Below are 72,089 nucleotides of genomic sequence, written 5' to 3' on the forward strand. Positions count from 1 at the left end.
CTACTCAGTCCTATAGGGTTGCTATGAGTTGGAATCAACTCGATGGCGGTGGGTTTTGGGTTTTATTCCAAGGACTGGGATTGCTGGATCTTATGGTAGTTCTATTTCTAGTTTTTTAAGGAAGCGCCAAATTGATTTCTAAAGTCGTTTTACCATTTTACATTCCTACCAGCAGAGTATAAGTGTTCCAGTCTCTCTACAACCTCTCCAACATTTATTATTTTGGATTAATGCCAGACTTTTTGGAGTGAGATTGAATCTCATTGTAGTTTTGATTTGCATTTCTCTAATAGCTAATGATCGTGAGCATTTCCTCATGTATCTTTTTTTTTTGAAAGCCTTCCCTTCTTTATTGACATAATTTTCTGTATTTGCATTTAAATAATAAAGTTATAGAAAACTCCAAAATGTGTGGAGACAGAAGTTCATATATAAGAGGGAAAGAAGGAGTGCTCTATTGCTTAGCAGCTTGTTGGCATTTCCTTCTCTTATCCTCAGTGTTAGGTATCTGTTGAACGGGGATAACTAAAACCAAACCAAACTCATTGCCTTTGAATTGATTTTGACTTATTGCAACTCTGTAGGCAGAACTGTAGAGTAGAACCTCCCCATAGGGTTCCCAAGGCTGTAATCTTTATGAAAGCAGACTGCCACATCTTTTTCCTTTGGAGCAGCTGGTGGGTTCAAACAGCTGAGCTTTCAGTTAGCAGCTGAGTGCTTTAACCACTGTGGCACCAGGGATCCTCTGAATGGGGTACCCAAAAACCAAACCCATTGCAGCTGAGTCAATTCTGACTCATAGTTACCCTGTAGGACAGAATACAACTTGCCCACAGGGTTTCCAAGAAGCAACTGGTGAATTCAAACGGCCAACCTTTTGGTTGGCAGCTCTTCTTTTTGTATGTGTGCATTTATCGATATAAATTGGCCTCTGAGCACTGCTTTTGCTGTGTCCCAGAGGTTTTGATAGGAAGTATTTTCATTCTCGTTGCTTTCTATGAATTTCTTTATTCCCTCCTTGATGTCTTCTATAACCCAGTCTTTTTTCAGGAGGGTATTGTTCATTTTCCAAGTATTTGATTTCTTTTCCCTAGTTTTTCTGTTATTGATCTCTAGTTTTATTGCCTTGTGGTCTGAGAAGATGCTTTGTAATATTTCCATGTTTTGGACTCTGCAAAGGTTTGTTTTATGACCTAATATGTGGTCTATTCTAGAGAATGTTCCATGTGCGCTAGAAAAAAAAGTATATTTTGCAGCAGTTGGGTGGAGAGTTGAGGTCAAGTTGGTTGATTGTTGTAATTAGGTCTTCTGTGTCTCTATTGAGCTTCTTACTGGATGTCCTGTCCTTCTCCGAAAGTGGTGTGTTGAAGTCTCCTACTATAATTGTGGAGGTATCTATCTCACTTTTCAATTCTGTTAAAATTTGATTTATGTATCTTGCAGCCCTGTCATTGGGTGCATAAATATTTAATATGGTTATGTCTTCCTGATCAATTGTCCCTTTTATCATTATATAGTGTCCTTCTTTATCCTTTGTGGTGGATTTAAGTCTAAAGTCTATTTTGTCAGAAATTAATATTGCTACTCCTCTTCTTTTTTGCTTATTGTTTGCTTGATATACTTTTTTCCATCCTTTGAGTTTGTTTGTGTCTCTAAGTCTAAGGTGTGTCTCTTGTAGGCAGCATATAGATGGATCGTGTTTCTTTATCCAGTCTGTGACTCTCCGTCTCTTTATTGGTGCATTTAGTCCATTTACATTCAGGGTAATTATAGATAAATAAGTTTTTAGTGCTGTCATTTTGATGCCTTTTTATGTGTGTTGTTGACAATTTCATTTTTCCGCAAACTTTTTTGTGCTGAGACGTTTTTCTTAGTAAATTGTGAGATCCTCATTTTCATAGTGTTTGACTTTATGTTAGTTGAGTCGTTACGTTTTTCTTGGCTTTTATCTTGAGTTATAGAGTTTTTATACCTTTTTGTGGTTACCTTATTATTTACCCCTATTTTTCTAAGTAAAAACCTAACTTGTATTGTTCTATATCGCCTTGTATCTCTCTCCATATGGCAGTTCTATGCCTCCTGTATTTAGTCCCTCTTTTTGATTATTATGATCTTCCCTGTTATGTGTATTTTTTTTTTTATTGATCTTAATTTGTTTTTGTGATTTCCCTATTTGAGATGATATCAGGACGTTCTGTTTTGTGATCTTGTGTTGTGCTGATATGTGATATTATTGGTTCTCTGACCAGACAATATCCTTTAGTATTTCTTGTAGCTTTGGTTTGGTTTTTGTAAATTCTCTAAACTTGTGTTTATCTGTAAATACCTTAATTTCTCCTTCATATTTCAGAGAGAGTTTTGCTGGATATATGATCCTTGGCTGGCAGTTTTTCTCCTTCAGTGTTCTGTATATGTGGTCCCATTCCCTTCTTGCCTGCATGGTTTCTGCTGAGTAGTCTGAACTTATTCTTATTGATCCTCCCTTGAAGGAAACCTTTCTTTTCTCCCTGGCTGCTTTTAAAATTTTCTGTTTATCTTTGGTTTTGGTGAGTTTGATGATAATATGTCTTGGTGTTTTTCCCTCATGTATCTTTTAGCTACCTGAATGCCTTCTTTAGTGAAATGCCTGTTCACATCTTTTGCCCATTTTTTAATGGGGTTATTTCCTTTTTTGTAGTTGAGTTTTTGCAGTATCACGTAGATTTTAGAGATCAGATGCTGATCGGAAATGTCCTAAGTAAAAACTTTTTCCCAGCCTGTATGTAATCTTTTTACTTTTTTGGTGAAGTCTTTGGATGAGCATAGGTGTTTGAATTTTAGGAGCTCCCAGTTATCTAGTTCCTCTTCTGCATTGTTAGTAATGTTTTGTATACTGTTTATGCCATGTATTAGTGGTCCTAGCATTGTCCCTATTTTTTCCTCCATGATCTTTATCATTTTAGATTTTATATTTAGATCTTTGATCCATTTTGAGTTCATTTTTGTGCGTGGTGTGAGGTATGGGTGTTGTTTCAATTTTTTGTAGATGGATATCCAGTTTTGCCAGCGCCATTTGTTAAAGAGACTGTCTTTTCCCCATTTAACTGACTTTCGGCCTTTGTGAAATATCAGCTGCTCATATGTGGATGAATTTGTGTCTGGATTCTCAGTTCTGTTCCATTGGGCTATGTATCTGTTGTACCAATACCAGGCTGTTTTGACTACTGTGGCAGTATAATAGGTTCTAAAACCAGGTAGAATGAGGTCTCCCACTTTGTTCTTCTTTTTTTTTAGTAATGCTTTACTTATTCAGGGCCTCTTTCCCTTCCACATGAAGTTGGTGATTTGTTTCTGCATCTCATTAAAAAGTGTCATTGGAATTTGGATCGGAATTGCATTGTATCTATAGATCGCTTTTGGTAGAATAGACACTTTTACAATGTTAAGTCTTCCTATCCATGAGCAAGGTATTTTTTTCCATTTATGTAGGTCTCTTTTGGTTTCTTGCAGTAGTGTCTTGTAGTTTTCTTTGTATGTGTCTTTTGTGTCTCTGGTAAGATTTATTCCTAAGTATTTGATCTTCTTGGGGGCTTCTGTGAATGGCATTGATTTGGTGATTTCCTCTTCGATGTTGTTTTTGTTGGTGTAGAGGAATCCAACTGATTTTTATAAATGTATCTTATATCCTGACACTCTGCTGAGCCCTTCTATTAGTTTCTGTAGTTTTCTTGAGGATTCTTTAGGGTTTTCTGTATATAAGATCATGTCATCTGCAAATAGAGGTACTTTTACTTCTTCCTTACCTGTCTGGATGCCCTTTATTTTTTTTATCTAGCCAAACTGCTCTGGCTAGGACCTACAGCACAAAGTTAAATAAGAGTGGTGATAAAGGGCATCCTTGTCTGCTTTCTGATCTCAGGGGAAATGCTTTCAGACTCTCCATTTAGGATGATGTTGGCTGTTGGCTTTGTATAAATGCCCTTTATTATGTTGAGGAATTTTCCTTCTATTCCTATTTTGCTGAGAGTTTTTATCATGAATGGGTGTTGAACTTTGTCAAATGCCTTTTCTGAATCATTTGATAAGATTGTGTGGTTCTTGTCTTTTGTGTTATTTATATGATGGATTACAATAATTGTTTTCCAATGTTGAACCATCCCTGCATACCTAGTATGAATCCCACTTGGTCATTGTGAATTATTTTTTTGATATGTTGTTGAATTCTATTGGATAGAATTTTGTTGAGGTGTTTTGTATCTAAGTTCATGAGGGATATAGGTCTGTAATTTTCTTTTTTTGTGGTGTCTTTACCTCTTTTTGGTATCAGAGATATCCTGGCTACATAGAATGAGCTTGGAAGCATTCCATCCTTTTCTGTGCTCTAAAATACCTTTAGTAGTAGTGGTGTTAACTCTTCTCTGAAAGTTTGGTAGAACTCTGCAGTGAAGCCATCCGGGCAGGGTTTTTTTTTCTTGGGAGTTTTTTGATTTCCTTTACAATCTCTTCCCTTGTTATGGGTTTGTTTGTTTTACCTCTGTTTGTGTTAGTTTAGGTAGGTAGTGTGTTTCTAGAAATTCATCCATTTCTTCTAGGTTTTCAAATTTGTTACAGTACAATTTTTCATAGTAATCTGATATGATTCTTTTAATTTCAGTTGAGTCTGTTGTGATATCGCCCATCACATTTCTTATTCGGGCTATTTGCTTCCTTTCCTGTTTTTCTTTTGTTAGTCTGGCCAATGGTTTATCAATTTTGTTAATTTTTTGGGAGAACCAGCTTTTGGTCTTGTTAATTCTTTTAATTGTTTTTCTGTTTTTTTTTTTTTTATTTCATTTAATTCTGCTCTAATTTTTATTATTTGGTTTCTTCTGGTGCCTGAGGGCTTCTTTTGTTGCTCCCTTTCTATTTGTTCAAGTTGTAGGGATAATTTTTTTATTTTGGCCCTTTCTTCTCTTTGTATGTGTGCATTTATCGATATAAATTGACCTCTGAGCGCTGCTTTCACTGTGTCCCAAAGGTTCTGATAGGAACTGTTTTCATTCTCATTGGATTCTATGAATTTGTTTATTCTCTTCTTTAGGTCTTCTGTAACCCAGTTGTTTTTGAGCAGGGTATTGTTCAGTTTCCAAGTGTTTGATTTCTTTTCCCTGCTCTTTTTGTTATTGATTTCTACTTTTATGGCCTTCTGGTCAGAGAAGATGCTTTGTAATATTTCAATGTTTTGGACTCTGTTAAGGCTTGGTTTATGACCTAATATGTGGTCTATTCTGGAGAATGTTCCATGTGCACTAGAAAAGAAAGTATACTTGACTGCTGTTGGGTGGAGTGTTCTGCATATGTCTCTGAGGTCAAGTTGGTTGATTGTGACATTTAGCTCCTCCATGTCTTTACTGAGCTTCTCTCTGGATGTTCTGTCCCACACTGAAAGTGGTGTGTTGAAGTCTCCTACTATAATTGTGTAGCTGTCTATCTCACTTTTCAGTGCTGTTAGAGTTTGTTTTATGTATTTCAAAGTCCTGTTATTGGGTGCATAAATATGTAACATGGTTATATCCTCCTGGTATATTGTCCCTTTAATCATTATATAGCGTCCTTCCGTATCCATTATGGTGGATTTAACTTTAAAGTATATTTTCTCAGAAATTAATATTGCCACTCTTGCTCCTTTTTGATTGTTGTTTCCTTGATATATATTTTCCATCCTTTGAGTTTTAATTTGTTTGTGTCTTTAAGTCTACGGTGTGTCTCTTATAGGCAGCATATAGACGGATCATGTTTTTAAATCCATTCTGCCACTCACTGCCTCTTTATTGGTGCATTTAGTGCTTTTATATTCAGCGTAATTATGAATAGGTATGAGTTTAATGTTGTCATTTTGATGTCTTTTTTTGTGAGTTGTTGGCAGTTTCTTTTTCCCACTTAATTTTTTGTGCTGAGTAGTTTATCTTTATATATTGTCTTTTCCTCTTATTCGTTGTTGTTGATTTTGTTTCTGCTGAGGCTCTATTTTTTTCTTGTATTTTATTTTGATGAGTAGGATTGTTCTTCTCTTTCATGGTTCACTCAATATTTACCTCTAGTTTTCTAAGTTTAAATCTAACTTTTAATACTTTATATCACCTTGTCTTCCTCTCCATATGAAAGATCTATGACTACATTTCTTAGTTCCTCTTTATTGTTTTAATGTTGTCTTCTTTTATATAATGACATCCCTGTTTTGAGGGTTTTTTTTTTTTTAATCTTTATTCATTTTTGAGATTTCCCTATCTGAGTTGATATTTGGTTGCCCTGTCCTGTGTTCTAGTCTTGGACTGATACCTGATATTAATTTTCTAACTAGAGAACTCCCTTTAGTATTTCTTGTAGTTTTAGTTTTCTTTTTACAAATTCCCTAAACTTCTATTTATCTGGAAATGTCCGATTTTTGCCTTCTTATTTGAGAGACAGTTTTGCTGGATATATGATTCTTGGCTGGCAATTTTTTTCCTTCAGTGCTTTATGTAAGTCATCCCATTGCCTTCTTCCCTGCAGGGCTTCTGCTGAGTACCCAGTACCGTCGTAGTCCAAGCTTATTCTTATTGACCCTCCCTTTTATAGGTGACTTTTTGTTTCTCCCTGGCTGCTCTTAAAATTCTCTCTTTATCTTTGGTTTTGGCAAGTTTGATTATAATATGTGTTGGTGACTTTTTTTTAAGATCTACCTTATGTGGAGTTCCATGAGCATCTTGGATAGATATCTTCTCATCTTTCACGATATCAGGAAGTTTTCTGCCAACAAATCTTCATCAATTCTTTCTGTATTTTCTGTTATCTCTCCCTCTTCTGGTACTCCATTCACTCGTCAGTTATTTTTCTTGATAGAGTCCCATATGATTCTTAGGGTTTCTTCATTTTTTAAAATTCTTTTATCTGATTTTTTTTCTAATATATTGGTGCCAAGTACTTTATCTTCAGTCTCACCAATTCTGCCTTCCACTTGCTCAATTCTGCACCTCTGACTTTCTATCGAGTTTTCCAATTCTGTAATTCTATTGTTAATCTTCTGAATTTCTGATTGCTGTCTCTCTATTGATTCTTGCAGCTTATTAAATTTTTCATTATATCCTTGCTTTATCTGTGTGTTCCTTGGCTTGTTCTGTGTATTGCCTGATCTCCTTCCTGATTTCGTTCCTTATGTCTTGAAGGATTCTGTATGTTAATCATTTGTATTCTGCATCCAGTAATTCCTGGAAGGCACCTTTATCCAGAAGATCTCTTGATTCTTTGTTTTGAGAGCTTGTTGAAGCAATCATGGTCTGCTTCTTTATGTGATTTGATATTAACTGTTGTCTCCGAGCCATGTATAAGCTATTAGTTTATTTTATGTTTGCTTACTGGGTCCTAGCTTCTGGCTTAGTTTTGTTTTGATATGCCCAAATGGGTTGCTTGAGTGAGCTACACTGATTATTTTCACCTTTGAAGTGCTAACGTCCTGTCACCAGATGGGTAGAGCTGTTATCAGGTATATCAGCCTAGGAGTCTATTCACTTTTCTTGTATGGATTCAGCTCAGGTGTCCAAGTAGTTAGTCATCAAGTATGTAGTACAGGCTCTGTCCTACAGTCTTAGAGGGGCAGGGGTGATTGGTGTAGGTACCAGTATCTGGTTGCAGCAGGGGATCACACTCTGAACAAGGCAGGGGGCTGACAACTGTCCCCGAGTGTCTGTGAGGAAAGCCCATCCTGGTTCCCTAGAGCATACAGGTGGGTGGGTTCTGCAGCAGACCATGGGCACCCAATGCTTTTGGTTGTAAGGACTGGGATGTGCCAGTTATCCCTGTTGTGGGTGCTTGGGTGACCTGAGTGGAGCCACTAGTCCTTAGGTCCCTGATGTGGGTAGGTGAGAACCCTGTTTAATAGGCAAAGCTGTGTGAAACATCAAACACCCACCTCTCCACTGCACAGCTGAAACAGTTGCAATCTGCCAACAAGGGTCTATCCTTCTGAAATAGGCCCACACAGGTCAGTGCAGGGGGGAAAGGTATTCAATGTCCACAGATCATTTATGCATGGACGGGAACTGCTTCTGTCCTAAGCTCCCCAGGTTAGTGGAGTTGGCAGATTATCTTTTCCCCCAATTATAAATTTATTCCTTCTCTGTGGCTGGGACAATGGCTCTAAGCTTTCTGCAGGGCCTATCTCAGGCCCAGGGGCTGGGGGCAAGGTAAAATATATGCCAGTGCTTAGCTTTTGTCTAGAGTGCCGCTCTTCTCTGGTTGCAGAGGTGTGAGTAGGCTGTGCAGCTGGCTGTTTTCTCCTTGAGGAAACTGCGACCGAACGCTACACCAGCCAGCCACTCTCCCGAGAATGGTGCCTGAGGGTTCCTGGGTGATTCAGGTCTGGCAACTCCTCTCTGCTTCTGAACCATGTCTCCCTACCTCTGCCACTCAGTCCATTTTCTAAGTTTGCCTTTGATATTCAGGGCTCCCAGCTTGTCGTAAATATAATTGTTTCAATTGTTTTTTGGGTCTTTGTTGAAGAGGGATCACCTGAAGCATCTGACTACTCTGCCATCTTTTCCTCACCTCTCCATATGAATTTGAGACTCAGCTTTTCTGTTTGTGCAAAATAAGGTTGTTGGAATTTGTGGCAGATTGAATTGTTTCTCCCCAAAATATGTGTTTTAAATCACAACTGCTATTCCTGTGTTTATAATCCCATTTGGGAAGGAGTTGTCTTTGTTATGTTAGTGAGAAAGGATTAATATAGGGTGTGTCTGAAGTCAGTCTCTTTTGAGATATAAAAGAGATTAAACAGGCAAGCTAAAGAAGCAGACATGGGGGGAATGAAATGCCATGCCACATGAAAATTGCCCAGGAGCAGAAGCTCAAAGAGAAATGACATTTCTATAGAGCCATGAGAGAGAAAACCTTCCCCTATAGCCAGCACTGTGAATTTGGAGCTCTAGCCTCCTAAACTGTGAAGAAATAAAACTCTTGTTTGTTAAAGCCATCTACTTGTAGTTTTTGTGTTATAGAAGCACTAGAAAAAACCAAAAAATCCAAACCCACTGCCGTCGAGTTGATTACAACTCACAGCGACCCCATAGGGCAGAGTAGAACTGCCCTACAGAGTTTCCAAGAAGCGCCTGGTGGATTCGAACTGCTGACCTTTTGGTTAGCAGCCATAGCATTTAACTACTACGCCACCAGCTTTTCCTGAAGCACTAGATAACTATAGAGTTTGCACAGAGATTACAATGAACCTGTAGATTACTTTGTGTAGTATTGACATCTTAATATTAAGTCTTCCGATCCATGAACATGGAATGTCCTTCCATTTATTCACCTCCTTTCATTTCTTTTAGAAAAGTTTTAGTTTTCAGTGTATAAGTGTTTCACTTCCCTGATTAACTTTACGCCGAGGTATTTTATTCTTTTTGATACTATTGTAAATGAAATGGTTTTCTTTATATCCTATTCAGATTGTTCATTGCTGGTGTAAAAAAACCCAATGTACCTTAATGTGTTGAACATGTACATTGCAACTTTACTAAATTTGTTTATTACCTCCACTAGTTTTTGTGTGTGTATGTCTGGGTGTGTGCGTGCGTGCACGTGCATGTGGATTCTTTGGGATTTTCTACATATAGGATCATGCCATCTGTGAATACAGATATTTTTATTTCCTCCTTTCCAATTTGGATACTTTGCTTTCCCTCTTTCTTTTTTTTCCCTTGCCTAATTTCTCTCTAAAACTTCCAGTACAATGCTGAAAAGCAGTGATGAGAGCAGGCATCCTTGTCTTTCTCCTGACCTTAGATGGAAATTTATCAGCCTTTCACCATTGAGTATGATGTTATGTGTGAGGTTTTCATAAATGCCCTTCATCATATTAAGTTCCTTCCTATTTCTAGTTATTTGATTAATTTCATCATGAAAGGGCATTGGGTTTTGTCAACCGTCTTCTCCACATCAACTGAGATGATCATTTGGTTTTTTTTTCTTCATTGTATTACATTGTTAGATTTCCTTATGTTGAACCACCCTTGCGTTCCTGGGATAAACCCCACTTGGTCATGGATACTGTTTGCTACTACTTTGTTAAGGATTTTTATCTGTATGTTCGTTAGGGATTATTTGGTTGTAGTTTTCTTTTGGTATCCTTGTCTGGCTTTGGTGTCAGGGTAATGGTGGTCTCATAAAGTGATTTAGGAAGTGATCCATCCTCTTATTTTTTGGGAGAGCTTGAGAGGCATTGGTGTCAATGTTTCTTTAAACGTTTGGTGGAATTCCTCACTGAAGCCATCTGGTTCTGGGCTTTTCTTTGCTGGGAGGATACTGATTACTGATTCAGTCTCTTCACTTGTTATGGATCTGGTGAGATTTTCTGTTTCTTCTTGAATCAATATAGGTAGTTTGTGGGTTTCTAGGACTGTGTCTATTTCATCTAGGTTATCTAATTTGTTGGTATAAAAAATTTCCTAGTATTCTCTTATAATAATTTGCATTTCTGAAAATGCACATGCATTCTGTTGTAATGTTTCTACTTTCATTTCTGGAAAAAAAAATTGCATCTTCTCTTTTCTTTGTCTAGCTACTGATATGTCAGTTTTACTGATCGTTTCAGACAACCAACTTCTAGTTTTGTTGATTTTGTTCTATTGTTTTGCTATTCTCTCTATTTTATCTCTGCTTTGATCTTTGTTATTTCCTTTCTTGTGGTAGCTTTGGAATTAGTTTGCTGTTCTTTTTCTAGTTTCTCAAATTGTAAAGTTGCCTTCTCGATTTGATTTTTTTCCCCCATGTCAGTGTTTACAAGCCTTGCCCTTGCTGCATCTCTTAAGTTTTGAGGTGGTGTTTTCATTTTTCTCATCTCTCAGTATTTCTGATTTTCCTTTAGTATCTTCTTTGACCACTGGTTCATAGTGTGTTGTTTAATTTCCATATGTTTGTAATTTCCACTTTTCCTTCTGTTACTTGATTTCTAGTTTCATTCCATGTGGTTGGAGAAGAGACTTTGTATGATTTTAACCTTTTTAAATTTATTTAGATTTGTATTGACTGTTATAGATTGAATTGCATCCCCACAAAATATGGATTGTAAACATTAACCCCTATTCCTGTTCTTATACTCCCATTTGGGAATGGGTTTTATTATATTAATATATATTATTATATAATATATATTAATATATAATGTTTAATATATTAATGAGGCGGCAGTAGTAAGGATGTGTCTTAAATCAATCTCTTTTGAGATATAAAAGAGCAGATTGAGCAAGTAAGCAGGCAAGCAGGCAGAGATGGGGGAAGATAGATGCCACAACACAGGAGCTCTCCACAGAATCAAGAAACAGAAGCTTAAAAGAGATAAGGACCATCCCCCAGAAACAACCGAGAGTCTTCCCCTATAGCTGGCACCCTGACTTCAGACTTCTAGCCTTTTAAACTTTGAGAAAATGAATTTATTAAAGCCACTCACATGTGGTATTCTGTTATAGCAACACTTGATAGCTAAGACAGTGACCTAGTGTATGCTCTATCCTGGAGAATAATCTATGTGTATTGAAGAAGAATGCATGTTCTACTGATGTTGAGTGAAGTGTTGTATATATGTCTATTAGGTCTAGTTGGTTTATAGCGTTGTTCAAACCCTCTGTTTCTCTATTGATCTGTCTAGATATTCTCTGCATTATGGAAGTAACTATGACTGTAGAACTACTTCTGATATTAATATAGCCATCCAAGTTTTTTGGTTATTTTGACCCAATTATGATCTGTATCCTGGAGCAGTTGAGCCAATGAAAGGTACCCCAAGTCAGAAAGAGAGAGGAAGTTTATTAGGAGGAGGTGGCACCAACGGAAGTTCTGACAGTAATGCAGGCTGTCTTTATGGAGTCCCGAAAAGCAGTTTTTACATCAGAGCTTATATATCATTTCGGCAAGGATTACCTAATATTTTTAAGCACATAGCCCATGAATGGTCGTATACATTACAAAACAACTACAAGAAACTCTTTATTAAAAGATGTGCATGCTGGACATCTGGACCCTTTGTAACAGGCAAAAAAAAAAAAAAAAAACTTACATAAAATATCTTGGCTAGTGGATCTGGCCTGCCAAGTTGACTCTGACAAAGATAAGGAGCAAGAAAGAAAGCTGCAGACCAAAAGCACCAGGCAGCCTTCCTAGCTACTGTCTTGCAGGCTGAAGGACATCCCCCAAGAGAACAAAGAAGAGAAGGGAAACTAAGGGTGCAAGAGCCAAGAGGGCCCTGCACCACTTTGGAAAGAGACCAGTGCAGCTGGTGCAATAAAAAAAATAAATAAAAAGCTTGTAGGTTACTTAGAGTATCATTATGGTGTTATGTCAAGCTCTCAATTGTCCATTTTGAAAAGGGAGAAAACATATTGCAAGGTATTAGGGTCACAGTTACTATTTACATGGAATGTTTTTTTCCATCCTTCTAGTTTCAACCTGTTTGTGTTTTGGATCTGAAGTGTGGCTCTGGTAGACAGCATACTGACACATGAAGACTTGGGGAAAGATGTCCTGACCTAATATACAAACGTGAATCACTGGTATATACAGGGCAATCAGGTTGTGAAAGTGATTGTGACCTAGTGGAATGAGATGAGAATATGGTCAAGAGCACAACCTTGGGGATCCTTTCTGGGAGTTTAGAGGCAAGTCACTCAACCTTAGTTTCTTCATCTGTAAAAGGTGACTTTGTTGGGCCGTAATGTCCTCTCTGGATCCCTGGTGGCACAGTGGTTAAGAGATGGGCTGCTAACCAAAAGGTTGGCAGTTCAAATCCACATTCCTTGGAAATTCCCCGTGGTAGTTCTACTCTATCCTGTGAGCTCGTTTTAAGTGAGTATGGACTCGATGGCCATGGGCGCTAGACAATTTTTGCACACACTAATTTCAGATTGTTGCATCTGAAGGCCATGAGGCCAAGCATCAAGTCTATTGTTTGTCATAGCAGAAAGCAGGTACTCAATAAAGGTTTGTTGAGGAAACAAATGTGTTGAGTGGTTGTGCGCTTACTTACATTAAATCTAATCAACTTATGAGAGACACCAGTTGTGAGATTCTTTTTCAAATGGTACCAATTTTAGTTGATAAGTTTTCTGCAGTGAGCTTAATGCCACAGTTAAGATTTCTTAAATAAAGAATTGTCTTTCCACAGACATGGGTTTTCACCCATGGAAGCTGGAAGGAAGTAGAATGAGACCATTTAACAATAGGGACAACAATAATGGTGGCCAGGCCGCCGCAGGAGGAGACTCTGGCAACTATGTAAAGGTCTCCAGAGGCTGAAAGTGTGGAGGTGATAGAGGTTTTGGACACTGAGGCCTACAAGTATGTGGCTGAGATGAAATCCTAGCTTAAGGCTCCTGAGAGGCATCCCAAGGTAAGATTGAGTTACTGTGCAAGGTCTGTTAACCCCCTTTTCTTCGTGACTAACCGCTGATATGCTCTAGGCAACATTTTCTTAGTAACACTATTCAGTCCAGAAAGCTGCATCTTGAGAACTGGCTCCAAGCAGCCACCCAGGCTCATGCAGAATCTGGCCTCAGAACTTCTCTCTCTGGAGAGGCGCAGAATTATCAGCCCACCATTGTACCTGGAGCCCATTCTGGAGTGAGAGATCCATCCACCAGTACATGCAACCCAAGATGTCTCGAAAATGGGACTCCCAAACTTGGACAAAACCAAAAACTTGGACAGGGGAGGGGAATTCCAAGAATGGGCGGGCTAAAGGGACTGAGGTGTTAAGACCTGGAACCAGTCTCCCCCTTAAAGATTCCCAAGTTCCCAGCTCGGGAAGCTCATGGTCTTCTGGTCACTAGACCCCATGTTGCTCCTTATCTGTGCTGATAATAAACTTGCCACTTTCCGTTTCCCTTAAAACCGCTGTCCCTCTTATTTCAATCGGTTAGTAGGACTGGGATCCCTGGTGGCATATGGGTAAGAGCTAGGGCTGCTAACCAAAAGTCAGCAGCTTGAATTCGCCAGGCCCTCCTTGGAAACTCTATAGGGCAGTTCTACTCTGTCCTATAGGGTTGCTATTAGTAGGAATTGACTTGATCACAACCAGTTTGGCTTTTTTTGTTTGTTTGTTTTGCTTTAATGTGAGAGGCAAAGAACCAGAGAGGCCTTGGGTTACAGAGGCAGCTGCTGAGGCCCATCTGGCAGGTTGGGTGGGGAAGGTGGAGGACAGCCAAATGATGGAGAGGGACACCAGCTGGGTGGGTTACCGGGAACCTAGGCTGGTGGGGGAGGGGGATGCCAGAGGGGTGGAGGAGGGGCACCCCCCCCTTGAGGGGGAAGGGGATCCCAACCGTGCAGGGGAAGGGGTCCCCAGCCATGCGGGGGAGAAGGACCCGCGACATGAAGGGGAGGTGGACAGTAGTCAGGTTGAGGAGGGGAGCGGCATTTGGGGGCGTTGGGTGGACGGTATCTGGGTGGGGTGGGTGGACGGCTGCTGGGTGGGATGAGTGGATGGCATTTGGGTGGGGTGAGTGGACGGCTGCTGGATGGTGTGGGTGGACGGCATCTGGGTGGGATGCGTGGACGGCATCCGGGTGGGGTGGGTGGACAGCTGCCAGATTGGGTGGATAGAGGGCATCCTGGCAGGGTGGGTGGAGGGCAGCCTCGGGTGGTAGGGAGAAGCCAGCCACGTGGAGGCAGGGGAAGTGAGCTTGGTGGGGAGGGGGATACCATAAGGGTGAGGGAGGGGGACGCCAGCCAGGTGGGGGAGGGGCTCGCCAGAACAGTGGGGGAGGAGGGTGCCAGCCTGGTGGAGGAGGTGGAGGCCAGAAGAGGGGGGGAGTGGTGGAGGTTTGGGAGGATAGCAGGGTGTACAAGGAGGTGGAGACTCTGGCCAAGCCTTGTGAGGCCAGCTGGGAGGAGGAGGGGAAGGGTCTAGGGGAGGTCCAGGGACAGGGCTGGGAGGAAGAGAAGGGGGAGGGTGTAGTGGAAGACCCAGAATAGTGCTGGGAGGAGGAGGGGGAGGGTCTGGCCCAGGTTTGAGAACAGGAGTAGGAGGAGGAGGAGGAGGGGGAGAGTCTGGCCCAGGTTTGGGAATATGGGTGGGAGGAAAAGGGGGTGGGTCTGGCCCAGGTCTGGGAACATGGGTAAGAGGAAGAGGGGGTGGGTCTGGCCCAGGTCTGGGAACATGGGTAAGAGGAAGAGGGGGTGGGTCTGGCCCAGGCTTGGGAACACTGGTGGGAGGAGTGGGAGGGTCTGGCCTGGGTTTGGGAACACGGGTGGGAGGGGGTGGAGGAGGGTCTGGCCCAGGTTTGGGAACATGGGTGGGAGGAAGAGGGGGTGGGTCTGGCCCAGTTCTGGGAACACTGGTGGGAGGAGGAGGGGGAGGGTCTGGCCCAGGTTTGGGAACACTGGTGGGAGGGAGAGGGGGAGGATCTGGCCCAGTTCTGGGAACAATGGTGGGAGGAGGAGGGGGAGGGTCTGGCCCAGGTTTGGGAACACAGGTGGTAGGAGGAGGGGGAGGGTCTGGCCCAGGTTTGGGAACAGATCTGGGAGGAGTTGGTGGAGGGTGTGTTGAAGGGTCAGTCCAAGGCTGGGGAAGACATCTGGGTGGATCTGGTGGCCCACTGCCCATGGGTACTGATGGAGGGCATCTGATGGGGCAGCGCGTGGCTGATCCTCCTGGGCAAGGAAGGGTCCCTGCTGAAGCCCGCTGACCCTGCAGAAGAGGAGCAGTTGCATTTTTAAAATACTTTAATAGGACAGACCAAAACACTACAAATTATAAAAGTTGAAACATAATGATGCAAGCAGGTGTCAGCACCTGGCACCTTCCCCTCCAAGAAGCATCAGTGCCAGAAAAGTCTATCCCGCTGATCCCACTACAGTTCAGGGGGTGGTAAAGGATGATGCAACCAAAAAGCGAAAAACAAAAACTGGATTGAGTAAGTCAAAATGCACAGGAAACTTTGAGATCATACGTAGGAGTAAGGAAGGAAAAGAGGAAGCCAGGCCCCTCCTGGGCCTGTCACTTAGAGTCCAAACAAGGCTTTGCTAAAAAGGAGGAAAGCGCCCCCACCCTCAATGGTGGAGTGAGGACAGGATTGACTGTTCAGAGCCCCAGAAATAACTGTCAAGAAGTGGATACAGTGGTGGTTACAGCACCCTTTAGAAAGCCCTGTTCTTCCATTCTGTGGTGTTTTCATGAAGCGTTTGTTCACTCTGTCTGTGCAGAAACACGTACACTCTTCTCTACACAACACAGAAAGCCTGGTTTCTGCGTCTTTCCACTTGACATTACATTAGCACCATTTTCTGTGTTCTGAAATGTCTTTGAAACATATGACTTTTAGGAGCTGCCTCCACTGTAAGGATTTACACTAGTTCCACCATCCCTCTACCATGAGTGATTTAGTTTGTTGCCACATTTGCCCTGTAATCCATCCTGTTCCGCTGAATGTGGTCTCACCAGGTCTTTGGATATGTGGTGGTTCTTTGATTAGGGGAGATGACTAGACGTGGGATTGTGCTGAATAAAAGGGTGTGAGTGTTTTGAAGGCTTTGGGTAGAAAGTGTTCCACTGCATTTCAGGATGGTTGTGAGAATTCGCAGTTCCACTACCAGTGTGTGAAAGGGGGCCCAGAAGAGTTAATATTTAATTCCTTTGATAGAAGGAATTTATCAATTAAAAGTTTTTTTACTGAAGTTGTGTAGTTGTCTTTTTCAGTGATTCTTCACTAAAAAAGATGAGACTGTTTTCAAAAGTTAGCTTTGGTTTCACTCAACAATTTGTGTTCTCATTAGTAGTTTAAAGGGAAATCCAATAACAGGCTAGTGAGCATAAAAATTCCTGATTATTCATGATTCAAAGCATATGTATAAACCAAAAAAAACCCCAGCCCTGGTGGTGTAGTGGTTAAGAGCTAAGGCTGCTAATCCAAAGGTTGGCATTCCCATCTACTAGCTGCTCCTTGGAAACTCTATGGGGCTGTTCTACTCTGTCCTGATTATTTATGATTCAAAATCCACTGTCTTGGAGTTGATTCCGACTCATAGCAACCCTATAGGACAGAGTAGAACTGCTCTGTAGAGTTTACAAGGAACGCCTGGCAGATCTGAACTGCTGACCCCTTGGTTAGCAGCTGTAGCACTTAACCACCACACCACTAGAGTTTCTGTTTATGATTCAAAGCATGTCTATAAAGTGTGTTAAAATACTCACCGAATGGACAGTGCGGAGAAAAAGTATTGCTAAAATAGCAATCCCCAGAAAGAGGAACGTCTTTATAAGTTTTTGGACCGGCCCAGGAAAACAATTGTCAATGAGCTGAAAGAGCAATATTGAAAGTCACAAGAAGCTTCAAAGAAATGGACAGTATAGCAGTCACAGGGAATCATGGGCAGAAACCCCAAATCAGCCTCCAGGAACGAGCCCCACCCATCAGATATCTCCAGTGGATTTCTCTGCTTCCAGGAAGGTTGGAAGCTGGCCACCTGGTGTTTCTTCTGAGTCTGGCAGTGTTTGTTAGAGGTTGTGAGTGTGCTTTCTCTAAATAGGGCTCAATCTCTGGTTCCCCAGAGGCTCTACCTGCCCTTGTGTCTAATGCTGAATCACACTTTTCTCATGGATACATTGAGTTTTTAGCATCTTAAAGACAAGCACAGGACAAAGAAAAAAAAGGAAAAGCACTACAGAGATGTCTTTATTCAGAATTAATGAACTTTTAGGGCTTGAATAAAAGCGAAGTGGTGACCATGAAGATGACACTAACAATGTGAGGTTTCTTTGAGATCCTTGATTTTAATTCTGTTCCAGTCCTCTGTGAATGGAGACAGACTTCTGAGTATGCTCTGACTGTCTGGCTAACTGGTCTGGAGAGATTGCTTTGGATGTAACTGTTTGTTCTAGAAAACTGATTATTTTCATTCTAAACGTGTCCTTCAAGACAGTGTGTTCAACATTGATATGGATTCAACAGAATATGATTCAGCAACAGAAATGAATGAATTATGGAACCAGGCAAGAATGATCCATCGTGAACTTGCAAAATGGAAGTAGAAGCTGGTACAACCCTGTGAAGGTGCTGCTTTCTGCGTTTTTGTTTAAAGGGCCATGTTGTAACAGGAAAAACCAGCCCCCTATGTCTCTTTCCAAGGTAAAGGATAACCACACTGTGGCATATTCATATATAGAACTTCTACTCAGTAATGAAAACGAAGCAACTATTAGTATACCAAACATCCTGGATAAACCCAGAAATGATTATGCTGACTTAAAGAATCCTGAATGAAAACAAAAAGTAAATCTTGTATGCTTCAATTACGTAAACGTTCTATAAAAATGCAGATCACTGGTTGGAAGAAGGGTGCCAGAAATGGAGGGAGAGGACAGAATGAATTAAAAGAATGAGCAGGAATGTTTTAGGGGTGAGGGGTAGGTTAATTATCTTGATTATGGTAACAGTTTCATGGCTGTATACACAAGTCAAAATTCAACAAACTGCATACTTTAATTAGGTGCTGATTATTATACACCACTTATACATGAGCTGTAGGAAAAAAGATTAGATATACACACTGTTATAATTTATTTCCTTGACCAAAAGAATATTGCACGCATTTTTAAAAAGTCAACAGGATATGATTTATGAATTTATAGGCCAATTCGGAATTGAGGAAAAAATACTTACATTATGTGGGAATTCTGGCACGTTATAATGGTTGAAAATATACTCAACCTGTATGAAAGCATGAGAAATAACAGGAATCAAAATTCTGTATTAAAGAGTATAAAAAAAAAAACTAAAGAGTATATATGAGATAAATACAGATGTATGTAGTTATGACCACAACTAGGAGAGATAGGCAGTTGACATCATAAATTCATATTCCAACAAAAAGTACAGGATAACATTAACATTAAGTTTCCAAAACCATCGAAGTTTTCTTTCAACATTCGTTTTCATTCTGAACCAAGCCATGTAATGCCAGATTTCTGAAGTCCATAAAAGATTTGCATAAAAGAGTAATCTTGTGTATTCTACGATTAAAACTATGAAATTAGCAGCTAGTTAGGAACAGAATTCCAGATAGCTGCTAACAAGAATTTAGTTTTGTATTTCATAGTACTTCACCTGAACCAATGAATAGGAACATGGAAACTAATATGTAAAAGAATACAAAAATTTCTGGAATGTGTGGTCACCAAAACAGAAGGCAAATCTTGTTTCTTTAAAAGCAAGATTGTACAAGTATTTTAGGAGAAAATAACTTTGCAATGGAATTCATACTAATCCACATGGAGGTTCAGTTTCATGCAGATTGAAATCTCTCTGGAAAGTAAACTCTGAGCTCTCTAACACTGTCATCTCAGCCCTCACAGTTGAGGTGACTATCATGTGTGCTTTCAGGAAACACACTGTCTTTGAGTAGCCACTGTCTAAAAGGGAGCAGTCACTCTCAGCAAATTCATTAAAGAAGTAGATCAGATGCATGAAAAGACCAAGGCCATCCTTTCCTCACTGGTCAAACACCCTGGTTCTGGACACTCTTGTTCCATCTAGCTATTGTCAAGACGCCAGCGTCAGGAGTGCACTACTCCTGAAGTCAGCTCAGACAGGGGCCACTAAATACTGCAGCTCTGCTGGCCACCCTTCGTGCTGGACTAAGTCCCCCTCAATCACCCCAGGAAAAGCTGTTGTTTAAACTAGTGTGAAAAAGCCCAATAACAGGTGAGAAAGCACTGCATGTTCAAGGATTACTCACATTTTCCAATGGAGTAGTTGGTGGCCAGAGCACCAGGAACGAGAAAAATACCCTTTGTGCCTTCATGTCCTGTCCCCTTGAGGAAGCTCAAGTGGCACAAAGGAGGAGTCGGTTAAGTGTGGGATGGGGACAGGGCCAATTGTGTATGAGAGTGGAACAAGGGGTATGGCCTGGAGGGACGGGGGTGCTTGCACTCCTGGGAGGGGGAAGGGAGGGAAAGGGATGGGAAAACGGTAGAGATGGCAGGAGTGGGATGGATGAGCGAGGAGACCACTCAGGAGAGAAGTTGGAGGAGGGTTCAAAGTCGGTCAGTTGATGAGTAGGTCAGCAGATCAGTAGGATGCAAGGAGCAGAAGAGTTGGACTCGCAGGATCAGTAGCCTTCTCCCGTCTGGTCCATGCCTTAGTAACCTGCATGGTTTATAAATTCTCCCTCGTCCAATCCCTGCCTTCTTCCCTGACACATCACAATGGAACCCATACCTGAGACACCACAGGTAACCCACAGTGTACCACCCCCCCCACCAACTGCCATACCAACTACAGGTCCTCTCTGGAACCATCAAGAAACTTGTGATTTATGGTCATTCCCAACCCATATCCCCTGTCCCCCACATTCTGGGGTGTTCCCTCATTTCCTGAGCTCCCAGAATTTTCCATCCCATCCTTGGCTACAAAACTTACAGCGTGAATGATGACAGGGCTGCTAGAAGAAACAAACAGAAGCAGAGCAGGAGAGTTCACACCCCTGGCCTCTCTCTGCAACTGATATAATAAACAGACAAAAATCAGTGAGGATGTGGAACATTTGAATAGCAAACCGATATATACGTATGTATTTATCTAATTATTCCTAACAACTGTACAAGAAACGTTCTTTTCAAGCACACATGGTACATCCACAAAAATCACTCTATTCTGGACTTGAAGCTCGTCTCCATCAATGTCAGAAGAATGAAATCACAGAGAACATGTTCTATTGTTTTCTTGCATAACGTCACTATGCTAGGAATTGATAAAATGCTAAGTAGAAACTCCCCATGTTGGAAATGGTCACGTACCCTTTTAAATGAAACACGAATCAAGGCGAAATCTCAAGGGAAAAGGAATGTGACCTTAGTGATAAGGATAACCTAAAATGGCATTAAAATGCAACCCTTTTGACCTGGGAATTCTGATCTTTATTGGGAAGATTTCCAGGCCTCGGAATCATCCCTTATTAAATTAGAAAATATCACACATTAAACAGCTGTAGAAATGTCAGTTAACTATGTCACCCACTATTCATTAGTGTGGACTTTAAATGATGCACATAATTGGGGAATGTATCAATCTAACTCTCACACTTGATCTTCCTGGGATCTCCAAAGAATTCGTGCATTTTAAGAGAGAAGTTTCTCAGCTTCTCTCCTAGGGGACCACTGAACAATACCCAGAGAGCATGGCAACCCCAGGAATAATGGGTGGTGAATGTCAAGAAGGTAGGCAGGGCCTAGAGGCACCCGTGACTAGGACAAACCCACACAGGTGATCATCTTTCCCAGGCCCTGTCCTGAGTTGAACTCTTATGTAGGTGTTTATCTGCATGATTGAACACAGTGATTCTAAAACTTATTCACGCCCATGGCAGCTTCAAGATTGTTACTTTAACTCAAATTACAAGAATCAAAAATGAAAGTGATGATATTACTATCAGCCTTACAGAAATAAAAATGGATTATAAGTGAACACTTTGAACAACTGAGAGCTGAACAAATAAATAGGGTAAATCAAATGAGCAAATTCTGAGAAACACTCATGCTACAAAACAGCTCAAAATGTGTATAGACTTATAACAAGTAAAGAGATTGAATCAGTAATGAAAAATCTCCCAACAATAAAGCTCGGGAACAAAAGGTTTCGTGGCTAAACTCCACCAAACACTTAAAGAAGAATTATCACCAATTCTTCTCAAAATCTTCAAAAACAAAAGAAGACGAGGGAATACTTCCTCACTCATTCTATGAGGTCAGCATTACTCTGATACCAAAGGCAGAAATAGACTTCACAAGAAAAGAAAAATGTGGCACACTATTCCTTAAGAATATAGACATAAAAATCCTCAACCAAACAAGGGCAACGCAAATCCAGCAGCACAGCAAAAGGATTATACACTGTGAGCAAGAGGGGTTTACCCCAGAAATCCATGGGTGGTTTAACATAATCAACCAATGTAATATGCTTCATTAATACAAGGAAGCACACAAGCCCACACATGATCATGTTAATTGATGGAGATAAAGCATTTGAGAACATCCAACAGTCTGTCATGAAACAAATGTTCAGAAAATTTGAACTAAGGGAATTTCCTCAACATGATAAAGGCCATATACGAAAAACCCACAGCTAACGTTATACTCAATGGTGGAAGACTGAAAGCTTTTCCCCCTAACATCAGGAACAGGACAAGGATTCTTGCTGTCAATACTACTATTCAACTTGTATTGAAAGTTCTAGCCAGATTAGTCAGGTAAGAAAAAGAAATAGTGTATCCAGGTTGAACTGGAAGAAATCAAACTATCTGTACTCACAGTTGATACGATAGTATAAAGATTAAATCCTAAAGAATTAACAACAAACACTGTTAGAGCTAATCAACGAATTCAGCAAGGTTGCAGGATACAAGACCAACACAAAAAATCAGTTGACTATCTATACGCTAGCGTTGAAAACTCCAGGAAGGAATCTGAGAGAACAATTCCATTTACAATACCATCCAAATGAATACAATACCTAGGAATAAAATTAACCAATGAGGTGAAAGATTTGTACCCTGAAAACTGCAGGATATTTCTGCAGGAATTTAAAAAAGACCTAAACAAATGCAAAGATCCTGTGTTTGCGAATGGAAAGATTTAACATTGTTAAAATGGCAGTATTTCCTAAGGAAATCCACATATGCAATGCCTTGCCTTCCAAAATCCCAACCTTTTTTTACAGAAATGATAAAGCCAGTCCTAAAATTGGTATAGAATTTCTGGGAATCCTATGTAGCCAAAATAATTTTGAAAAAGAAGAACCAAGTGGCAGAATTCATACTTTTCAATTTCAAAACTTACTACAAACCCTCAGTCATTAAAACAGCGTCATACAGGCATAGAAATACACATATAGATCAACAGAGCATCCAGAATTGAACCCTCACGTATGAGGCCAATTGCTTTTCCACAAGGCTGCCAAGTCCATTGGATGGAGAAAGAAGAATCTTTTCAACAAATGCTATTAGGGGAACTGGATATCACACACAAAAACTGATGCTGAACTTTTACCTCACCTCATATACAGATATTCAAAATAATCAAAGATCTAAATATAGGTACCAAAACTATAAAAGTCTTAGAAGAAAACATAGGTGCAATTTTCACGACCTTGCATTTGGCAATGGTTTCTTAGAAATGGCACCTAAAGCACAAGCAACTATAGAAGAAATAGAGAAACTGATTTTCATCCAATTAAAACAAATTTTTGCATCAAAGGATGCTAACCAGAGAGTGGAAAACAAACCACAGAATGGGAGAAAATGTTTGCAAATCATACGTTTGATAAAGGCCTAGTATCCAGAAGATACAAAGAACACTAAGAATGAAATCATAAACCAGCCAAAGAAAAACTGACGAAAGGACTTGAATAGACATTTCTCCAAAGAAGATCACAAATGGCCAAAAGGCACATGAAAAGTAGTTCAGCATTCTTAGTCCCAAATCCCTATCTTGCGCAAAGCCCTTAATCCGGCTCCCATAAAGTTCTACAGTTACTGATGCCTGCAGGTTCCCCAACCCCTTGAACCTACAGAACCCAAATCTCTGTCTCTAGCTGGTCAAGAACTTGTCCTGAGCATTAGTAGCTCCCATTGTCCAGATCCCTCTGTTCTTTCCTCCTTTTTGCAGACTCTCGGGTAACCTTTGGGCAATTCCTGGATAAACTGGGGCTCCAGGGAAGGTGACTGCTGAATAGTTGGGCAAGTGTTCAATGCTGCTCCTCACTAACACTCTGTAACCACATCATAAACACACACAGACACGCACATTCACACTGACCACACAACTTCTGGCCACATGAAAATGAATGCAGCACACACAGAGATATTGCGAATGATTGTATTCTTCTGACAACACATCAACACTGAGAACTCAGACATATTCTGACCACACTCACATCCTGAAGTCACACACTGATCACACATTTTCACATGTCAGTCCACTTTAGAAACGCACAAAACACTGACAACAAACACACATTGCACATTCTCCAAGATTCCACATGTCCATACACCCACTCATCATAGCAAACATAATAAAATACACATACAAAGAGACCCTGAAATGACCACCTACCTTCTGATCGTACACAAATATGAAAATCATATGTACACACCCTAGCAACATACGGAACCCCACCACAATGACCATTCACTCTCTGAACACACACAAACACAGACCAGACACACACCCAAAGCCAACAAGGCACCTGGCTTTGCATTTGTGGGCTTTGATCATGGAGCATCTCCCACCTAAGCATCAACATAGAAACCCAGAGAGGGCTGGGGAGTCTTTGGACACAGGGACAAAGTGCAGGAGTTTGTGATGTTGGTCCCTCATGAAGTACATCTGAGTCTTCAGAGCTGGTTGTCACAGTAGCATGTGAAACAGAGATAAGAGAGCCAAGAGGGTCAGAAATGATGCACAAGAGGTCTCTGATAAAATACTCATTTGCAAATAAAGAACACAGATATTCCACTCAAGCTCTGAGGAGAATTCGTCAGTGAATTAACGTGTATTCATCTTAATGTGATGATGGAGAATTCTTTCTGGAGATCAGTCACTATTGCTGGTGAAATTCCCATTTAAATGCTTCTCTAGATAACACTGTAATTAATCTTTTTTTTTTTTTTGGTTTAAAACATCACTTAGAATTGAGAATGTCATTCCCAGGGGGCGGTGCGGCCACTGCTAACAGTCTGCACAAAGCGACCTTTCCTGGGCGGCAGCAGCCGGCAGAGGGCGCCCCGTCGCCATTTTGACGGGCGGCGCCTGGAAGAGCTGGTGGATCGAAGCTTTGGCCTGGAGGGTGACCGGGCTGTCGGGGAAGGAAAAAGAGCTTAGTTTCCAGGGGACCAGCGTCAGGGAGGCCCCGCGGCTATGGGACCCGAGAGTCAACAGTGAGTACAAAGCTTTCTTTTGGGGCCCTGAGTGCTGAGGAGAAGGGGCCTTGCTGTGGCTTCTCAGGCCAGCCACGGTGGAGCCCGAGGGGGAAGGGAAGACACTACCCCTGTGTACAGGCTGTTGTTACCTTTTTAACGGTTCTTTTTACCTAAAGAAGGAACCCAGGTGGAGGCGCAGTGGTGAAGCGCTCGGCTGCTAACCGAAATGTTGGTGTTTGGAACCCACCAGCCGCTCAGCTAGAGAAAGATGTGGCAGTCAGCTTCCTTGAAGATGGCATCCTAGGAACCCCTAGGGGCCAGTTCTCCTCTGTCCTGTAGGGCTGATATGAGTTGCAGTGGACTTGATGGCAGCGGGTTTTTGTTGTTATTTTTACATATAACTTTAAAGTAGCTGGGAAATAGTAAAAAATTGAAAAGTAGGTGTATGAAAACACTCAACATTACTTTAAGTTTATTTTTCTCTATTAAAATATTAGAAATTACTCTAATTTTATTGTCCTGGTTTTTGTGAAAGCGCTGATGTTTTTGTTGCGGTAGAGCGGGTTCGATTTTGGTTCAGGGCGACCCCATGTGTGCAGAGTAGAACTGCTCTATAGGGCTTTCAAGGCTGTGATGTTATTGGAAGCAGATTGCCAAGTTTGTATTACAAGGCGCGTCTGGGTGGGTTCCAACCGCCAACCGTTTGGCTTGTAGTCCAGCGCTTAATCATCTGCACAGCCCAGGGAGTCCTCATGGAACCATGAAAAAACAAAACACCAACAAAAAACACACGTTGCTGCGGCATCCACCCTGCAGAGACTCTATAGGACAGAGTAGAACTGCCCCGTAGGGTTTCTGAGGAGTGGCTGGTGGATTGGAACTGCCAACTATTTGGTTAGCAGCCTAGGTCTTAATCACTGTGCCACCAGGGTTCCCATGGAAGGATAGTCATCAATTACATCTTTGAAATATAATTATTAGTTTGTCTCATTTTCAATGGAAATAATTGCCATGTTTGTTGATTTTCATGACCTCAGAGAATTCTATATTTCAGCTTTCTGAACCATCTTTCATAGGATCCAGTGGAACCACTAATGTTTAAAAAAAAAATTTACCAAGGCTTGTTCTAATGAATGGATAAATAAATTATTTATCATGAATGGATAAATAAATTCTGGTATATTCACACAGTGGAATACTATGCATTGATAAAGAACAGTGATGAATCTGTGAAACATTTCATAACATGGAGGAATCTGGAAGGCATTATGCAGAGTGAAATTAGTCAGTTGCAAAAGGACAAATATTGTATAAGGCGACTATTATATTAAACGAACTCAAGAAATAGTTTAAACAGAGAAGAAAATATTCTTTGATGGTTACGAGGGGGAGGGAGGGAGGGTGGGAGAGGGGTACTCACTAATTAGATAGTAGATAAGAACTACTTTAGGTGATGAGAAAGACAACACAATATAGGCGAGGTCAACACAACTGGACTAAACGAAAAGCAAAGAAGTTTCCGGAATAAACTGAATCCTTCAAAGGCCAGCGTAGCAGGGGCAGGGGTTTGGGGACCATGGTTCCAGGGGACATCTAAGTCAATTGGCACAATAAAAATCTATTAAGAAAACATTCTGCTTCCCACCTTGGAGAGAGGTGTCTGGGGCCTTAAACGCTAGCAAGTGGCCATCTAAGGTGCATCAATTTGTCTCAACCCACCCGGATCAAAGGATAGTGAAGAACACCAAGGACACAAGGTAATTACGAGCCCAAGAGACAGAAAGGGCCACATAAACCAGAGACTACATCATCCTGAGACCAGAAGAACTAGATGGTACCCAGCTACAACTGATGACTGCCCTGCCATGGACCACAACAGAGAACCCCTGAGGGAGCAGGAGAACAGTGGGATGCAGACCCGAAATTCTCATAAAAAGACCAGACTTAATGGTCTGACTGAGACTAGACGGACCCCAGTGATCGTGGCCCCCAGACCTTCTGTTGGCCCAGGACAGGAACCATTCCCAAAGCCAAATCTTCATACAGTTATTGGATTGGACAATGGGTTGGAGAGGGATGCTAGTGAGGAGTGAGCTTCCTGGATCAGGTGGACACTTGAGACTATGTTGGCATCTCCTCCCTGGAGAGGGTTAGAAGCTGGCGAAATGGACAGGAAAAGAGAGGGTGGAGGGAGGGAGTGGGTTGTCTCATTAGGGGGAGAGCAGTTGGGAGTATGTAGCAAGGTGTATATAAGTTTTTGTGTGAGAGACTGACTTGATATGTAAACTTTCACTTAAAGCACAAAAAAAAAAAACAAAAAACTTTAAAGAGGTCTTTTGCAGATTTGCCCAATGCAATACATTCTCTGATTTCTTGACTGCTGCTTGCATGGATATTGATTGTTGATACAACTAGGAGGAAATTCTTGACAACTTCAGTTTCTCTGCCATTTATCATGACGTTGTTTATTGGTCCAGTTTGAGGATTTTTGTCTTCTTCACATTCAGGCATCATCTATACCAAAGGCTCTATGTAGTCTTTGACTTTGATCAGTAAGTCCTTCAAGTCTCTTCATTTTCGGCAAGCAAGGTTCTGTCAATTGATTATTGAGTTTGTTAATGAGTGTTCCTTCCATCCTGATGCTGTCTTCTTCATATGCCAGCTTCCGGGATTATTTGTTTAGCGTACAGACTGCATAAGTAAGGTAAAAGGATAGAACCCTGCCGCACCTTTTGCAATTTATTCTGTTTAGACAATTGCCTCTTGGTCCATGTGAAGGTTAGGCATGAGCACAATGAAGTGTTCTGGAGTTCCCATTATTTATAACGTTACTCCTATCTGGAATATGCTTTCTTTATTAACTGGGCATTTCCTTTGTTGATCCTCTAGGACAGGCCCCTTCCCTTTCCTTACATTTGCACACACAGGTAGAACTGACACCCAAAATTAATCATCACAACACCTATGAAAATTAACAACAGTTCCTGAAGCCTCCCTTGACCTCTGCATCCACCAGGCTCTACAGGACACCCCCACTTTAAGGGCCCCTGACAGGGTCCAAGTTCTAATCTCGGCCCCAGAGGCTCTTCCCAGAGCCACCCTGCCCTGGGCAGTCTCAGCGCCCTGGGCGCAGCCCTCTAGAGGGCTCCAGCATGAATTTGGAGCCAGGAAAGCACTCCCTGTAGAGATAGCTTCAGTGGAGCAGGGCATGCCTGGACTGTAGCCTCATTTGCCTGCAGTGGCCTCTGTTGGGAGTGCCGGGGCTATCTGTGCCTCCTGGGGGGCCAAGGGTCTGTGCATGTGTGTGATTGTGTGCGTGCAGGTGTGTAATCTGTGTGGCTGTCTCTGTCTGAGTTTCTGAGTCTGTGAGTGCATCGATTGTGTGCTGTGCTTTCCCCTGTGTGGCTGTTGTGCGTTTCTCTGTGCCCTTCTCTGTGTATGTGTGTGTCTTGGTCATCTAGTGCTGCCGTAACAGAAATACCACAAGTGGATGGCTTTAACAAAGAGAATTTTATTTTCTTATACTTTTTTTTAGTAGATTACAAGTCCAAATTGAGGGCGTCGGCTCCAGGGGAAGCTTTTCTTGCTTTGTTGGCTCTGGAGGAAGATCCTTGTCCTCAATCTTCCCCTGGTCGAGGAGCTTCACAGGCACAGGGACCCCGTGGCCAAAGGACACACTCTGCTCCTGGTGCTGCTTTCTTGGTGGTATGAGGTCCCCAACTCTCTGCTTGCTTCCCTTTCCTTTTATCTCTTGAGAGATAAAAGGTGGTCCAGGCCACGCCCCAGGGAAACTCCCTTTACCTTGCATTAAGGAGGTGACATGATTAAGGGTGGTGTTTCAATCCCACCCTAATCTTCTCAGCTTAAAATTACAATCACAAAATGGAGGACAGCCACACAATACCAGGAATCATGGCCTAACCAAGTTGACACATATTTTTGGGGGGAAACAATTCCATCCATTACAGGGTGTGTGTGTTTTCGTGCCTGTCAATGAAAGGGTGTGTGTCAGTTGTGGAAATGCATGTAATCCATGTGCCTCTGGGCCTGTGTGTGTGTGTGTGGGAATGTGTGTCCCTGTTGGAGTATCTGTGTTTTGGATCCGTGTGTGTGTAAATTGCTCTTTTGGATATTCCTGAGTGTGCATCTGTGTATGCGTGTGTCCATCATATGAAAGTTTGCCCCGGGGGGCCATCTAGGGTGACCCTGAGTGTGTGTCTGTGTGCTCCCCACGTTGTGTCTGCCTGGGTCTGCAGTGTGGGGCCATGTGAGCCTCTCCATGAGCCCACACGCTTTGCCAGGTGAGTCTAGGTGGTCCTTGTCTGTGCATCTCCATGCTCGTTGTGTGTGTACACTTCTCACTGAGTGTGTGTATGTGTGTGTATGCACCCCAGGAACATGCAGACACAGAGCAGACTTTTTGGAGAGCCATCCCAGGGGTGGGTGAGAGGAGACGGTATGTCCATCCTCTGTCAGGAGGGGCTGGACCTTTCTGCCCCTGCTCCTCTCAGCCTCTGCTGTCCTTCTGGTGGTCCCATCTCAGGCCCCAAGATGGAGGGAGTGAAGGGTCAGTACACAGGACCCCCAGTCAGGGGGCAACTGCAGAGGTTTGTAGTGAGTGGGAAGGGTGGAGGGGGTCCTATACCCCTGGGAAGGGTCTGGGGGAGTCCTTGGTCCCTGGGAGAGGTGATTGAGTGAGTGTCCCTACGGAGGGCTAGGGTCTCAGGGCTCTGTGGCCTGGGGGTGAGGTGAGTAGCTAGGCATTGGTTGGAGTTTTGGGGGAGTCCTGGATTCCTGGGGATGGGTTGAGTGAGGGAGATCTCTAGGGAAATTCGAGGGGGAAGGCTTCTGGGGCCCTGATTAATGGTGAGTATGCAGCACACCTAGGTAGACTTGGGGAGTCTTTGTGGCTCTTGGAATCCTAGAGAGCCCAGGTCCCTCCCTCACTGTGGTGGCCAGGAGCTGTGGTGGTAGCAGCAACAGCAGCGTTACTGTCAGGCCGAAAGGTGACAGACCCACTGGGTGGTGGCAGGTACTTGACTATCTAGCCAGCAAGTGAAGCCACCAAGCAAGGACCGAGGCCTCAGATGCCCTTCCAGGGCCATGCCAGGCTTACCTTCCTGTAGGGTCAGGAAGAGCCCAGCAGGTCTGGAGCCTAGGGCCACCTGGAGTTTCCCACCCAGCCTCAGTGTCTCTGGCCACGGGAATGCGCACACGGGGCCCCCAGATGGTGCTGGTTCCAGAAGGGAGAATCCATCTGGCCTGGGATCTCGAATTGAGGGTTGGGGAGAATCTCAGAGGAAGTTGTGAGAAGCACTTAACACAGGCCCAGGCATTTTTATCGCCCCTCAGTCCCAGTCCCAGCACTCACCTGGCCAACCCCAAAGGGACGGAGCAGTGGAAGGAGGTGTGGTGACTAAATTTAACTTCAAAGAGGAAAAATGTAGGAATCTAGGCTCTCCTGATCCCCTTTGAAATCCAGTCTCTAAACACACCTCCCCCCAACCATACTGGGGAAACTGAGAGGGACTGGGGTGTGCCCAGGTTCACTCCCTGGGCCTGAGTTGACTGTCGATTACATCAGCTGCAACTCTTTTTCCGAAGTTCAGTCTGGTCGATCTTGCTAGTGATGGTTTTGGGCAGTTATTTAACAAACTCCACCTGGACCAGGAGAAAGCAGATCCGGCCTGACTTGATCCTGCTATTATTTCCTTCCGTTTCCCACTCCCATCCTTGTCACCTGCAGAGACCCCAGACAGGCTGGCATCATGAGGGGGTCTCCATGTATCTCACCAGGTATCTCAGGTCCTCCTCCTGTCTCCCCGAGGGTGGACATAGCCACACGACTTCCTTTGGCCAATGAACTGTGAAGTGTGTCACCTCTAGGCAGAAGAGTTCAGAATCTTTTAGATGGAAGGCTGACCACCATTTCTTCCCATCAGCATAGCACCTGGCAGGTGTCTATATAGTGGCTGTGCTTTATCCAGGTCCCAGAGTGATAGGGTGTGGAGCAGAGTTCCCAGAATACCCGTGGTAATAAGCTTTCTTTGCTATCAGCCACTAAGATTTTAGGGCTGTTCGTTATTGTTTGAGGCTGGGTTCTCTAGAGAGGAAAAACCAGTAAAACTTATAAATATATATAAAGAGAGAAAGATTTTTATCAAGGAAATGGCTCATGCAGTTGTAGAGGCTGGAACATCCCATGTCTGTGGATCAGGATGGAGGGTTCTCCTGATTCACGTAGCTGCAGGGGCTGGTGAACCCAAGATCATCTGGTTGGAGAGCCGGGCTGTTTTTCACAGACTATGAGGATTGTTGAATCCCAAGATCGGCAGGCAAGACGGCAGGTAAGCTGCTAGCTCAAGTCCTGAGAATGGGAGTTCAGATGAACTGGAGCCAGCTGTAGGATCCAGAACTAGCAAAAGCCCCTGAGCCCTGCCAGAATGTCCCCCCACACTTGATGCATGCTACATGCCCAAGAAAACTCCTTCAACTGATTGGCCACTCACAGCAGATCCCATCATAGGGGTGATCACATATCAAATCTCAACAGGGACGTGATCACAACGTGAAATGACTGCCAAAACACTGAGAATCAGGCTCTAGCCAAGATGATGCACAATCTTAACCATCACAGTTCCCCACGGTACAACCTCATGCTATGCGTCATTTTTTCTGTTCTCTGTGCGGTAGCGTTGTTGTTGCTGTTCGTTGGCATTAAGTCGGCTCCAACTCATGACGACCCCAAGGACAACAGAATGAAATGTTGACTGGTCCTGTGCCATCTTCATGATCATTGTTATGCTCAAGCCCATTGTTTTGGCCACGACGTATTTTGAGTACCTCCCAACTTAGGGGGCTCATCTTCCAACTCTACATCAGAAAATATTCTGTTGTGATCCATAGGAGTTCCATTAGCTAACTTCTGGAAGTAGATATCCGGGCCTTTGTTCCTTTTCTGTCCTAGTCTGGAAACTCCACTGAAACCTGTCTGCCATGGGTGGTCCTGCTGATGTTTGCAATACTTGTCTGTCTGTTGGTGTTACTATGGTGGCCTGGGTGTTGCCATGATATGAAAGCTATGAGGCAACAGAGCCTAAAATGGAAAGCGCGAACCCTGTTGTCAGATACACCTGGGTTTGAGTTCCAGCTCTGCCTTTTATTAGCTGTAATTTCAGGCCATTTACTTTGTGTCTTAGTTTCCTCCACGTAGAACAGGAGAGTTATACCATAGCAGGTTGTGGCGAGGATTAAGTGAAATAATGCTACATGTAGAGCATTTATTACAGGGCCCAGGACACATGGTAGGTGATCGATAAATATTAGCCACAATATGCATTGATTGTAAAGATTTGAACAATGCCGCAAAGTATTACAAAAGAAGGAAATGTTAAATCTTTGGCATCTGTACCCTTTCAAACTCTGAGCACGTAAGATCATACATCATATACCATTCCCTATTCTGCCATGTGCTGTCGCGATCTGTTCATGTAAAAAAATTAAATATGTGCAATCATATCTAACTATAAAAAAAAATCCTGTTGCCATTAAGGTTGATTACGACTCATAGTGCTCCTACAGGACAGAGTGGAACTGCTCCATAGGGTTTCCAAGGCTATAATCTTTACAGAAGCAGACTGCCACATCTTTCTCTCAGAGAGCAGTTAGAGAGTTCCAACTGTCTACTTTTTTGTTGGCAGCCAAGCAGTTAACCACTGTGCCATCAGGAGGTGCCTGTATTAATTCTGGGAATAATTGAATCACTTCTCTATGTTGGACATTGAGATCAGTGATTTTCAAACCATATTGTGGCCCATTAGATAGTTGTAAAAGAAATTTTGTTGGTTGCAAGTAGCATTTAAAAACGGATGAAGAACAGAAAGTACTGAATGTATTGAGTTATGATGATATTTTATTAACTTTTATATGTCATATTTATGTATATATGTATTGGGCTGCAATACAAAATGTATTTCTTACGATGAATCATGTTAGAGATAGTTTTGAAGCTGCTGATTTGGACTTTTCTTTTTAAGATTCAGGAGGTTTATGAATAACCTTCTTGCACTTAGGTCTGTGGACACTTGTCTGATTTTTTTTCTTTAGGTTAACTTACCAGCAGTGAGTTCCTTTTTGGTTTCTGACACACGCTCGAGGATCCCAATCAATTAAGTCTGCTCCACCACATCCTTAAGTTGAATTGGGTCTTCTGCAGTAGAAAAAGGTAGTGTGGTTGTTTACCTAAGCTTACCCTAACACCTTGGAGGCCTTGGGAGAGCTGAGCACCAGAACCAGCCCAGAGGGCCAGACCCTATCCATCTCCCATGCTCACCTTCCTCAGGTGCTTGTGTGGGGCTGTCGCTCCCTTCACGTGCTGCCATAACTCCTTGGTGAGATGGTCATGGGACAGGAACAGTGGGACCAGGACAATGAACACTATCACCACCTGCAGCACAGGAGTGAAGTCATGGTGAGTGCCAAGAAATGATACCCCCACCCACTGGCTTCACATCAATTGCCACCCATAGCAACCCTGTAGGACAGAGGAGAACTACCCTATAGGGTTTACAAGGCTTTATGGAAGCAGACTACCACATCTTTCTCCTGCGGAGTGGCTGGTGGGTTTGAACTGCCAACCTCTCAGATAACAGCCAAGCACTTAACCACTGTGACGGCAAAAATGTAATGTTTATTGAATGAATGGAAAAGCAAGGTGATGCTTGTGCTGTGTTCTTGATAAGAGCATGGTGACTGTCTTAGTTATGTAGCGCTGCTATAACAGAAATACCACAAGTGGATGGCTTCAACAAAGAGAAATTTACTTCCTCACAGCCGACTAGCTAGAAGTTCAAATTCAGGGCATCAGCTTCACAGGAAGGCTCTGGGGGAAGATCCTTCTCATCAATCTTCCCTTGGTCTAGGAGCTTCTGTGCTCAGGAACCCCAGTCCAAAGGACACGTTCTGCTCTTGGCACTGCTTTCTTGGTGGTATGAGTTCCCCACTCTGGTCTTGCTTCTCTTTTCTATTATCTCTTGAAAGGTAAAAGATGGTGCAGGCCACCTTTTTTTTTATAGCTCTAGGGTATTGTTTTGTTTTTTTTTAGGGTATTGTCTCATTCTCTCTCTCCTTTTTTTTTTAGCGTAGGGGTTAGGAACATGGATTTAGAGCCAGACAAGCTCGGTTAAAATTTGAACTCCACCGTGTGATATCTTTGAGACTTAATGCAACATTCTTCACTGCTTTGTGACACAGTTTCCTTATCCTAAAATGGGATAAAAACAGCATCTGCCTCATAGTGTTGAAGGAGCCTGGGTGGTGCAAGAAGTTTGCCATCAGCTGCTAATGCAAAGGTTGGTGGGTCGAACCCACCCAGTGATACTGTGGAAGAAAGGCCTGGTAATCTGCCAAGAAGACCCTACGGAACAGTTCTACTCTGTAACACATGGGGTCTTCAGGAGCCTGGGGCTGACTCGACGGCAGCTAACAACAACAACAACAACAACAACAACAACAACAACAACAACACAGTATTGAGGGCTAGGGGAAATGAGTTAATAGGTATCAAGCTTCAGGAGAGTGCTTTCGCATCCTAAGTACTCTATGAAACCGAAAACACCAAACCTGTTGCCATTGAGCCGATTCTGACTCATAGCGACCCTCTAAGACACAGTAGAACTGTCCCATAAGGTTTCCAAGGAGTGGCTGGTAGATTGTTACTGCTGAACTGTTGGTTAGCAGCCTGAGCTCTTAACCACTTCACCGCTGGAACTCCATAAGCTGTAAAGTGCAATTTCTTAACCACATATGCATACACCTCTGTAACACCACCAAGATCATGACCCTGAGAATAGGGCCAGTTTCCAGTTAACTCCCTTACAGCCTTGTCCCACTCAGTATTACCTGAAAGTAACCACTAGCCATTTTAAAACCCTTTAGTAGTTCATAGGAGTACTTGGGTGGCACAAACCGTTAAGTGCTTCACTACTAACTGAAAGGTTGGCAGTTCAAACCCACCCAGCGGTGCCTTGAAAGACAGAGCTGGCAATCTGCTTCTGCAAGGTCACAGCATTGAAATCCCTATGGAGCCCATGTCTACTGTGAAATATATGAGGTCAGCATAAGTCGAAATTGACTCAACAACAACTACCAATAACAGTAGTTAACAGAAAGGCTATGACATAGAAGGACGTGTCTTGTCTCCTCCAGGGTTGAATCCAAGAGGGCTGATCAGATCCATGCTTGCTCTCTAGGGCATGCTTCCTCTTCAGGGGAGAGCAGAAAGATCAGGAGAGGGATAGGTGGGAGCAATGACAACAACACCTTTCATGGTCTGGTGAGGTGGGGTTGTTTGGGGAGCATAGGGCTTTATTCCTGTTCCAGCTCTAGAGGACTCAGTCAGTTCAGATTGAACCGTGAAGAAGGGACCACTGGCATGTTCATTACCTTGGGGCTCCATTGGCCCTAAACACAATGATATTTACTAATGAACTCCCTGCCTATGTCAGTGTTCCCTGGGTGATTTGTTCTGTGTCTGTGTGGCATCCATTCATGTCTCCTTAAACATAATTATTCTCCAAATAAAGCCACGCTTCCATCTAACATGGTGTAACTATGCTGCATACAACTGAGTACATAGTCTCTGTTTTGTCTTTGTGTCTTCTTCTTATGTATCCCTCCCTGTTTAAGTCAGGGTTGTATATTCCAGACTCTCCTCTCAACAGCTTTGTTACTTGGCCTTTCTTGCTGATTGTCCATGAGGTTTAAAATTCAAGATGGGAGGAGGGTGATGCTGAAGAAACTCTAACGTCGTTGACAAAACTATTGACAAGTAAGGACTTCAGAGAGTGAGGGCAGTTCCATTTGAAAGAGAGAAAATGAACAAGAGGGCTGATGGCATAGGCCCTTCAGAAGAGAATGAATTTCCTATCAGGTATTTAGAGTCTCTGGGGAAAATTGTCGAAGCCCTCAAAATTTGGGGTAAAAAATATTTATACCTAAACTCTCCATCGATGTTGATTCATTCTTTGTTTATTCCGAGAATTAGAGCATAGTTGGAATTCTAATCTAAATATGGTTAAATATGAAGTAAACTTATTTTCATACACTTCAGATTTTTCTTTTCTCAAGGCAAATTCTCACATTTCTTTTCCTTTTTTTTCTATGTAGTATGTATGTATTTTAAAAGTTTTAAAAAAAAAATTTAGTCTAATGTATCTACTTGAACTAAGAAGCACACTCTCCATGGGTAAAGTACTGTAAAGTTCAGCCTAATCTTTTTCGGAAGAGTTGGCTTCGGAAATGGTTTTAGTTCTGGTTGAACAGTAAGTCTGGGGGCCATGCCTTCTGGGGTTCCTCTAGGCTCAGTCAACCGTCAAGTCTGGTCTTTTTACGTGAATTTGTGTTCTGCACCACACTTTTCTCCTGCTCCATCAAGGACTCTGTTGTGTTCCTTCTAAGGGCAGTCATTGGTGGTAACAATTGGTGGTAGCTGGGCACTATCTAGTTCTTCTGTTGTAACACTGATGGAACTTCTGGTTTACGAGGCCCTTTTGTCTCTTGGGCTAATATTTTCCTTGTGTCTTTGGTGTCCTTCATTCTCCTTTGCTCCAGGTAGGTTGGAACTAATTGATGCATCTTAAATGGCTGCTTCCAAGCTCTTAAGACCCCAGATGCGACTCAGCAAAGTGGGACACAGAACATTTTCTTAATCAACTTTGTTATGCCAGTTGACCTAGATGTCCCCTGAAACCAAGGTCCCCCGACCCTCACCCCTGGTACTCTGTCCCTCAAAGTGTTTGGTAGTGTTCAGGAACCTTGTCAGCTTTTGGTTTAGTCCAGTTGTGCTGACTTACCCTGTATTGTGTGTTGTCCTTCCCTTCACCTAAGATAATTCTTGTCTACTATTTTTTTTTTTTTATCTAGTTAGTGAATACCCCTCTCCCTCCCTCCCCACCCTTGTAACCATGAAAGAACGTTTTCTTCTGTGTTTAAACTTTTCTTGAGTTCTTATAATAGTTGTCTCATACAATATTTGTCCTTTTGCGACTTACTAATTTCACTCAGCATAATGCCTTCCAGATTCATCATGTTGTAAGATGTTTTGCAGATTCATCGTTGTTCTTTATCATTGCATAGTATTCCAATTGTGTGAAATATACCATAATTTGTTTATCCATTCATCCGTTGATGGGATCCTAGGTTGTTTTCATCTTTTTGCTGTAGTTAACAGTGCTGCAATGAAGATGGGTGTGCATGTATCTGTGAGATGGCTCTTATTTCTCTAGGATATATTGCAGAGAATAGGATTGCTGGATTGTATGGTACTTCTATTCCTAGCTTTGTAAGGAAGCACCAAATTGATTTTCAAAGTGGTTGAACCATTTTACATACCCACCAGCATTATGTAAGTGTTCTAGGCTCTCCACAACCTCTCCAACGTTTATTATTTTGTATTTTTTGGATTAATTCTATCCTTGTTGTGGAGAGATGGTATCTCATTGTAGTTTTGATTTGCATTTCTCTAATGGCTAATGATCATGAGCATTTCCTCTTATGTCTGTTAGTTGCCTAAATGTCTCCTTGGTGAACTTCCTGTTCCTATCCTTTGCCCATTTTTTAATGGGTTATTTGTCTTTTTGCTGTTGAAGTTTTGCAGTATCTTGTAGATTTCAGAGATTAGACCCTGATCGGTTATGTTGTAACCAAAATTTTTTTCCTGGTCTTTAGGTTGTCTTTTTACTCTTTTGGTGAAGTCTTTTGATGAGCATAGGTGTTTGACTTTTAGGAGCTCCCAGTTATCTACCTTCTCTTCTGTTCTTTATGAATTGTGAGTTATGTTTTGTGTTTTGTTTCTGCCATGTATTAGGGCTCTTAGCATTGTCCCTATTTTTTCTTCCATGATCTTTATCATTTTAGACTTTATATTTAGGTCTTGGATCCACTTTGAGATAGTTTGTACATGGTGTGAGGTGTGAGTCTTGTTTCATTTTTTTCCAGATGGATATCCAGTTATGCCAGAACCACTTGTAAAAGAGATTGTCCTTTTCCTGTTTAATGGAGTTTGGGCCTTTGTCAAATATAGCTGCTCCTAGACGGATGAATTCACGTCTGGATTCTCAATGCTGTTGCATTGGTCTATGTATCTCTTGTACTAGTACCAAGCTGTTTTACTGTTGTTTGACTGCCATGGTATAATAGGTTCTAAAATCAGGTAGTGTGAGGCCTCCCACATTGTTCTTCTCCTTCAGTAATGCTTTATTTATCTGGGATCTTTTTCCTTTCCATAAGAAGTTGTCAGTTTGTTTCTCTGTCTCATTAAAAAATGTCATTGTAATTTGGATTGTATTGCCTTGTATCTGTAGATAGTTTGGGGTAAAATTCAGATTTTGACAATGTTGAGTCTTCCTATCCATGAGCAAGGTATATTTTTCCACTTACGTGGGTCTCTTTTGGTTTCTTTCAGTAGTGTCTTGTATTTTTCTTTGTATATGTCTTTTACATCTCTGGTTGTATTTATTCCTAAGTATTTTCTCTTCTTGGAGGCTATTGTAAATGGTATTGGTTTGGTGATTTCCTCTGAGATTCTGTTTGTTGTTGTAGAGGGATCCAACTGATTTTTGTATGTTTATCTGCTATCCTGATACTTTGCTGAAATCGTCTATTAGTTCCAGTAATTCTCTTATGGATTCCTTGGGGTTTTCTGCGTATAAGATCATATCATCTGCAAATAGGGATACTTTTATTTCTTCCTTACCAATTTGGATGCTCTTTTATTTCTTTCTCTTACCTTATAGCTCCGGCTAGGACCTCCAGCACAATATTGAATAAGAGTGGTGATAAAGGGCATCGTGTGGATCCCCTTCTCAAGGGAAACGCTTTCAGACCCTCTCCATTTAGGATGATGTTGGTTGTTGTCTTTGTATATATGCCCTTTATTATGTTAAGGAATTTTGCTTCTATTCTTATTTTGCTGAGAGTTTTTATCATGAATGGGCATTGGACTTTGTCAAATGCCATTTCTTTGTCAATTGATAAGATCGTATCATTCTTTTTTTTTTTATTTATATGAGGGATTACATTAATTGTTTTTCTAATGTTGAACCATCCCTGCATAACTGGCATGAATCGCACTTGGTCATAGTGAATTATTTTTTTGATATGTTTTTTAGTTCTATTGGCTAGAATTTTGCCGAGTGTTTTTGCGCCTGTTTTAGGGGGATGTTGGTGTGTAATTTTCTTTTTTTGTGGTGTCTTTACCTGGTTTTGATATCAGAGCTATGCTGGCTTCATAGAATGAGTTCAGAAGTATTCCATCCTTTTCTATGTACTGACATACCTTTAGTAGTAGTGGTATTTACTCTTTTCTGAAAGTTTGGTAGAATTCTCCAGTGCAGCCATCAGGGCTAGGGCTTTTGGGGGCGGGGGGGGGAGCTTTTTAATTACCTCTTCAATCGCTTCTTTTCTTATGAGTTTGTTTAGTTGTTCTACCTGTCTGTGTTAGTTTAGGTAGCTAGTATGTTTCTAGAAATTTGTCCATTTCCTTTAGGTTTTCAAATTTGTTGCAGTACAGTTTTTCATAAGTATTCTGTTATGATTCTTTTAATTTCATTTGAGTCTGTTTTGTTATTGCCCATCTCATTTCTTATTTGGGTTATTTGCTTCCTCTCCTGTTTTTCTTCATTCACTTTGGGAAATGGTTTATCAATTTTGTAGATCTTCTCAAAGTACCAGCTTTTGGTCTTGTTAACTCTTTCAGTTGTTTTTCTATTCTCCATAACATTCATTTCTTCTCTAATTTTTATTATTTCCGTCTTCTGGTGTCCATGAGCTTATTCTGCTGCTGTTTTTCTATTTGTTCAAGTTGTAGGGTTAGTGTTTTGATTTTGGCCATTTCTTCTTTTTGGATGTGTGTATTTATTGCTATAAGTTGACCTCTGAACAGTGCTTTTGCCCAGCCTCAGAGAGTTCTTGTTGGATGTGTTTTCATTCTTATTTAATTCTGTGAATTTGTTTTGCTGTGTCCTTAACTTCTTCTATAACCCAGTAGTTTTTGAGCAAGGTGTTCTTCAGTTTCCATGTATTTGATTTTTTTGTTTTTTTTCCTTTTTCTTTTATTGCTTTCTACTTTTATGGCTTTATGGTCAGAGAAGATGCTTTATAATATTTTGATGTTTTCGATTCTGTTAAGACTTGCTTTTTTGGCCTAATACATGCTCTATTCTGGAGAATGTTTCATGTGTGTTGGAAAAGAAAGTATACTGGGCTTCAGTTGAGTGGAGTGTTCTGTATATGTCTATGAGATGAAGTTGGGGTGATTGTGGCCTTTAGATTTGCCATGTCTTTATTGAGCCTCTTTTCGGATGTTCTGTCCTTCACCAAAAAGTGGTCTGTCAAAGTCTCCTACTATTGTTGTGGAGCTATGTCTCTTCTCAGTGCTGTTAGAGTTTGTTTTATGTATTTTGGAGCCCTGTTTTTGGGTGCATAAATATTTAGTATGGTTATGTCCTCCTGGTGTATTGACCCTTAAGCATTATATAGTGTCCTTCCTTAACCTTTGTGGTGGGTTTTGCTTTAAATCCTATTTTGTCAGAGATGAGTATTGCCACTCCTGCTCTTTTTTGATTGTTTTCTTAATGTATTTTTTTCCGTCCTTCAAGTTTTAGATTGTTTGTGCCTTTGAATCTAAGTGTGTCTCTCGTAGGCTGCCTATAGACAGATCATTTTTTAAAATCTATTCTGCCACTCTCTGTTTATTAGTGCATTTATTCCATTTACATGCAGTGTAATTATTGAAAGGTATGAGTTTAGCGCTGTCATTCTGATGTACCTGTGTGTGTGTGTAAGTGTGTTGTTTTTGACAGTTTCTTTGTTCCAGTTAATTTTCTGTGCTGAGTTATTTTTCTTTATGTATTTTCAACTTTTTTTCATTATTGTTGATTTTATATTTGCTAAGTCTTTATGTTTTTCTAATTTTTTATTTCGGTGTGTAGGATAGTTTCCTTTGTGGTTACCTTAATATTTACCTCTGTGTTTCTAAGTTTAAACCAATCTTTTATTTCTAGATACCACCTTGACTTCGTCACCATATGAAAGTTCTATGACTACATTACTTAGTCCCTCTTTTTTTGTTTTAATGTTGTCATCTTTTACATATTGATGTCTCTGTTGCCCTATTTTCAATGTTTTAGTTTTGATTTATTTTTTTGACTTCCCTATCTGGGTTGATATTTGGTTGTTCTGTCCTGTGTTCTAGTCTTGGGTTATTTTCTGATATTATTGATTTTGTAACTGGAGGACTCCCTTTAATATTTCTTGTAATTTCGGTTTGGTTTTTACAAATAACCTAAAGTTCTGTTTATCTGGAAATGCCCTAATTCCTCCATCATATTCGACAGAGAGTTTTGCCTAATACATAATTCTTGGCTGGCATTTTCTTTTTTGTTCAAGGTTTTGTATACGTCGTCCCATTTCCTTCCTGCCTGCGTGTTTTCTGCCAAGAAGTCAGAATATAGTCTTATTGACTCTCCTTTTTAGATGACTTTTCATTTATCCCCAACTGCTCTTAAAATTCTCTCTTTATCTTTGGTTTGATTATACCATGTCTTGGTGAGTTTCTTTTGGGATCTACCCTCTGTGGGGCTCGATGAGTTTCTTGAACAGGTATCTTCTCATCTTTTATGATATCAAGAGAGTTTTTTGCCAGCATATCTTCAACAATTCTGTTTGTATTATCCACTCCCCGCCCCGTTCTAGTACTCTAGTCACTCACAGATTATTCTTCTTGATAGAGTCCCACATAATTCTTAGGGTTTCTTCATTTTTTTACATTCTTGTAGCAGATTTTTCCTCAAAAAATTGCTGTCAAATGCTTTCTCTGCAGTCTCACTAATTCTGACGTCCATTGCTTCAATTCTGCGCCTATGCATTTCTATTGATTTGTATAATTCTGAAATTTTGTTGTTAATATATTGGGTTTCTGTTTGCTGTTTCTCTATGGATTATTGCAGCTTGTTAAATTTGTCATTCTGCTCTTGTATAGCAGACTTATGTTCCACTATTGCTTTGTCTGTGTGTTCCTTGACTTGGTCTACATTTTGCCTGATCTCCTTCCTGATCTCTTAAAGAGCTCTGTATGTTAATCTTTTTAATTTTACCTCCGATAACTCCAAGAGTTTTTCGTCCTCCAGGAGATTTCTTGGTTCTTTGTTTTGGTCACTTGCTGAAGCCATCATGGTCTGCCTCTTTCTGTGATTTGATATTGACTGTTGTCTCTAATCCATCAATAAGTTATATTTATTTCTTTTATGTTTCCTTACTGCATCCTAGCTTCTTGTTTTATTGCACTTTGATATGCCCAAGTAGGCTGGTCATTTGAGCTACTTTGATTATTGGCGTTTTTGAAGCTCTCACATCCTGATAGCAGGCAGTTAGAGCTGTTATTAGGTATGTGAACCCAGGAGTCCATTTATTTTTCTTGTGTGGATTTAGCTCAGGTGTCCATGTCTTCAGTCATCAGGTGTGTGGTGCAGGCTCTCACCTACAGTCCTAAATGGGCAGGACTGCATAGGGCTGATTGGATTAGGCATAGGTATCTGATCGACTCGACAGCACTGGGCTTGTGTTATCTGGCTATAGTCAGGGTTATGTGCTGAGCAAGGTAGGGGGCTGACAGCTGCCACTAAGTGGCTGGGTGGAAGGTATGTCTGTGTTTTCTAGAGCTCGTAAGTGGGTGGGTTTTACATCCGGACTTTGGGGACCCGATGCTTTCGGCTATAGAGACTGGGAGGCAACACTTATTCTTGGACCCCTGTTGTGGGTGGCTAGGTGGAGTGGGTGAAGCCACCAGTCCTCAGGCATCGGATATGGGTAGTCAAGGACCCTGCTTAATGGACAGGGTGGTGTCCAATGTCAAGAATATGCCACTCCTCCTTAGTGGTTGCAGTTGAAAATAGGCTCCAATTATATACCCTGTTATTCTGTGCTAATGAGGGGATACACTGTTGAAGTGGGCCAACATAGGTCTAGGCAGGGGTGAAAGGCATTCTAAGTCTGTGGACTCATGCCTGTGGCTAGGCAAAGGGTCTGTGCCTGCCCTGAGTTCCTGGCTTAGGGGAGCTGGCAGATTATTTTTTCCTGTTTCTTAATTTGTTCCCTCTTGAAAGCCAAGAGAATGGTTGAGGACATGCGATGGGTTCCACTTCAGGCCCAGGGGGTGAGGGTGTCCTTGAAGCAGAGTGAGAGGAGCTGGGTATATAGGAGAGAGGTATTTCCCAGAAGGGAAAAGGGTTTTTTGGATCCCTTGTGGTAGATTAGATGCTTGCACTTAACTTGCGCAGATTCAGTGCCACTTCTCCTTGGAACCAGAGGCTTGAGCAGACTCTCCGCCACTTGGTTTCTGCCGATATGGAAAAGGCATCCCGAGCGCTACTGCTTGCCTCAGCCAGCAAACGCAAGCTAATCTAGGCTGCAGGGTGCTGGCCAAGTCAGGTCTTGCAAATCCTTGCTGCTTCTGAATTGTCTCTCCATCCGCGACGCTCAGTTGGACTCTTCAACTTTGTCTTTAATGTTCAGGGCTCCTAGATTGTCATATACAATTGTATTACTTGTTTTTTCAGGTTTTTGGTGCAAGAGGGACCATAGGAAGCATCTGCCTGGTCCACCGTCTTGACCCCACCTCCCCTCAATCTCTTTTGAGATATAAAAGAGCAGACTGAGCAAGTTAACAGGCAAGCAAGCAGAGATGGGGGAAGGTAGATGCCACACCACATGAGATCTCCACAGAACCAAGAAACAGAAGCTGAAAAGAGTTAAGGACTGTCCCCCAGAGCCAATAGAGAGTCTTCCCCTATATCTGGCGCCCTGAACTCAGACTTCTAGCCTCTTAACCTGTAAGAAAATAAATTTGTTTGTTCAAGCCACCCACTTAATTTATTTCTGTTATAGCAGCACTCGATAACTAATACAATGACCTAGTATATGCCCTATCCTGGAGAATAATCTGTGTACACTGGAGAAGAATGTGTGTTCTACTGATGCTGGACGGGGTGTTCTATATATATCTACTACGTCTAGTTTATTTTTGGTGTTGTTCAAAACCTCTATTTTACTACTGATGTTCTGTCTAGACATTCTGTGCATTATTGAAATAACTATGGACTGTAGAAGTATCTCTCCTTTCAGTTCCGTAATGTTTATTTCATCTATTTTAGGACTGTGTTGTTTGGTACCTATGTAATAGGTAATATCTTCTTAATGAATCGACCCTTTTATCAGTATGTAATGTCCTTGTCAGTTGTAACAGATTCTGTCCTAAAGTCTATTTCATCTGATATTAATATAGCTATCCATTTCTTTTGGTTACAGTTTGCCTAGAATTTCTCCCCCACCCTTTCAGTTTCAACCTGTTTGTATTTTGGATCTAAAGTGTGTGTCTTATAGATAGCATATCGACGCGTGAAAACTTAGGGAAGAGGTCTTGACCTAATATAGAAATGGGAATGACTAGTATATACAGGGCAGTTGAAGTCATGAAAATGGTTGTGAATGAACAGAATGAGACGAGAATATGGGCAAGAATGCAGCTTTGGGGCACCCTTACTGGGAGATTAGGGGCAAGTCACTCAACCTTAGTTTTTTCATCTGTAAGGATGGGCCTTGATGTTCTCTCCAGAGCCCTGGTGGTGCAGTGGTAAAGAGATTGGCTGCTAACCAAAAGGTTGACAGTTCAAATCTATGCTCCTTGAAAACACCATGTGACGGCTCTTCTCTGTCCTTTGGGGTCGCTTTGAGTTGGAATGGACTCTACACCAATGGATAAATGTCTTCTCCAACCTGAAGAGCTATAGACAATTGGTGCACACACTTATTTCAGACTGTTGCATCTGAAGGCCATGAGGCCAAGGATCAAGTCTATTGTTTGTCATAGCAGACAGCAGGTGCTCACTAAGGGTTTGTTGAGTGAACAAATATCAGTGTTGACTGGTTGCGGGCTGTGTCTTACATCTAATCAAATTACAAGAAACACTAGTTGTGAGATTCTTTTTTAAATGTTACGAATTTTGGTTGATAAATAATTTTCTATAGTGAGTTTATTGCCACAGTTAAGATTTGTTAGGTAAAGAATTGTCTCTTTAGACAGGCAAGGATTTTCTTCCATGGAAGATGGAAGGATGTAGAACGAGACCACTTGACAACAGCAACAACAATACTGGTGATCAAAGTATTGGAGGTGAAGACTCTGGCAAGACTGTAATAGTCTTTAGAGGCCAGAAGCATGGAGGTGGTCTAGGCCGTAGACATTGAGGCCTGGGAGTATGTAGTGGAGGCAGCTGATGAGGCCTAAATGGCCAGTGAGGTGGGGAATGTGGACAAAAGCTGGGTAGTGGAGGGGGCTGCCAGTCATGTTGGGAGGTGCGAAGCCAGCCATGTGGGGGAGGGGAACCCAGGCATGTTGTGGAGTGGGACTCCAGTTGTGATTTGGAGGGAAATCAAGGTCCAGGAACACAGTCGGGGGAGAGCGGGTAAGGGGGAAGGGTTTTGCAGAGGTCCAGAAACACAGCTGGGGGAGGAGCAGAGAAAGGTCTAGCCTAAGTCCGGTAACAGAGCTAGGAGGAGAAGGTGGACTATCTGGCTAAGGTCCAGGAACAGAGCTGGCAGGAGGTGCGGCAGGTTTTGGTCAAGGTCCAGGAGCACAGCTGGAAAGAGGAAGTGGACTGTCTGGCTAAGGTCCAGGAATCCAGCTGAGAGGAAGTGCGGGAGGATCTGCTCAAGGCCTAGGAACACAGTTGGGAGAAGGAAAGGGAAGATCTGGCCTTGTTGAGAAAATTGTTGGGAGGAGGCGGTGGAGAGTCTGTCCAAAGTCCAGGAACACAGCTGGGAGGAGAAGGGGGAGAATCTGGCATTGTGGGAGGAACATAGTTGAGATGAGGTGGAGGAAGATCTGGCTGAGGTCCAGGAATATTTGGAAGGAGGATGGGGAGGGCTTGGCTAATATGCAGCAACATAGTTGGGGGAAGGTTGAGGGTCTGTCCAAGGTCCAGGAACACATTCCGGGGGAGGAGGTATACGGTATGTTTAATTTCCAGGAATACAGCTCGGAGGAGGGGGGTAGCTTCTGTCTAAGGTTCAGGAGCACAGCTGGAAAGAGTAAAGGGAAGGTCTGGCCAAGATCCAGGAACACAGCTGGGGGGAGGAGGGAGAGAATCTGGCCAAGGTGCAGGAGCACAGCTGGGAGGAGAAAGGGGAGGGTCTGGCCTAGGTCCAAGAACACACTTGGGAAGAGGATGGGGAGGTTTTGTCCACATTCCAGGAACACAGTTGGTTGGATAATGGGGAGGGTCTGACCAAGGTTCAGGAAGACAGTAGGGGAGAGAAGGTGGAGGGTCTGTCCAAGGTCCAGGAACATAGCTGGGAGGAGGAATGATAGGTTCTGGCCAAGGGTGAGGAACACAGCTGAGGAGTTGCAGGGTCTGACTGAAGTCCAGGAGCACAGCTGGGAAGAGTTGGAGGGTGTGTCCAAGGTCTAGGAACACATTTGGTGGGAGGAGGTGGAGGGTTCTTCCAAGTTCTAGGAACATAGTTGGGAGGAGGGGTAGAGTCTGACCAAGGTCCAGGAACACAACTAGTAGGAGGAACGGGGGGGGTCTGGCCGAGGTTCAGGCACATCTAAGATGAGGAGGTGGATGGCCTGGCCTAGGTCCAGGAATACAGCTGGGAGGAGGAGATGGAGGATCTGGCCAAGTTCCAGGAACATAGCTGAGAGGAGGAGGGGGAGGGCCTTCTGAAGTATAGGTATAGGCACTCAGCTTGGAGAAGAAGGAGGAGGGTCTGGCAGATGTCCAGAATACAGCTGGGAGGAGGAGGGGGAGGGTGTGGCCAAGGTTCAGGAACATAGCTAGAAGGAGATGGAGGGTTTCTCCAAGGTCTAGGTATACAGCTGGGAGGAGGGTGTGGAGGGTATGTCCAAGGTCTAGGAACAGAGCTGGGAGGAGTATGGGAAGGGTCTTGACAAGGTTCAGGAACACAGCTGGGTGGAGGAATGGGAAGGTCTGGCTGAAATCCAGGAAGACGGCTGGGAGGAGTAAGGGCAGGGTCTGGCCAAGGTCCAGGAACACAGCTGGAAGGAGGAGGCAGATCGTCTCTCCAAGGTCTAGGCATAGAGCTGAGAGAAGAGTGGAGAGTCTGTCCAAGGTCAGGAACACAGTTGGGGGGAGGAGGGGAATGATCTGTCCAAGTTCTAGGAACACAGCTGGGAGGATGAGGGGCAGGGTTTGGCTGAGGTCGAGGAACACAGCTAGTAGGTGGAGGTGAAGGGTCTGGCCGAGGTCCATGAACACAACTGGACGGAGCAGATGGTCTGTCCAAGGTCCAGGAACACAGCTGCACGGAGCCGAGTGTCTGGCCAAGGTCTAGGAACACAGCTGGGAGGACGAGGTGGAAGGTCTAGCCAATGTCTAGAAACAGCTGGGAGGAGGAGATAGAGGGTCTGTCCGAAGTCCAGGAACACAGCTGGGAGTAGTAGGGGTAGGGCCTGGCTGAAGTCCAGCAGCATAGCTGCAAGGAGGAGTTGGAGGGTCTGGCCAGGTTCCAGGAACACAGCTAAGAGGAGGAAGGGGAGGGTCTGGCAGAGGTGGAGGAATACAGCTGAGAGGAGGATGTAGAGGGTCTTTCGAAGGTCAGGAGCACAGCTGGGAGGAAGTGGTGAAGGGTCTGGCCCAGGTTCAGGATCACAGCTGGGAGGAGTGGTGAGAGGGTCTTGACAAGGTTCAGGAAGATACCTGGGTGGAGAAATGGAAAGGTGTGGCTGAAGTCCATGAACACAGCTGGGCAGAGGAAGCGGATGGTGTGTCCAAGGTCCAGGAACACACTTGAGAGGAGAAGGTGGAGGATCTGACCAAGGTCCAAGAATACAGATGGGGAGTGATGTGAAGGGTCTGTCCAAGTTCCAGTAACCCAGATGGCAGGAGGAGGGTTAGTATCTGGTCAAGGTCCAGGAACACAGCTGGGATGAGAAGGAGGATGGTCTGTCCAAGGCCCAGAAACACGGTTGGGAGTTGAAGGGGCAGCATCTAGCCAAGGTTCAGAAACACAGCTGGAAAGAGGAGTGGGAGGGTCTGGCCAAGGTTTAGGAACACATTTGGGAGGAGGAGGTAGAGGGTCTCTCCAAGGTCCAGTTATACAGCTGGGAGGAGGGGCCAGAGGTCCTGTCCAATTTGTAGGAACACAGTTGGGAGGGTGAGAGGCAGAGCCTGGCCCAGGTAGAACACACCTGGGAGGAGGAGGAGGAGTGTCTGTTCAAGGTCCAGGAACTCAGCTGGAAGGAATAGGTGAAGGATCTGGCCAAGATCCAGGAACGCAGCTGGGAAGCGGAGGGGGAAGGTCTGACCAAGGTCCAGCAACACATCTGGAAGGAAGAAGTCCAGAATCTGGCAGAGGCCTGGGAACACAGCTGGGAGGATTTGGTAGACGTCTGACTGAAGGCTGGGAACACAGCTGAGAGGATGTGGTGGAGTGTATGGTGAAGGGTCTGACCAAGGCCTGAGAAGACATCTGGGTAGAGCACATGGCCCACTCCCCACATGTACTGATGGAGGGCATCTATTGGGCAATGTGTGGACGATCGTCCCGGACAAAGAGGGTCCCTGCTGCAGCCCTCTGACTCTGCAGAATAGAAGCAGTAAATAGGACAGACCAAAGCACTAAAAAAACAACAACAACAAAAAAAAAACTGATAAAGATGCAGATGTCAGCACCTGGCACCTTCCCATCGACCAGGTCTCTGATGAGCAGCATTAGCGCCATGAAACTCAATGGCTCCTGCTGATCCCATTGCAGATTATGGGGTTTAAAGGATGCAACCGAAATGCCAAAAAACAAAACAAAAACTAGATTGAACAAGTCAAAGTGCACAAGAAACTTTGAGATCATATATAGTAGTTCAGCCAAGGCTTTGTTAAAAAGGAGGAAAACGCCCCTACCCTCAAGGCTGGAGTGAGGACAGAATTGGGTGTTTGGAGCCCAGAAACAGCTGCCAAAGAAGTTGATACAGTGATGGTTACAGCACCCTTTAGAAATTCTGGTTCTTCCATTCTATGGTATTTTCATGAAGCATTTGTTCACTCTATCTGTGCAGAAACACATACACTCTTCTCTACACAATGTAGAAAACCTGGTTTCTGCGTCCTTCCACTTAACATTACATTAAGAGCATTTTCTGTGTTCTGAAATGTCTTTGAAGCTTATGATTTTTAGGAGCTGCCTCCCCTGTAAGGATTTACACTAGTTACAGAATCCCTCTACCATGGGTCATTCAGCTTGTTGCCACATTTTCACTGTAATCCATCCGGTTCCATTGAATGTGCTCTCACCAGGTCTTTGGAATCATGGTGGTCGTTTCATTAGGGTAGATGACTAGATGTGGGATGGTGCTGAATAAAGAAAAGAGTGTGAGCATTTCGAAGGCTTTGGGTAGACAGCGTTACATTGTGTTTCGGGATGGTTGTGAGAAATCACATTTCCACTACCAGTGTGTGAAAGGGGCCCCAGAAGAGTTAATATTTATTACTTCGTTGGACAGAAAGAATTTGTCACTTAAAAGTTTTCTCATTGAGTTATACAGTTGTCTTGTTCACTGATTATTCACTAAAAAAGATGAGATTATAGTTAGCTTGATTTCACTCATCAATTTGTGTTCTCATTTATAATCTGAAAATCCAATAATAGGCCAGTGACTATAAAAATTCCTGATTAGTCATGATTCAAAGCATATCTAAAACCCATTTACGTCGAGTCAATTCTGACTCATAGCGACGGTATAGGACAGAGTAGAACTGCCCCACAGAGTTTCCAAGGAGCGCCTGGTGGATATGAACTGCCGACCTTTTGATTAGCAGCCTTAGCCCTTATCCACTACGCCACCAGGGTTTCCAAAGCATTTCTATAATCCAAAAAAAAAAACAAAAACCAGCCTGGTGGTGCAGTGGTGAAGAGCTATTGCCGCTAACCAAAAGGTCAGCAGTTTGAATCCACCAGCTCCTCCTTGGATAGCTATACTCTGCCCTGATTATTCATGATTCAAAGCAGGTTTACAAGGTATGTTAAAATACTCACTGAAACGACAGTGCACACAAAGACTATTGCTAAAATAACTGCCCAGGAATAGAAAAGCTTTTGTAAGTTTTTGATCTGGCCCAGAGAAACAATTGTCAAAGGGCTTAAACAGCTTCAAAGAAATGTACAATGTAGGAGTAAGATGTTATCATGGAGAGAAACCCTAATTCAACCTCCAAGAAGTAGCCCCACCCATCAAATATCTCCAGTGGATTCCACTGCTCCCAGGAAGACTGGAAGCTGGCCACCTGGTGTTTCCTAGGAGGCTGGCAGTGTTGCAGTGTGCTGTCTCTAATAGGGCTCTCACTAACCCTCTCTAACCTCATCGTAAACACACACAAAGACACATTCACACTGACCACAAAACTTCTGACCACATGAAAATCAATGCAAGACACACTTAGATATTGCAAATGATTGTGTATTCTGACAACACATCTACACTGAGAACTCACACATATTCTGACCACACTCACATCCTGAATTCACACACTGACCACACATTCTCACATTAGTCTACCTTTAAAACATACAAAACGCTGACAACAAGCATACACTCATTGCACATTGTCCAAGATCCCACATGTTGGTACACTCAACTGACCATAGCAAACATGCATGCAAAGAGACCCTGAAATGACCATCTACCTTCTGATTGTACCCAAATACGAAAATCATATGTACATACCCTAACAACATACTGACCCCCACCACTGTGACCATTCATTGAATACACAGACAGACCACACACACACCCAGAGTCAACAAGGCACCTGGCTGTGCATGTGTGGGCTCTGATCCTGGGGCATCTCCCACCTCAGCATCAACATAGAAACCCAGAGAAGGGTGGGGAGTCAGGTGACACAAGGACAAAGTGCAGGAGGTTGTGATGTTGGTCCCTCATGAGGTAAATCTGAGCCTTCAGAGCTGATTGTCACAGTAGCATGTGAAACAGAGATAGGAGAGCCAAGAGGATTAGAAATGGTGCCTAAGAGGTCTCTGATAAAATACCCATTTCCAAATAAAGAATTTAGATATTCCACTCAAGGTCTGAGGAGACTTCCTCAAGAAATTAACGTGTTTTCATTTTAACGTGATGATGGAGAATTCTTCCTGGAGGTCAGTGTTGCTGGTGAAATTCTTATTTAAATGATTCCCTACATAAAAGTGGAATTAACCTATTTTTTGGTGTAAATATCACTTAGAATTGAGAATGTCCGTCATTCCCATGGGGCACTGCTACCTTTAAACAGCTGACACAAAGTGACCATCCCTGCGCGCCAATAGCCAGCAGAGGGCGCACCTGGAAGGGTTGGTGGTTCTGGGCTTAGGTCTGGTGGGTGATGGTGCAGCTGGGGCGGGAAGGAGAGCTTCATTTCCACAGGATCCAGCATAAGGGAGGCGCCCCTTAGCTTCGGGACCCGAGAGTCAACAGTGAGTGCCAAGCTTCCTTTTGGGGCCCTGAGTGATGAGGAGAAGGGGCTTTGCTGTGGCTTCTCCAGGCCACCCATGGTGGAGCCCGAGGTGAAAGGGAAGGTGTGGGTTACCTATAGAAGGAGCCGTGGTAGCGCAGTGGTTAAGCGCTCAGCTGGTAACCAAAAGGTTTCCGGTTGGAACCCACGCTGCTTAGCTGGAGAAAAATGTGGCAGTAGGCTTCCTATAGTTTACAGCTTTGGAAACTGTATGGGACAAGTCTACTGTGTCCTACAGAGTTGCTGGGAGTGGGAATTCACTTGATGGTAGTGGATTTGTTTGTTTCTTTTGACCTGTAACTTTAAAGTAGGTGGGAAATAGTAAAAAATGGAAAAGTAGATGTATTAATATTCTCAACCTTATGTTAAGTTTAATTATTTTTCTTCATTAAAATATTAGAAATTATTCCAATTTTACTATCCTATTTTTCATGAAAGTGTTGTTGCTTTAGTTGTGATGGAGTGGATTCAATTTTGACTCAGAGCCAACCCATGTGTGCAGAGTAGAACTGCTCCTTAGGGTTTCCAGGGAGCTGCTGGTGGATTTGAACTTCCAAACTTCTGGTTAGCGGCCATAGCTCTTAACCACTGCAGCACCAGGGCTCCCATGGAAGCATAGTCATCAATAATATTTCTAAAATGTCATTCTTAGTTTGTCTCGTTTTCAGTTCAGATAATTGCCATGTTTAATGATTTTCATAATCCTATGATGACCTGAAATAATTTGAAATTTCAGCTTTCTGAGCTGTCTTTCATAGGACACATTGTGACCATGAATGTTATTTAAAAAAAAAAAATGACCAAGGCTTGTTCCAACTTGGAATAATACTGTACTAAGCAGAATTCCTGAATCAGATTTAGATGAACAAAGAACGGTGATATCTTTTTTTAGTACCAACTCTTGATATTTTACAGAGCTTAAAACTCTTTAAGGTGAAATTTCCACTAGATAGAAAGTTGCTAGAATATTTAAGAGCTAAGCCAGCGTTGTAAATAAGACGTATTTATTGAAAATAAATATTTTTCAACTAAAAATTCAAGATTTGAATACAGCGACTTTTTTTATGTCTTCACTTCAAAGGTGAAATCAGGATGTACATAATGTTCTGTTTAAAATATATCTTTTCCCATAATAATTGAAACTTGGATCCAGTGAATCATACATTTCCCATCCCTTTTCTTTATTTTCTAATTGAGAAATACACTCATGTGGCTTGTTGAAGTTTTACATTCCCCAAACAACTCTCAAAGCTACTTTTCCTCATTTGCTGTAAGCAAGGGGCTAGGCCTTCTAATAGGCATGGAGCTTTATATACACTCTGGATTACTCATTGGATGGCTTTATGGACCTTTTTTACTTCATTCAGAATATCTTTTCACATTGAGGAGTTGCATGAAATGTTAGAATCTATTTGCACAAGTATGCTGTTCATTTCAGTAGAGGAGATTTCTCCATTTGATATGTAAATTAGTATTGGGATAATATGTGAGTTTGTATGGTCATTGCCCTAATTACTGTACATCAGACCTTGACATCCACTGGGTATCCTTATGTGTTTATAATGTAGGTTTTAGAATACACATGAGAACATCCTATGTGCTCATTTAATTAAAAAAAAAGTTTTATATCCTTTGTTGTATATTTTAAAAGGTTATTGTCGTTATTTGCCGTGGAGTCCATTCCAAATCACAGCAGCCTTAGATAACGTAATGAGGCCCATTGTGGTGGCCATAGTGTCAATCCATCTCATTGAGGTTTTCCCGTGTTTTTGCTGACCCTCTGTTTTACCAAACACGATGTCCTTCTCTAGAGATTCTTCCTTCCTGATGACATGTTCACAAGAAGAGAGCCAAAGTTAAGTCTTGTCATCCTCACTTCTAAGGAGGCTTGTGGTTGCATTTCCTCTAAGACTGATTTGTTTGTTCTTCTGGCACTCCACAGGGTAGTCTATATTCTTTGCCAACACTGTGATTTAACTGCATCAATTCTTCTTCTGCCTTCCTTTTTCATTGTCCAAGTTTCACATGTGTATGAGGTGATTGAAAAGACCATGGCTTAGGTCAGGGGCATCAAAGTGACATTTTCAGTTTTTAAAACTTTAAAGAGGTCGTGTGCAGCCGATTCGCCCAATGTAATATGATTTTTGATTTCTTGACTGCTGCTTATATGGATATTGTTGATCCGAGTAGGATGAAATCCTTGACAACTTCAGTTTCTTTGCCATTCATCACGATGTTGTTTATTGGTCCAGTTTTGAAGATTTTTGTTTTCTTCACATTGAGGCGTAATCTCTACTGAAGGCCCTAGCCTTTGACTTTGGTCATAAGTGCTTCAAGTCATCTTCATTTTCAGAACGGAAGGTTGTGTCAATTGACTATTGAGTTTGTTAATGAGTGTTCCTCCCATCCTGATGCTGTCTTCTTCATATAATCCATCTTCTAGGACTACTTGTTTATCGTGCAGATTGAATAAGTAATGTGAAAGGATAAACTCAGCTGCACACCTTTTGTTATTCATTCTGTTCAAAGAGTTGCCTCTTGATCCATGTACAGGTTAGGCATGAGCACAATGAAGTGTTCTGCAGCTCCGATTATTTGTAATGTTACTCCTGTCTGGAATATGCTTTCTTTATTAACTGGGCATTTCCTCTGTTGATCCTCTAGGACAGGCCCCTTACCTTTCCTTACATTTACACACACAGGTAGGATTGACACACAGAATTAATCATCACAACATCTATGAAAATTAAGAACAGTTCCTGTGGCCTCCCTTGACCCCTGTGTCCACCAGTCCCCACAGGACACCCGCACTCTAAGGGCCCCTGACAGTGTCGGAGTCCCAACCTTGTGCCCAGAGGCACTTACCAGAGCCACCATGCCCTGGCCACTCTCTGGCACCTCAGTGCCCTGGGCACAGCCCTCCAGAGGGCCCCAGCCTGAATTTTGAACCAGGAAAGCACTTCCTGTTATAACAGCTTCGGTGCAGTAGGACGTGCTGGGAATGAAGCCCCGTTTGCCTGCAGTGGCCTCTGTTGGGAGTGCCAGGGCTTCCTGTGTATCCAGTGCGGCTAAGAGTTTGTGGGTGTGTGAGTGTGTGTGTGCAGTTGTGTCATCTGTGTGGCTGTCCATGTGAGTCTGGGATTCTGACTCTGTGAATATATCGGTTGTGTTTTGTGTTTTCCTCTGTGTGGCTGTTGTGTTCTTCTGTGTGTTTTCACGTGTGTGTATGCGAGTCTGTGTCAGTGAATGGTGTGTGTCAGTTGTTAAAACCTGTGTACGTCTCTGTGCCTGTGTGTGTGTTGGTCTGTGTGATGGTTAAGATTTTGTGTCAACTTGGCTGGGCCATGAAGCTCAGTGTTTTGGCAGCCTTTTAATGTTGTGATCACTTCCCTGTTGAGATCTGATATGTGAACACCCTCGTGATGGGATTTTTTTTGAGTAGCCAGTCAGTTGAAAGGAACCTTCCTTGAGCATGTGGCCTGCATCGAATATAGGCAGACATCCTGGCAAGGCTTGTAGGCTTTTGTCATTCTAGATCCTACAGCTGGCACCTGTTCATCTGACCTCCGATTCTTGGAACTTCAGCTACCAGCTTGCTGTGGTCTTGCCTGCTGATCTTGGGATTTGTCAATCTCACAACTTGTGAGCAAGAGCCCTGCTCTCCAACTTGCCAATCTTGGGCTTGCCAGCCACTGCAGCTACATGAATCAGGAGAACCCTCTATTCTGACCCATGGACTTGGGAGCATTCCAGCCTCAACAACCGCTTGACTGATTTCCATGATATAAATCTCTCTCTGTATATATATTTATACACCTCACTGGTTTGCTTCTCTAGAGAACCCAACCTAAGACATTTGGTACCAAGAGTGGTTCTAGAGAAACAGAATTATAAGGGTGAGTCTTCTAAATTGGTTCTCAAGTCTGGTTAGTCTTCAAGATGTTGATGACTCTGTTTCTAGTAGTAAAGGGGGCATTGCTAATCAATGGTATGAGGTGGCAATACAAATATGCAAAACATCACCACCAATAGCTCAGATATTGGTGAAAGGCAAGGCTCTGGGTGATTGCATGTGTGATATCTTTCTACAGTTTTGCCAGAATAAGAATTATAAGGTAGCTGGTTGGTTGGTCCTACTATTGCTAGACAAACTGGTGAAAGAAAGAGATGTGCTGAGGGCTTCAGAGTCAAAGCTCAAGTGCCGCATAAACGACTTGAAAGTTTCCACTTGTGCCTTGAAAGAAAGCCTTGAATCTTGTAGTAACAGAGGGGATAGTGCCGAAAACCAAACCCAGAATCTTATTGTAACAGTGGTTGAATTAGAATACCACCTCAACTGTCAACCTCGAAAGGTGTCTGAAGTTAAAGTGAGAGCATTGATTAGGAAAAAAATGGGATCCTGAAACTTGAGATGGGGACATATGGGCAGATAATCAGGAAGCTGGAGATACCGAGCCCCAAAACTCCATTTACTCCTGCCAATAGAACCAGCCTTCTCACTCCCATCTGAAGAGACCATTCCGTGTTTGCCTGCTAAACCACCTTGCCCAGTAATACCATTAGCCCCTCCACTTCCATCTAATGAGATTAACCCAGCTGAGTCTAAAGCACCTTTTCTGAGTCATTGCCTAGCACCTCACCTGAGGCAAATGTTTTACAAGACAATGCTGAATGTTCTGAAAACATTTCCCCACTGATTTGGGCTTCTAGACCTATACCTAGACTTACGTCCCAGTGAGCCCCAAAAGGGAAAGTACAAAGTATGACCCAGGATGAGGTACACTACTGTCCAAAAGAATTGCTTGACTTTTCTACTATGTACCAACAAAAACCTGGGGAATATATATGGGAATGGCTATTAAGGGTGTGGAATGATAGTGAAAGGAACATAAAGATGGATCAGTCTGAGTTTATTGATACGGGTCTACTCAGCACAGACTCTTTCATTCAGTGTTTCAGCTCTAGAAGTGAGGAAAGGATCTAATAGTTTATTTAATTGGGTTGCTGGAGCATGAATTATGCATTGGCCTACAGTAAATGAAGCTGAAGTACCAGACCTGCCTTGATATACTCTAGAAGAAAGTATTCAAAGGCTTAGGGAAAATGGCATGGTAAACTGGGTTTATCAGGTTAGACCCACAGACACACACATGGAGTGCCCAGAGGACACACCTTTTACCACAATGGTGAGGAACAAATTTGTGAAGGGAGCCCTAGGGCCCTTGAAGACTGCTGTGATTGCTATATTGTGCAAGTCAGATTTGACAGTGGGAATTGGCCGAAGTGAATTAAGGCACCTAAGTATAATGGGGCTGATCGGACCCTGTGGTGGTAGGGGCCAAGTGGCAGCACTTGATTAATGAAGACAAGGTGGGCGTGGTTACTGTAGTGGACAGCAGAGTCAAAGTGGTAATCAGAATAATCTGAATCTTATGGATTTACAGCATGGGCTACTTAATCTTGGTGTGCCTTGGAGTGAAATAGATGGGAAATCTACTAAATATTTACTTGATCTGTACAAGCGGTTGAATTCTAGGTCAAGTGAACAACAGTCTTACTTGGATCGCCAGAATAGAGAGTCTGGGTTCGTCAACAAATTCCTAGACTTGAGCGAGTTAAAAAACCCACAACCCCTTGAATAAAGGGGATGCCGGGTCCCCTTGAGAAAAGACTCCAATATGCTGCCAGAAACGTACACTGTTATTCTTTCTCCTAGCCTTCCTCCAAGGGATGTCCTTGTAGGAGAGTGACTGTTCATTGGGGAAGAGGAAATAATCAGACTTTTCAGGGATTACTGGACACTGGTTGTGAACTGACACTGATTCTGGGAGACCCAAGATGTCACTGTGGTCCACCAGTCAGAGTGGGGCATATGCAGGTCAGGTTATTAGTGGAGCCTTAGCTCACATCTGTCTGAGTAGGCTCAGTGGGTCCCTGAACCTATCCTGTAGTGATTTCCCCAGTTAAGGAATGCAAAATTGGAATAGATATACTCAGTAACTGGCAAAACCTCTACATTGGATCCCTGACAAATGGAGTAAGGGCTATCATGGTAGGAAAAGCCAAGTGGAGGCCATTAGAAATGCCGCTACCCAGGAAAATAGTAAAGCAAAGGAATACCACATTCATGGAGGGATTGTGGAGATTACAGCCACCATCAAGGACTTGAAGGATGCAGGGGTGGTAATTCCCACCATATCCCCATTCAGCTCTTCAGTTTGGCCTTTGGAAAACACCGATGAATCTCAGGCAAAGCCAGTGGACTGTCTAAAACTTAACCAGGTGGTGACTCCAATTGCAGCTGCTATTCCAGATGTAGTTTCATAGCTTGAGCAAATTAAGACTTCTCCTGGTAACTGGTATGCAGCTTTTGATCTGGCTTTTCTCCATACCTGTTTTGAAGGACCATCAGAAGCAGTTTACCTTCAGCTGGGAAGGCCGGCAGTGTACCTTCAGTTGCCTACCTCAGGGCTACATCAGCTGTCCAGCCTCATGTCATAATTTAGTCTGCAGGGAACTTGATAACCTTTCCCTTAAACAAGACATCACAGTGGTCCATTACATTGTTGTCATCATGCTGATTGGACCTAGCAAGGAAGAAGCGTCAATGACTCTGGACTTATTGGTAAAACTTTTGTGTGCTATGGGTGGAAAATTCACACTACAAAAATTCAGAAGACTTCCACCTCAGTGAAATTTCTAGGGGTCCAGTGGTGTGGGGCATGTGGAGATATTTCTTCTAAAGGGAAGGATACATTATAGCATCTGACCTCTCCCGCAAGTGAAAACAAGGCACAATGCCGGATAGGCCTCTTCGGATTTTGGAGACAGCATACTCCTCATTTGGGTGTGTTACTCCAGCCTATTTATCAAGTGACTCGAAAAGCTGCTAGTTTTGAGTGGGGCCCAGAAAAAGAGAGGGCTCTGCAACAGGTTCAGGCTGCCGTGCAAGCCACTCTGCCACTTGGGCCATAGGATCCGGCTGATCCAATGGTGCCTGCAGTGTCAGTGGCAGATAGAGATGCTGTCTGGAGTATTTGGTAGGTTGCTATTTGTGAATCACAGTGCAGACCCTTAGGATTTTGGAACAAAGTCCTATCATCCTGTGCTGATAACTACTGTCCTTTTGAGTAACAACTTTAGGTTTGGTACTGGGCCTTAGTAGAGACTGAATGCCTAACCATGGACCACCAAGTCAAGGTGTGGCCTGTGGTGCCCATCATGAACTAGGTGTTGTCTGACCCACAGAGTCATACAGTTGGATGTGCACAGCAGCACTCCGTCATTGAATGGAAGTGGTATATACGAGATCGGGCCTGAACAGGACCTGAAGACACAAGTAAGTGGCATGAGGAAGTGGTCAAAATGCCCATGGTCTCTACTTCTGTCACATTGCCTTCCATCTCCCAGTCTGCACCTATGGCCTGATGGAGAGTTCCTCATCATGAGTTGACTGAGGAAGAGAAAATGTGTGCCTGGTTACAGATGGTTGTGCGTGATATACAGGCACTACTCAAAAGTGGACTGCAGGAGCACCACAGCCCCTTTCAGGGACCTCCTGAAGGACAGTGTTGGAGATAGATCTTCGCAGTGGGCAGAACTTCGAGCAGTGCACCTGGTTGTTCACTTTGCTTGGAAGGAGAAATGGCCAGATGTGCAGTTGTATACTGATTCATGGGCTGTGGCCAAAGGTCTGGCTGGATGTTCAGGAACTTGGCAGGAATGTGACTGGAAAATTGGAGGCAAAGAAGTACGGGCAAGAGGTATGTGGATAGACCTGTCCGAATGGGCGAAAGAATTGAAGATATTTGTGTCTCACGTGAATGCTTACCAAAGGGTGACCTCAGCAGAGGAGGATTTTAACAATCAAGTGGATAGGATGTCGTATTCTGTGGAAGCCAGGTATTCTGTTTCCCTAGCTACTCCTGTTATTGCTCAATGGGCTCATGAAAAAAGTGGCCATAGTGGCAGGGATGGAGTTTATGCATGGACTCAGCAATGTGGGCTTCCACTCACCAAGGCCAACTTGGCTACAGCCACTACTAAGTGCCCAGTCTGCCAGCAGCAGATCAGCGCTGAGTCCCCGATATGGTATCATCCCTGAAGGTGATCAACCAATAACCTAGTGGCAAGTTCATTATGTTGTTACACTGGTATCATGGAAAGGGCAGTGTTCTGTTCTTACTAGTATAGACACGTACTCTGGATATGGATTTGCTTTCCCTTCATTCAATGCTTCTGCCAAAACTACCATCTGTGGACTTACAGAATACCTTATCCACTGTCATGGTATCCCACATGGCATTGCCTTGGATCAAGGACTCACTTCATAGCAAATGAAATGCAGTAAAGGGCCCATTCTTATGGAATTCAGTGGTCTTACCATGTTCCTCATCATCCTGAAGTACCTCATGTGATAGAACAATGGAATGGCTTTCTAAAGACACAATTAGAGCAACAGCTAGGTGGCAATACCTTGCAGGGTTGGGGCAGTGTTCTCCAGGAGGCTGTATGTGCTCTAAACCAGTGTCCAATATGTGGTTCTGTTTCTCTCATAGCCAGGATTCATGGATCAAGGAATCAAGAGGTGGAAATGGGAATGGAACCGCTCACTATTATCCTTAGTCACCCACCCACAAGACTTTTGCTCCATGTCCCCACGACCTTATGCTCTGCAGGTCTAGAAGTCTTAGTTCCAAAGGGAGGAACTAAGAATATCATGTGGCCACTTTGGGCTCCTCATGCCTCTGGATGAACAGGCAAAGAAGGGAGTTACCATACTGGCTGGTGTGATTGATCCTGATTACCAAGAGGAAATCGGATTTATTTTACATCATGAAGGCAAAGAAGAGTATGTCTGGAAAGCAGTTGATCTCTTAGGGTGTCTCTTAGTCCTACCATGCCCTGTGATTAAAGCCAGTGGAATAGTATAGCAACCTAATTCCGACATGACTAGTAATGGCCCAGACTCTTCTGGAATGAAGGTTTGAGTTACCTCACCAAACAAAGAACCACGACCAGCTGCGGGGCTTGCTAAAGGCAAAGGGAATACAGAATGGGTGGTGGAAGAAGGTAGTTCTAAATACCAGTTACAATCACATGACCAGTTGCAAAAATGAAGACTAATTTTTATGAGTGTTTCTGCTTTGTATGTGTACATCCATCAAATATTTTTGTTTTCTTCACTCATAAAAATAAGAACAGGCCTAGTACATGTTTGGTTGTGTGTGTTCATTTTATCATGTTATGCCCAAATATGACTTTTTAATTGTCTTTTTTCAGAGGTTTTGTATGGTTTAATATAATGTATGTAGGTGCCAAGTTGACAAGGGGTGAACTGTGATGGTTAAGATTGTGTGCCAACTTGGCTGTGCCAGGATTTTTAGTGTTTTGGCAGTTGGTACAATGTTGTGATCACTTCCTGTTGAGATTTGATATGTAATCACCCCCATGATGGGATCTGTTGTGAGTAGCCAGTCAGTTGAAAGGGAGTTTCCTTGAGCGTGTGGGTGCATGGAATATAAGTGGACATTCTGGCAAGGCTTGGGGACTTTTTGCTGGTGCTGGATCCTGTAGCTGGCTCCCGTTATGTGACCCCCAGTTCTTGGGACTTGAGCTAGCAGCTTTCCTGTGATCTTGCCTTCCAGTCTTGGGATTCATCAATCTTCTAAGCTTGTGAGCAAGAGCCCTGCTATCCAACCTACCGCCCTTGTGTTTGCCAGCCCCTGCAGCTACATGAATCAGGAGAAGCCTCTATCTTGACCCATGGACTTGGGGCACTGCAACCTCTACAACCGAGTGAGCCATTGCCTTGATGTAAATCTGTCTGTCTCTCTATATATTTATACGCTTTACTGGTTTTGCTTCTCTAGAGAATCGAACCAGGACAGTGTGTATCTGGGCATGTGTGTCCCTCCTGGAGTGTCTGTGTTTCTGATCTGTGTGTGTGTGTGTGTGTGTGTCAATTTGATCCTTTGGGTGTTTTTGAGTGTGGATCTGTGTGTGCGTGCATCCATCATGTGTCATCTCATCCAGGGGCCATCTTGGATGATCTTGAGTGAGTGTCTGTGTGTTCGTGTACTCCCTGCAGTGTCTGTGCCAGGATCGACAATGTGGGGCCTTGTGAGCTTGTCCATAAGCCCACACCCATGTGCCCCGCTGAGTCTGGGTGGTCCTTGTGTGTGCATCTCCGTGGTTGTTGTCTCAGCACACTTCTGAGTGTGTGTATGTGTGTCTGTGAGTGTGCACCCCAGGAACAAGCAGACACAGAGGGGACTTCTTCTAGGGCCACCCCCAGAGGTGGGTGAGAGGAGACAGTATGTCTATCCTCCTTCCTCAGGCGGGCCTGGGCCCTTCTATCCCTGCTCCCTTATCCTCTGGTGTCCTCCTGGTGGTCCCACCACACTCCTCAAGGATTAAGGAAGAGTTTGTTCACAGGAACGCCACCCAGGGGTGGATGTAGAGGGTTATAGTGAGTGGGTGTCTACGGAGCTCCTTGGGCCCCTGGGAAGGGCTGAGAGGGTACTGAGTCCCTGGGAAGCATGATTGAGTGAGTGTCCCTAGGGAGAGCTCTGGGTCTGTAGTGCTCTGTGTCCCTGGGGTGGGGTGAGTAGCTGGAGGTTGATGGGAGGGTTGGGGAAGTCCTGGATCCCTGGAGAGAGGTCAAGTAGGGGAGATCTCTATGGAAATCTGAGGGGGAGGGCTCTTGTGTCCCTGGTTAGGGGTGAGTGGGCAGCACATCTGGGGAGGACCGGGGAAGTCCTTGGGGATCTTGGATCCCCAGAGAGCCCTGGTATCCCACTCACCGTTATGGCCAGGAGCTGGGGCAGCAGCAAGCATTAGTGTCAGGCACAAAGGTGACAGACGCACTGGATGGTGACAGGTTCTGTGGCATCCGGCCATCAAGTACAGTCACCAAGGTCCGAGCCCCCATATGCCCCTCTCACCCCACCTTTGGGCTTACCCTCCTGTGGGCCCAGGAGGAGCCCAGCAGAGCTAGAGCCTAGGGTCACATGGAGTTTCCTTCCCAACCTCAGTGTCCCTGGCCATGGGAATAGACACACGGCATCACTAGATGGTGCTGGATCCAGTAAGAAGAATCCATCTGCCTCAGGATATCTCACATTGGGGGTTGGGGAGAATCGCAGAGGAAGTTGTGAGAAGCTCTTAGCACAGGCCCAGGCACAGAGGAAGCTCACAAAACAGAGCCTCTGTTGATGTTGATGGTGGCATTTTATTACCTGCCAGCCCCAGTCCCAGAGCTCACCTGGTCAACCCTAAGGGGGGAGAGCAGGGGAAGAAAGGGTAGTGACTGAATTTACCTTCAAAGAGGAAAAATGTGGGAACCTAGCTGCTCCCGATCCACTTTGAAATCAACTCTCTCAACACACCTCCACCCCACCATACTGGGGAAACTGAGTCGGCCAGAGGTGTGTCCAAGTTCACTCAGTGGGCCTGAGTTGACTGCCGATTACATCCGCCCATACTCCTTTTCTGAAGTTCACTCCGTTTGAACTTGCCAGTGATGGTTTTGGGCAGCTCTGGGACAAACTCCGCCTGAGCAAGGAGAAAGCATATCCAACCTGACTTGGTTCTGCTCTCAATTCCTTCCATTTCTCACTCACCTACTTGTCACCTGCATAGACCCTAGATATGCTAATGCCATGTGGGGGTCTCCATGGGGTTCACCAGGTATCTCAGGTCCTCCTACTGACTCCCTGTCTGTGGATGTAGCCACGTGACTTCCTTTGATCAAGGAAGTGTGAAGTGTGTCACCTCTAGGTAGAAGAGTTCTGGATGCTGGCCATCTGTCTTCGTATCGGCATAGCACCTGGCAGGTTTCTATATGCTAACTGTCCTTTATCCTGGTCCCGGGGTGAGGGAACATGGAGCAGAGTTCCCAGAAGACCCATAGTAATAAAGTTTCATCGCTCTAGGCCAGCGAATAAGACTTTGGGGCTGTTCGTTACCCACAGTATAACCTAGCCCACCTAATGCTGTGCATCATTTGTCCTGTTCTCTACGAGACAGCATTGCTGTTGCTCTTAGTTGCCATTGAGCCGGCTCCAGCTTGTGATCACCCAAGGACAACAGAATGAAATGTTGCCTGGTCCTGTGCCATCTTCATGGTCATTGGATGCTCAGGCCCTTTGTTTTGGCCACTATGGATTCTGAGTACCTTCCTACCTAGCAGGCTCATCCCTAACACTGTATCAGAAATTATTCTGTTGTAATCCATAGGATTTTCATTAGCTAATTTTGGGAAGTAGATTGGCAGGCCTTTGTTCCTAGTCTGCGTTAGTCTGGAAGCTCCACTGAAACCTGTCCAGCATGGGTGGCCCTGGTGATGTTTGCAATACTTCTCTGCCGGTTGGTGTTTCTGTGGTGCTTGGGTGTTGCTATGATGTGAAAGCTATGAGGCAACAGCCGAAAATGAAAAGAATGAACTTTGTTGTCAGACACACCTGGGTTTGAGCTCCAGCCCTGCATTGTATTAGCTGTAATTTGAGGCCATTTCCTTTGTCTGTGCCTTAGCTTCCTCTATGTAGAACAGGATAGTTACACCATAGCAGGCTGTGGCAGGGATTGAATGCGACATGTAGAAGATTTACTACAGGGCCTGGCATGTAGAATAAGTGATGAATAAACGTTAGCTATATATTTTTTTTATATGATGGGTATTGATCGTAAAAATTCAGACAATGCAGCAAAGTGTTAGATAAGAAAGAAATGTTAAGTCTTTGGCATCTGTATCCATTCCAACTTTATTTTTAAGCAAGTAGAATCATACTACATATACTATTCCATATTCTGCTTTCTTCTCTTAATAATGTGTTGCTGAGACCTTTTTAGGTCAAAAAACAAAATATGTGCATCATCATTTTTAAGTATGAAAAAACGAAACCCACTGTCATTAAGTCGATTCTGACTCATGGTGACCCTTGAGGACAGAGCAGAAGTGCCCCTGAGGATTTCCAAGGCTGAAATCTTTACAGAAGGAGACTGCCACATCTTTCTCCCAGGGAGCACCTCGTGGGCTTGATCCGCCAACCTTTTTGGTAGCATCCGAGCACTTCACCACTGTGCCACCATGAGGAGCCCATGTTAATTCCATGAATAATTGAATCACTTCCCTATTTTGGACATTGAGATCAGTGATTTTCAAACCGTAGGCTGCCACTCATTAGTGAGTTTTCAAAGGAATTTTGTAGGTTGCAGGCAGCATTAAAAAAGATGAAGTAGAATAGAATATTTTGAATGTATTGCAAGCTAGAAGGATAAGTATTTTATTAGGTTTTTAATGTTATATTAATGTGTATATGTATTGGGTTGCAATACAAAATGTGTTTCTTCCTGAGAATCATGTTACAAAAAGTTTGAAAGCTGCTGGTTTGTACTTCATTTTCAGATTTTGCAGGATTATAAATACCCTTCTTGCAGGTATGTCTTTGGACACGATTTTTTTCTTTAGGTTAACTTGCCAGCAGTGAGTTCCTTTATGGTTTCTGACACAGGCTAGAGGCTCCCATCTAATAAAGTCAGCTTCACACTGTCCTTAAGTTGAATTGCTTCTTAAGTTGAATTGTGGTGGAAAAAGCTAGTGCTGTTGTTTACCTAAGCTTACCCTAACTGCCCTGGAGGACTTGGGAGAGCTGAGCACCAGAGGCAGCCAGGAGGACCAGACCCCATCCATCTGCATGCTCCCGTTCCTGGGGTGCTTGTAGGGGTCTGTCACTCCCTTCACATGCTGCTGCAGTTCCTTGGTGAGCTGGTCCCAGTCATGGGACAGGAACTGTGGGGACATGACAATGAACACCTTCACCCCCTGCAGCTCAGGACTGAATTCATGGTGAGTGTCAACAAATTATGCCTGCACCCATTGCCATAGAGTTGATTCCCACCAGTAGCGACCGTATAGGGCAGAGTAGAACTGCCCTATAGGGCTTCCAAGGCTTTATGGAAGCAGACTGCCACATGTTTGTCCAGCAGAGGGGCTGGTGTGTTTGAACCGCCGACCTTTCGGATAGCAGCCGAGCATTTAACCACCGCAACACCAAAAATGCCATGTTTATTGAATGAGTGGAAAAGCAAGATGATGCTTGAGCCGTGTACTTGATAAGAGCATGGCGACTTTGGAAAAGAATCAGGTTCAAATCCCAGTACTTCTAATTCTATCTACGTGTTTGCAAAATTATTTAACTCTCTTAAATTCAGTTTCCTTCTCTGTGAAATGGGGACAGTAAAATTTCATCCGTTACTGGGTATCTGTAAATATTCCAAGTGACGATATATGTGAAACATCTGGCTAGTTTAAATTTATTGTTACTGTTGTTCTAAGTAGTAGTATCATCATAGTTATTATTATTTTATGTACACTTCCCTACATGGAACCTAAAAAAAAAACTAGTGAGTACTAAATATTGGTCATTGATGATGATGATTAATGATGTCCCCAATTTAACTGCATAGGGCTCAGCACATAGTAGGTTTTCAATAAATACTTGTTAAATCAAGGAATACAGGCTGCGGAGCCAGATTGCTTAGTTTCCCATTCAGACCCCATCACTTATTAGCTGTGTGATCCAGGTGAGTTAATTTCTTTATGCCTGTGTCCTCAATTATACAAACCAAACCAAACTCATTGCCTTCCAGTCGATTCTGACTCATGGAGACACCATGTGTTAATGGGTAGAATTGCTCCGTAGGATCGTCTTGGCTATACTCTTTATACACGGTGATCGCCAGGCCTTTCTTCTGCAGTGCCACTAGGTGGGTTCAGATTGTCAACCTTTAAGTTAATTTCTGACCTCTTGCCCAGCCAGGATTGCTGCTCATCTATAAAAAGGGTATAATAAGAGTCCTTAACTCATTCGAAACCCTAGTGGCGCAGTCATTATGAACTTGGCTTCTAACCCAAAGGCTGGTAGTTTGAATCCATCAGCCGCTCCTTGGAGCACTTCAACTTTGTCCTATAGGGTCACTATTAGTTGGTATTGACTCGATAGCAACGGGTTTTTTTTTTTTTTTCTCTTATACCTCATTGGGTTGTTGTGAGGGTTAAATGAGTTGGCAAATAGTAAGTACTCATTAAATATTAGCTGTCATCATTGTCACCATCATCATCATTCATAATTATTATTTAGAGTGCCACAGAGGAGGCCAACGCCATCTGCTGACCACACAGTGTAAGTCCACACGCACATCAGTTATGCCCCCTGCCAGAGGACCAAGACTGGCTAGATAGTGCCTTGAAGTTGATCCTGCTTCTGGCTTCCCAGTGCCCACATGCAGATATGATCCTCTACTCACCTCCCCTGGAATGGGGTCCAGACTGCTCGCCACAGCTGATTCAGCCACCTCTGGGTGCTCCGCCAGGGCATTCTCCACCTCTGCTAGAGCAACTCAGTACCTGGAAGATCTGCTGTTCCTTCACGGGGTTTGGAGGCAGGTGCCAGAATTGGGGTGACCCATTGCCAAGATATCCGCTTTGAAGGGTCACGACTTCCTTTGGCACAGAGAGTAACTGGCATAGGGAGCCTGAGACTCGCAATCTGCCTATGTCCTGGACTCGAAAAGTAAAACCCTCGACACTCTATGCTAAGAAATACCAACACTCAGGTGCAGCCCAGGGCAGTCATGAGCAGAGATGACAGAGAGGGCGATGCTTTGTCTTCCCAGAGCTCTGTGTCCTTGGCTCAAGCAGCTTCCACCAGTGTGAAATTACTTAGAAGCGTCAAATTTTATCATAATCATTTATGTAAATTTAGCATCTTTCCCCTAAAGTGTAATGTTTGCTTTAGAAATTAAAAAAAAAAAAACAACTTGATTTCTTTTAATATCTAAGATTATTGGTGTAGGGTAATGTGTTTATTTTTTTTTCTTAGTGTAGGGACTTGGGACATGAATTCGGAGTCAGACAACCTTGATTAAAATCTGAACTATACCATATGATAGGTTTGAGACTGAAGGCAACCTTCTTCACTGATCTCTGACTCAGTTTCCTCATCCTAAAATGGTATAAAAGTAGTATCTGCCTCCTACCATTGAAGGAGTCTGGGTGGTGCGAGAAGTTTGTGATCAGCTACTAACCCAAAGGTTGGCAGGTGGAACCCACCCAGTGATACCATGGAAGAAAGGCCCGGTGATCTGCCAAGAAAACCCTACAGAAGAGTTCTGTTCTGTAACACATGGCGTCTCCAGGAGTCTGGGGCCAACTCTATGGCAGCGAAGACCAGCACAACACTGGGGGCTGGGTTAAATGAGTTAATGGGTATGAAGCTTTAGGAGAGTGCTTTCACATCCTAAGTACTCTGTGAAACCAAAATACAAAACCTGTTGCCGTCAAGTTGATTCCGACTCACAACAGCCCTATAAGACCCAGCAGAACTGCCCCACAGGGTTTCCAGGGAGCAACTGGTAGATTCTTACTGCTGACCTCTTGGTTAGCAGCCAAGCCCTTAACCACTACAGCACCAGAGCTCCTTAACCTGGGAAGTGCAAGCTCTTAACCCCATATGCGTACACCTGTGTAAACACCACTAAGATCATGACCCTCAGAATCGCTCCAGTTCCCAGCTGACTCCCTCGGGCCCTGTCCTACTCGGCAACCCCGGAAGACAACCAATAGCCAGTTAAAGCCCCTTAGTAGTTCACAGGAGTCCTTGGGTTGCACAAATGTGTAAGTTCTTCACTTCTGGCTGAAACGTCGGCGGTTCAAACTCCCCCAGAGGTGCCTCGGAAGACACACCTGACAGTCTGCTTCTGAAAGGTCGCAGCACTGAAAACCCTGTGGAGCACAGCTCTACCCTGAAACGTGTGGGGTCAGCATGATTTGGAACTGACTCCACGACAACCACCAGCAACAAGAGTAGTTACCAGAAAGGCTGTGACTGAGAAGGATGGGTCTTGGCTCCTCCCCGACTGAAGCAAAGTGGGCTGATCAGATCCAAGCTCGCTCCCTAGGGCAGGCTTTTTCATGGAAGAGCAGGAAGATCAGGAGAGGGATGGATGGGAGCGATGGTGCCACCACCTTTCATGGTTTGGTGGGATGGGGTTCTCTGGGGACTATAGGGCTTTATTCCTGGGCCAGCCCTAAAGGAGTCAGTTCAAATTGAACCCTGGAGAAGGGCCCACTGGCATCTTCATTACCCCAGGGCCTCATTGATCCTAAACATGGTGATCTTTACTAATGAGCTCACTGCTTATGTCAGTGGTCCCTGTAATGGTTTGTAATGTGTCAGTGTGGCATCCATTCACGTCTCCTGAAGCATACTCATTGTCCGAATAAAGACATGCTTCCACCGAACATGGTCCAACTATGCTGCATACAACCGAGTACATAGTCCCTGCTTTGTCTTTGGGTGTTCTTCTTATGTATCCCTCCCTGTTTTTCTCAGGGATGTGTGTGCCAGATCCTCCTTTCAACGGCTTTGTTGCTTGGCCTCTCTTGCTGATTGTCCATGAGGCATAAGATTCAAAATGGGAGGAGGGTGATGTTGAAGGCATTCTAAGAACCTTCACAAAACTATTGGCAAATATGGACTTCAGAGAGTTAGGGCAGTTTACATTTGAAAGAGGGAAAATGAACAAGAGGGGAGATGGAATAGGCCCTTCAGAAGAGAATGAATTTCCTATCAGGTGTTTAGAGTCTCTTGGGAAAATTGCTAAAGCCCTCAAATTTTTGAGAAAAAAAAAAAAAAGGCCATCTTGTCATGGTGGTGTATAGGTTAGCAATGGAGTGAAAGATGTCCTGATACTCATCATATCATTTTGTTGGAAAGTTTGTACCTAAACTCCTCTCCGTGGACATCCATTCATTCTTGGTTTATTCCAGGAATTAGAGCATAGTTGCGATTATAACCTAAATGTGGTTAAATATAAACTTATTTTGACACACTTCAGATGTTTTTTTTCCATCGCAAATTGTCACTGTGATTTTCTTCTTTCACTATGTGCTTGTAACTTTTGGATTCTAAATGGACTCACAGTTTTTTATATTATTTTATTGTGATTTCAGTGAAAGTTTACACAGCAAATTAGGTTTCCATTTAACAATTTCTATACATATTGTTCCATGGCATTGGTTACATTTTTTAGAATGTGTCAGCATTCTCATTATTTCCATTCTGGTTGATCTGCCTCCATTAATCTAGCTTCCCTATCCCCCACCCCCTTATCTTCTCATCTTTCCTGTAGGGTAAATATTGATCCTTTGGTCTCATATAGGTGATTATATAAAGGAGGACAGTACTCAAGGGGGATATTGTTTATTATTTTATGAGCCAATCTGTCATTTGTTTGAAAGTTGACCTATGGGAGTGGCTCCAGTTCCAAGTTTAAAGGGTTTGTCAGGGTGAGAGCCTCGGGACTTCCTTTTGTCTGTTCTGGTCCAGGAAGTCTGGCCTTTTTTAGGAATCTGAGTTTTGTTCAGCTTTTTTCTCCCATTCTGTCTAGGCCCATCTGTTGTGTGCCTGATCAGAATATTTGGTAATGGTATCTGTGCACCATCTAGCTCCTCTGGTCTCAGAACATATGAGGCCGTGATTTTTGTGGGCTATTAGTTCTGTAGACTAGTTTGTTCTTTGAGTCTTTGGTTTCCCTGTTTCCTTTTCAACCAGGTGAGTAGAGACTGGTAGGTGTATCTTAGATGGCCGCTGGCAAGTTTAAGACTGCAGATACTACTCACCAAACTAGTATGTAGAACATTATGTTTATGAACTTATGTTATGCCAGTTGACCGAGTTGTCCCATGAGACTCTGGTCCTAAGCCTTCAAACCCAGTAAACCAATTCTGAAAGGTGCTTGGTTATGTCTAGAAAGTATTTGTAACCGTGCCCCCTATGTGCTTTGTTATATATGAGTATATATGCAGCACACACAGACATGTACATACGTATGCCTACAGAGGCACTTGTACCTGAACACCCATATATTCTCAAGTGCCTTCCTGTATACATAGTTGCATTCATATCTACTTATGTAGCCATACACATATTTTTTGGTTGTTATTGCCAAATTGTATATGTTACAGCATTTACCAAAATTGTCCCTTATTCTCGTGCCCTTAGTGTTATTGTTCACCTTGGCCAGATTGTGCAGATATCACCCATATTGGGTATTGCCTTTCCCATCACCGAAAATAACAAGTGTCTGCTCTCTAGAAAGTGATTTCTCCTCCCTCCCTCTCCCATCCCTGGTAACCACCAAAGAAGATAGCTTTCTGTATGAATTAATGTAGCTTCTCTTGTCTTTTTATAAAAGTGAGACCATACACTATTTGTCCTTTTGTGATTGCCTTATTTCACTCAGCATAATGGCCTCCAGATTCATCCATTTTATAAAATGTTTTGAGAACTCATCATTATCATATTTTAATTGTGCTTTAGGCGAAAGTTTACAGCTCACGTTAGTTTCTCATACAAAAATGTATACACACATTGTTATGTGACCCTAGTTGCTATTCGTATGCTGTGCCAGCACACTCCCCCTTTCCACTCCAGATTTCCAGTGTCCATTCAAGCACCTTCTCTCCTTTCTGCTTTCTCATCCCATCTCCAGACAGGAGCTGCCCATTTAATCTCGTGTATCTACTTGAACTAAGAAGCACAATCTTCAAGAGTATCATTTTCTGTGTTATAGTCCAGTGTAATATTTGTCTAAAGAGTTGGCTTCAGAAATGGTTTTAGTTTTGGTTTAACAGAGTTTGGGGGCCATGTCTTCTGGGGTTTCTCTAGTCTCAGTCAAACCATTAAGTCTGGTCTTTTTACGTCAATTTCAGTTCTGCACCCCACTTTTCTCCTGCTCCATCAGGGACCCTCTGTTATGTTCCCCATCAGGGTAGTCATTGGTGGTAGCTGGGCACCAGCTGGTTCTTCTAGCCTCAGGCTGTTGGGGTCTTCAGTTTATGGGGACTTTTTTGTCTGTTGGGCTAATATATTCCTTGTGTCTTTGGTGTTCTCCATTCGCCTTTGCTCCAGGTAAGTTGGGTCCAATTGATGTATCTTAGATGGCCACTTGTAAGTTTAAGGCCCCAGATGCCACTCACCAAAGAGGGATGCAGAACATTTTCTTAATAAACTTTATTATGCCAACTGATCTAGATGTCTCCAAAAACCATGGTCCCCAGACCCCTGCCCCTGCCACTCTGTCCCTCGAAATGTTTGGTAGTGTTCAGGAAACTTCTTAGCTTTTGCTTTAGTCCAGGTGTGCTGACTTCTCCTGTATTGTGTTATCCTTCCCTTCACCTAAGATAAGTCTTGTGTACCATCCAGTCAGTGAGTTCCCCTCTCCCTCTCTCCCTACCCTGTAAACATCAAAGAATGTTTTCTTCTGTGTTTAAAACTTTTCTTGAGTTCTTATAAATGTGGTCTCATACAATATTTGTCCTTTTGCGTCTGATTAATTTCATTCAGCATAATGCCTTTCAGATTCATCTATGTTATGAGATTTTTTGAGGATTCATCATTGTTCTTTATGATTGCGTAGTGTTCCATTGTGTGCATATACCATAATCTGTTTATCCATTCATCCATTGATGGGGACCTAAGTTGTTTCCATCTTTTTGCTATTGTGAACAGTGCTGTAGTGAACGTGGGTGTGCATATATCTATTCGT

Source organism: Loxodonta africana, chromosome 12 (genome assembly GCF_030014295.1).
Source record: "Loxodonta africana isolate mLoxAfr1 chromosome 12, mLoxAfr1.hap2, whole genome shotgun sequence".
Classification (NCBI taxonomy): domain Eukaryota; kingdom Metazoa; phylum Chordata; class Mammalia; order Proboscidea; family Elephantidae; genus Loxodonta; species Loxodonta africana.